Source organism: Miscanthus floridulus, chromosome 14, assembly GCF_019320115.1.
Source record: "Miscanthus floridulus cultivar M001 chromosome 14, ASM1932011v1, whole genome shotgun sequence".
NCBI lineage: Eukaryota > Viridiplantae > Streptophyta > Magnoliopsida > Poales > Poaceae > Miscanthus > Miscanthus floridulus.
In genome coordinates, this window is record NC_089593.1 from 37,598,797 (window position 1) to 37,670,885 (window position 72,089).

At 43.5% G+C, this 72,089-nt stretch overlaps 4 protein-coding genes, 1 long non-coding RNA gene and 1 pseudogene across 7 annotated transcripts; 1 reads left to right on the forward strand and 5 right to left on the reverse strand.

Moving 5' to 3' along the window:
* Nucleotides 1-968: 968 nt before the first annotated feature.
* LOC136503356 (uncharacterized) lies at nt 969-1,481 on the reverse strand. The gene has a single exon (XM_066498455.1). It carries the CDS (start codon nt 1,479-1,481, stop codon nt 969-971), a length of 513 nt encoding a protein of 170 aa, XP_066354552.1.
* A 4,475-nt stretch (nt 1,482-5,956) lies between these two features.
* Nucleotides 5,957-7,902, reverse strand: LOC136503357 (G-type lectin S-receptor-like serine/threonine-protein kinase At2g19130; annotated as a pseudogene).
* Nucleotides 7,903-8,954: 1,052 nt separating this feature from the next.
* Nucleotides 8,955-12,423, reverse strand: LOC136505795 (receptor-like protein 7). The gene has a single exon (XM_066500940.1). It carries the CDS (start codon nt 12,174-12,176, stop codon nt 9,126-9,128), a length of 3,051 nt encoding a protein of 1,016 aa, XP_066357037.1. The 5' UTR covers nt 12,177-12,423; the 3' UTR covers nt 8,955-9,125.
* Nucleotides 12,424-48,654: 36,231 nt separating this feature from the next.
* On the forward strand, nt 48,655-51,088 carry LOC136505748 (adenine DNA glycosylase-like). Of its 3 annotated transcripts, none has more exons than XM_066500897.1 (5): nt 48,655-49,055; nt 49,205-49,264; nt 49,669-49,785; nt 49,878-49,975; nt 51,008-51,088. In XM_066500897.1, exons 1-5 carry the CDS (start codon nt 48,672-48,674, stop codon nt 51,048-51,050), a joined length of 702 nt encoding a protein of 233 aa, XP_066356994.1. In that variant the 5' UTR covers nt 48,655-48,671; the 3' UTR covers nt 51,051-51,088. The 3 variants fall into 3 exon arrangements, with proteins under 3 accessions (XP_066356994.1, XP_066356993.1, XP_066356995.1); XM_066500896.1 differs by lacking the exon at nt 51,008-51,088 and adding an exon at nt 50,589-50,973; XM_066500898.1 differs by lacking the exon at nt 51,008-51,088 and adding an exon at nt 50,600-50,760.
* On the reverse strand, nt 51,062-51,820 carry LOC136505749 (uncharacterized). Its single transcript, XR_010771300.1, has 4 exons — nt 51,719-51,820; nt 51,554-51,601; nt 51,403-51,450; nt 51,062-51,315 (listed from the first exon to the last, which is right to left on the reverse strand). It is a non-coding gene; the product is annotated as an uncharacterized lncRNA (long non-coding RNA).
* Nucleotides 51,821-61,232: 9,412 nt separating this feature from the next.
* LOC136505387 (receptor-like protein 7) lies at nt 61,233-65,402 on the reverse strand. The gene has a single exon (XM_066500537.1). The coding sequence runs from the start codon at nt 65,167-65,169 to the stop codon at nt 62,164-62,166; it is 3,006 nt and encodes a 1,001-aa protein (XP_066356634.1). The 5' UTR covers nt 65,170-65,402; the 3' UTR covers nt 61,233-62,163.
* Nucleotides 65,403-72,089: the final 6,687 nt, after the last annotated feature.

Sequence of the window (72,089 nt, forward strand, 5' to 3'; positions counted from 1 at the left end):
TGGCTCGGCGAAGACGTCGTCGAACGATTGGAGCAGGCAGTCCAGTAGGGCTAGCCCATTATTGAGGATGGCATGGAGGCGCTGTGTAGACTGAACGTCATGGCGCATGGAGCTGATGCCTCGCCAAAACACCCGGTGTCCTTCATGCCAGAACGCCATGCAAAGGTCGTCAAAGTCCCACAGTATGGGCCCGAGCGTGCGGAGGAAGGTGACACCCAAGACCATGTCGTAGCTGTCGATCGGGATGGAGTAACAGTTGATGGTGAATGTCTCATCAGCGATGCGGATTTCGACGTCGCGGGTGAGGCCGCAGCAAGCCACGCGGTCACCATTGGCCACGATGACCCCCACGCTCAGGCACAGCTAGAACTGGAGCCTGACTCGGCGTGCGACGTCGCCGTAGACAAAATTGTGCGTGGACCCAGAGTCAAGTAGGGCGACAAATTGCTCGTTGCGGATGGTGGTGTACAGTTGCATAGCATCCTCCGTGCGAATACCTGTGATGGCGTTGAGCAAGATCATCGGGGCTTCGGGGTTGAACGACGCCGGTTCGGTGGATGGCTCCTCCATGGGATCCTCCGGCTCTTCCACGATATAGTGCGAGACCTCAAGAAAGAAGAGTCAGGAGCACTTGTGGTCGCGGACGTATGGCTCATCACAATTGTAGCAGAGGCCCTGCTTCCGGCGCTCGGCCATCTCCTCCGACGTCAGGCGCTTGAAGGGTCGAGGAGGAGCCGGAGACGAAGCTAGTGTCGTCCCTTATGTGCCGGCTGCAACTGATGGTGCGAAAAGGGCACTGGGGGCGCGGCAAGCTGATCTGGTAGGCGGAGTAGGCAGGGCGAGGAGGGCGCCGTGTTGCGGCGCTCGTACGCGTGCGCAAGCCGCATGGCGCGCTGCAAATCTTGCGGGTCATAGAGCTCGACATCGACTCGGATATGATCCGGCAAGCCGCCCGTGAAGAGTTGCGCCTACTGGTAAGGCGTAAGGCGGCCGGCGTGCACCATCCTGGCTTGGAACGCATCCAAGTAGACGTCCAACAACAACGTGAATGGCAGACACGCCAAATCCGCTAGGTGATTGGTGCTGAGCGGCGGCCCAAAACGCGGGTGGCATAGCTGCTTGAACTCATCCCACGACGGCACGCCGACGTCGCGTTCGAGCACGTAGTACCATTGCTGCGCAGTGCTGGTGAGATGGAATGAGACGAGCCAAACCTTGTCGACCTCGCGAGTGAGCTGGGCACGGAAAAAGCGCTCGTAGCGATTGAGCCAGCCCAACGGATCCTCCTTGCCGTCGTAAGTCAGAGAGGATAGCTTATGGTAGCCGGGAACGCCGGCGGCCCCAGCTTCAGGTGGTTCATGCGGCAGGGGAGGAGGCACATGCATCGCAACCGACGATGGGGCATTGGGGATGTTGACAATGGACGAAAAAGATGGCACGGGTGATGGTGAAGGTGGGGAAATGACGTGGGTAATGGGCATGCCCATAGAGGGCTGCGTCGGCTGGCGCGGATGCTGGCATGGACGGCGCGACTGTGGAAAGGGAAGGCATGATCGGCGGTGCGGAGGACAGCTCCGAAATGACAGGGCCCGAGGCCGGAAGTTGGGGGAGGCCCCCGTAGCCCGGAAGTCCGTACTGCACGAACAGCGGTGCCGAGGATGTGGGACGCCCATCGATGGCCGCCATTCGCGTGGTGAGGCCCCCCACCTGCCGCTGCAGCCCGTAGATGGCGGCGGTCAGCGCATTGAGGGCATCAGTGGGAATGGCGGTGAGCGGTGGCAGGGGAAGTGGTGTGGTGAACACAATGGCGGCGCTGGTGACTGCGGGGGTTGGCATGGTGGTGGTTGGTGCGGTGGTGGGAACAACGGCGGCGGTGGCGGAAGCTCCAGAACCGGACATGGCTGATACCAGGTTGTTGGAACGCGGATTGCTACGAAGGTGATAGGAGTGGGACGTAGAGGTGCAAGGCTTGAACGCCCGGCAGCGAGGCGGCGGCACCATGCTCCGTGCCAAAGCTAGGGCTGTTGACGAGGGTGTGAACGTTGGGGTGCCAGGGAGCGAGAGAGATGAATCTCAATCTCTGGCTAATCTCATTAATGAATAGTGTTCCACACTCATAACCAAATGCTAACAAATCTCTCCTCACTCTAAGGAATAATGAAACAAACTCCTAAACAAACCCCTAATCTCTCTGAGGGTAACAAACAAAGCGAAACAAACTTCTGAAGACTCGGCTGCCGAGAACAAACTGGGACGCCGCGACGTGGTGACCGCGCGCTAGTGCGCTCCTGCCGCGGTCCACCTTCAGCCACTAGCTTTGCGCGGTGTTGGTATACTTTGCTGACCATAACAATGCGCAGGATGGCATTCTTCTTGTATGTTCTGGACTGACCTGGGCTACTGTGACGAGTCCTGAGAAGTGAGGTGAGAAGAACAGAAAAAACAGAACAGCCCCTCTCAAGTCAAGAGTCCTATCAGAAAACTAAGAGCAAGCAAACATCTCATTGAAGCTTCGAAATTACTGGCTTAGCCGAGTTAAAGAATCCCACCTAGATACAACCTACTCTAACTGCTGCCTTTCTCTAACAGAAAAAAAATATATAACTGCTGCCGACTTATACTCATCTTTATTCGCCCAGTGGAAATTGTGCGGTTTCTATCCAGTGTGTGCGCTCTAAATTTTATCGGCCGGCTATGAGAGGTCTCATCATGAGAATCATGGGAGCTTTGACCTCGGCAGTTGTGTTCAGACTTCTGAGAACATGCAATGGAACTACTCTCCAGATACTTAAGTGCCTTGGTCTTTACCATCCACGATCATGACCTTTATCAACTCTAACAGGAATTTGTCACGCGACCCCAAATACACTCTGACCGGCAACAAAAGAAAAATTGCACTGAACAGAACCGATTTTGTCTTTCTTTCAGCCTTCGTCACATCTCTGACATACCGCATCATCAACTCATGGCGGTTTCTGCCGTACTACTGGCTTCTACTGCCTCTGCTTTTATTTTGACGACCTTGACTTTGGGAGTGTTTCTTTCAGCTTTCACCAGCGCATGGCACGTTTAATTTCTACAGTTTGACTGGCTTTCATATACTAACCAAAGTTATCATTAGACGACCTTGACTCTGACAGGGGCTTTTGATCTGTTCTTATTTTTCTTTTAGCCTAAAACACATGCATGTTTGTTGTTTGACCTACCGCATCATCAGCGCCTGGTATATCTCTGCCGCATGACTGGCTTTTACTACTCTTGCTTTTATTTTGTGGCTAATGACCATGCCAACTCTGACAGGCATTCCAATAAAAAGCTCAGACAAGTGACCTTGACTTTGAGACGGTCATGTCTATCTAGTCTTTCTTTCCCTGCTGATCATGAGCTTAATTAGGTCCTTGGTCCACATCTCTCTTTCTTTAATAATTTTGTGGCGGTAAAATGTGCCAATCCTGTATTCTTTCTTTAATTTAGTATTAGATAACACACAAATCTGTCACATACACAGAGTTCACTAAGATAATACATAGTAGCTCAAAACATCATAGGTTCGTAGTTTGGTCCTTCATGCTCATATGAAGAACACAACACAACTTACACAAGAACTAAAGCAACAAGTTAATAGATGACATCTGCTAGATAAACCAATTCCTTCCATATCTTTTATGTAATGTTGATATCGGTCAAAAGCTTATTATTTAGTATTGTAGCCCTTTATTATGAATCACTCATGTTAAGCATGATTTAGTATGTAGTAGTTTAGAACGGATATGGACCTCTCATGCATCCACATTTCATGTAAGTAACAAGGGTCCAGCGCACGTATGTGATGAAGCATGTGAACAATCAGGTGTGTCATTATGTCAAAACATGATGAAGGGAAACAGATCTCAAGTTGGATAAGAGTCTATAGCCTGATTCCCATAGAGAACCTAGTCCATAATTATCAATCACCTTATGTGAAATCTTGGCAAAGAAGTAGCAAAACGAAGTGATGAGCAACTTTACCATATTGTCTTTTATAGCCCTGATTGTTATAACTAGAAATATCATTGGTGTCACATGGCAATCATGAAGATGGTAGCCGGTTACCAGAAACTCTTTCATCGTGACTAGTTTCTTAATGTTGGATAAGAAACCAATCAATTCTTTTACTTCTCATAAGCACTCGTAGACTACTTTTTAATATCTACTGTCAAGTTGTGACTAATCGTGGGAAGGTAGTGTTTTCTATGCTACTTATCTACAAGGTGAAGGTCTGGTTTTATCTTAAATAAATTCATACAAAACGTAAAGACCGCTTAGAGAATTGGGTCATGAGAGAGCACAATCACCTCATGGCTCAACGCAAAGAGCTTAATCTACCAAATGGAGAAACAAAAGATGAGACAATGATCAAAATGTTGGCTTTGGCCATCAAGGCAGGTCACATCATGGCAAGCATATGACATTAATTAATGTGTACCCTTTTGTAATAACACAAAGGACAAGAAGAGTGGGTCCAAAAACTATGGCATTTGGATTGAGGTCATCGACACAATGGGAAAAAAGATCACATACTATGCCTTCATAGATGGTGACTAAGGATTTAATCTACTAGTCTCCAGTGGGTCAAACACCAACAATGTGTGGAGGAGGACAATTACGAACTCACATATGTCAACCTTAGCAAAGTACGTTACAAAGATTACCCTTGGTACTCGGCTCACCTATAGCACAAGTTCTCTATGTAATCTAGCTACCCCAAAAGTGAGAAGCTTCTTAAGAAATAGAAACATGTAGTTGTCTTCGTAAATCAAATAATTATAGTAGTTCGTGTTGTGAAGGATGTCGAGGAATACAATTAGTACTATTAAATAGAGCTCTTCGCAAACCTACACTAGTGGAGAAATGGCCTTTAGTCTCGGTTGGGAAAGGGCATTAGTTCTAGTTTCCAACCGGAACTACAGATCCAGGACTAAAGGGCATGCCAGGCAACCGGGACTAAAGGGTGCGCGGGCTAAAAAAATAATTATGGCACAACCGCTCAATTGTGCCCTATGATTCGTGGAACTCGAACTGTAACACCCCAACCCGTTAGTAGCCTATAGTAGTTGTGAAGTTGGCCCATGTGGCTCATGAGGATTGTTGTTGGTGGGTTTAGTACCACCTTGGAAATTTAGAAGGATGAGGGTCAGCTTATAATCTTTGTCATTCAAAATGTAGCACTTCCGGGTTAACCCTTTTACACGAAGCGAGAACAAAAGTGTAAGAGATGTGCTACGCTAGCTATGCTGGCCCGTTCCATGTGCGGAGTTGGGTCATAGAAGCAATTTTAGACGGTGGGTTGTTACACGAACCAAAGACGTCATGTATTACTCCACACGTAGTTTTCCACCCCACCTACACAACACATGTGACTTTGGATGAGATGCTTTCTTTTTGAACTGTACTGTGAAGGATCCTTTAGTCCTGGTTGATAACACCAACTTTAGTACCCAATTGGTGGCTCCAACCAGGACTAAAGGTCGGTCCCCTCTGTGCCCTAGCCATTGGACCCAGGACTAATGATGATATTAGTCCTAGCCCCAGACAATCGAGACGACTAAAGCCAAAATCCGAAGGTCCGTTCTCTACTAGTACTACATCAAAGGATCAAGGATGTACAAGCAAGCATCAACATAAATGAATGCCCCTGGGTACTCAAATCAAAACATGTAAAGCATAGAAACCATCATAATACAAAGCGAATTCAATGGTTAGGAAGAGAACCCCAAATGTCGAAAGAAAATTCAATTGACATCAATTCCAAAACTAAATAACATCAACTTTGTGTGGCGTACATATGAACGCTACGCCATGGAACATGGATATACAACAATTTGCATTGTATGGTTTATATGAAAGAAAGCATACAAGGAAAAGTAAACAAACATCTCCATCGATATCAGAAATGATACATTTGGGGAAATAAGGATTAGAAGCAAGTAAAACTAGAGCTTCCAGCAATAGCTTGAAGTAATCTTGGCATTGGGGGTATGTTAATTTCAAGTAAACCCTCAAGGGTCTGAACCACCTCGGCCATTGTTGGTCTATTAGACTGATCATCTTGAATACACCAACATGCAAGCTTGCAAGCTATTTCGACCTGCTTTGAATTGGCTTCACCGTTTAATCTGTGGTCCAGCAAGCTCATTACATCTCCCTCAACAATTGTCCGTGCGACATGTACATGGTAATAAATATCATGATTGCTGCTACTGCAAGAACAAGAAACAGATGTATTCTTTTGTCCAGATATGATTTCCAATAGAACCATACCATAGGCATACACATCAACTTTTGGTGTAATAGCCACTCCAGTGATCCATTCAGGTGCAAGGTATCCTATAGTTCCCCTGAAAGTAGTTAAGACTCGGCTAAAATCCCTCCCCAAGAACTTGGCCATCCCAAAATCTGCAATTTTTGGGATAAATGAATCAGAAAGGAGAATATTTTCCGGTTTAATATCACAATGTATGATGCAGTCACAGCACATCTCATGCAAGTAGGTCAATCCTCTGGCAACTCCCAATGCTATTTGATACCTAGTGCTCCACTTCAATAATGTCGCATGGCTCTGGAAAAGATGAATATCAAGAGAGCCATTCGGCATGTGTTCATAAACAAGCACCCTTGCAGCAAAAACCAAGTAAATTGACTAAATTAATGTATTGGATTATGCCAATTGATTTCACTTCAGCTCTGAATTGCTTCTCTCTGTGATGAGCACAATCAAGCCATTTCACTGCTATCGCTGTTGAGTCACTGAGGAACCCCTTGAATACAGAACCAAAACCACCTTGCCCTAGCTTTTCTGAGAAATGTTTAGTTGCATGCTGTAAATCGATGTATCGAAATGTAATGATTCCATTGCAACCTTGGGCAGTTTGTGAGATTCTGTAAGAGCTCTTCCTTTTGTTTCTCCAAATCATTATGAGCATGATGAATGCAAACAAACATAAATCAGCAGTACTAGTACCAATGGCAACTCCAATAGTAAATACTCTTTTGTTTTTATCTAAACTTTGCACATCTTTAGCCGCAAGGCGAAGGTTAAGAGTTTCTCCATTTGAATCTGCTGTGGTACCACATTGTATTTGCCTTACGTTTAGCAATTCTTCATGCCAAATAAAGCATGTATTGTTACTGAAGGAATATGCAGTGCAAGAGCAATTGCCCAAGCAGACTTGAGCACATTCACCACTGCTTTTAGCATCCTCTGTTTTGCGCTCACTTTGTGTAAACTAACACATGGAATAGATAAGAATTTATCCATGGATCTTATTGAACTTTCATTTGAAAAATTGCAATCTAATGCAGTGTTCCTCGAGCATCCATTGCTTCGATCATCTAGCTCCCAATCTTCAATATATGTTACAGTGAACCCCTTCATACAAGTGCAATGAGGCAGAGCATCATCATCGCATATTGTGAAAGGTCCACAGGCTGCATACACATCGCATTGAGATCTAGGTTCGGAATGCGCACCCAATCTTGTGAACCTTCAGGCCAAATGAATACGTTTATCTGACCCGAGACACCCAAGTTATAATAAATATTCATTTCATCTGACACATGGTATGTATGATACTTCTCATGGTTAGTCTCTACAAATGACAGGTAACCAACGTTCCTTGACACTTCCGGCGACGAGTTAAATCTTTTTCCATTCCACACACCACTGGACAATAAGGTTTGGAGGACTTGAGTGATGCAAGGACAATTTGGTTACCTGTCTCAAAAAACCCAAGGGTGTACCTTCCATTCTGGGAGACGAGCTTGTCGTGAATGGACAGTGCTTGGCCATCTGAGATGGTGTCCCTCACCGCCGCCGTTGTCAGTTTGAGCCGGCGTTAGAGCCCAAACTGACGGCAGTGGCATGGAGGGCACAAAAAAGTTGGAGCAGTGGCGCTGAAGACCGCTGAACTTTTACAGGGACACACAGGGCATTGCGATCTTTTTTAATGGCACACAAGGAATTCCCCCTTAATTTTTAAGTAAGTAGAGATACCAACGCCTGCGCTTGTGGTTTCTGCCATTATCGTCCTAGCCGGAGTAGCAAGTAGAGTGGTTACATTTGAATATCTGAGTAGCACGAACCTTGTCGTTATGTCATATATAGATATGATCCTGTATAATCGGCTAGAGTTTCTATCTCAAGGACGTTATTGTACTTGTGCTCTGAGCATTGGGCATTTATGCGATGCACAGTTCTTCCATAAATGAATTGGTTACAATTAACATGACCTGACAAATATTTACTTAGATTACTTATTTTCTAGCCTTTACATAGCGGATCAACCTTTCGATCCCTGGTCTCACATAAATGAAGACGACGCTAGGTCTAGATTGAAGGGAAGGAGAACTTCAGAAGTGTATATTGATGCCAACAGAGTACCCAAAAAAATGTCAAGAATAACAGAGAAAATAATGACAATCTCTTTGACCTCATGTGTTGCTACCGTTGTTGGTTTTTTCATACATGTGTTTGCTGATGACGAAGCAGAAGAAGATATGCATTCTGATTTTGTAGAGAGAGCTTCTGATTATTCTCTTCTGATTACAATAAGTCACAACATCATTGGCGTCTCCAATAGATATGAAGAGGAAATTGATTTTTTTTTGCGAGGAAAGAGGAAATTGATGTTAATGCAACTTGGGAAGTGGTGTTACTGATCAACTCTATCGAGTTTCATTCTACTCGTGTCACATGGTCTTATGGTTCGCACTGTGTAAAGTCTAAAATATTTGATTCATATGCTAGTGTCCACTTAACTGCTCAAATTACAAAGGTCTTAATAGGAAAGTTACAGCATAGGCTTAGTCTTTTTTCGAAACTCCAGATAAGATGGCAGGGGTGATCCTCACATACAAACTATGGATCATTGCATATATAGCATACAGACTCTCCATACAGAAACAGCTCTGTTAAGATTCAGGAGTCAAGTTTTGCCTTCGGCAGTGGCTTCCCATATAAACTACAGCATAAGCTTAATTGTTTTTGGCTACTCCATATATATATAAGATAGCAGGTTTGATCTTCACATACGATCGACTCAGACATACTCAATACAACAGCTCTGTCAAGACTCAAGGGTCTGGTTTCACTTTCTGTTGTGTCTTGCCCATATCACTATGACTGTAATTGAAAAGAAGACACCAAATCCCAATGCCGTGAACATGAACAGTAATACATCTGCAAGGTCCTTCTCTGAAGCATGTGGCAAGCTTGTTTCTGTTGTATTGCTGCATTGTTTGGATACTGGAGGTCCACACAAACCAGAGTTCCCCAAAAAAGAGCTATTGGAAAATGTGGAGAACTGAGATGACTCTGGTATTGGTCCAGCCAACATGTTGTAGGACAGATTGAGTACCGAAAGGAAGTTCAGCAATGCCAGCTCCTGTGGGATCTCCCCAGAAAGCTCATTTGAGGAGAGGTCCAATGACTCAAGTTGCATTAATCTGCCAAATTGAACGGGAATTGGCCCTTCTAAGGCATTATGAGACATGTTGAGACTACGAAGCAGCAAAAGATCCCCAACATCCTCAGGGATGATACCATAAAACGAATTGTTTGAGATATCTATTAGCACAAGCGTCGTCAAGATCTTGGAGATGGTTCTGTCATACCCTTTGTATATAATTGCAACCATAAACTGGTATGGTTGCACATGGTAATATTGATTTTCCATGACTAATGTCTCATTATCAGATCTGGTCTTCATGGACTTGAGCATCTTAAACCATCCTGCTGACAATGTGCCACTCAAGTTGTTTGAGGCCAAGTCAACAATTCGCAGTTGTGTAAATTCACATTCATTTCGGTCGTGTGTATTATTTGAAGGATCCAGCAACTTCCCAGTAAACTTGTTAGACCTGAGAATAAGGACTTGAAGTTTAGGAAGTGTACTCATCCAGCATGGGAAAGAATCACTGATTCGATTGCTTCCAATGTCAAGTATCTCCAGGTTCCTGCAAGCAACTAGAGATCTCGGTAATCTCCCATCAATCAAATTGCCACTGAGATCTAATGCCTCAAGTGCACAACCTTTGCTAATGTTGTCAGGTAATTCTCCAACAAATCTGTTTCCTTTAAGACTTAATACTTGTAATGCACTGGCATCCTCTAGTAAACAAGATGGGATTGAACCACTTAAGTTGTTATAAGAAAGATCAATGAGCAGTAAACTCCTAACCGCACCACAAATTGATTGTGAAATATTTTCAGAAAGGCTATTTCTGGAGGCCTTTAGAAAGAGGGTACTACTGAGGTAATTAGAGAAATCAGGCATGGATGAGAACTGGTTGCTCGAGTAGTCAAGTGTAACGCTGCCATTTCTTGGTATAGGTATGGGCCCACTGAAATTATTGAAACTCAGATCAAAGTATTGTACGTCAACTGGAAGCAAAGGTTCTTCAGATCCCACACTTGTAAACATATTATGTGATACATTCAGGAGTAAGATGTACGATCCATTCAGTGTGTCCCATATCCACTGAGGTATTGCCCCATGGATTTGGTTATCAGAGAGGTCAAGACCAGTGATGTAATCAAGATGCCTCAAGAAGCGGGGGAAACTAGACATTCTGCAAGATGCTAAACGTAAGAATTCGATTTTTGGGAAGGAAACAGGTAAAGAACTATTTTCTCCTTCTACCACGTGCAGTTCATTGTTTGAGAGATTTAAGACAGATAGATTTTGCATTTTCGAGAATGCAGATAGTTGCACCATACCTACAAAATTGTTTGACTGAAGTTGCAGAGCTTGTAGTCTAGTCAAATTTGATATCTGTGGAGGTATCTTCCCTGAAAAATTGCAACTGCACAGTGCAAGCTCCGTCAAGTCACTTAGGTTTCCTATCCAAGAAGGTATCTGTCCAGATAATCCACAGTAGGAGAATTTGAGAACTCTGAGAGAAGCCATATTTGAGATCCATGACGGTATGGAACCTACTAGCTGTAAACCAGACACCTCAAGCAGTTCCAAGGATTTGAGCTCACCTATTGAAGAGGGAAGTACTCCAGAGAAGCCACGAGCACCAAGGCCGAGCATTTTTAGAGACTTGAGATTGCTTATTGAACTTGGTATGGTCCCTGAGAAGCTTGTGTCATTGACAAACAGATTCTCCAAGCTGCTGTCCTGCGAGAAAACTGGCAGAACACCGGAGATCCCAGGATTCCTGGAGAGGTCAATTGTTTGTAACTTCTTGTGTTTGAAGATGATGGAAGGGAAATATCCTTGAAACTTATTTGTTGAGAGCTGAAGAACAGTCAGGTTGGATAAACCAGCCAGGAACTCTGGCACTGGACCAGACAAATGATTATAGTGAAGCTCGATCACTGTAAGTGATGTCAAGGCTGACAGTGATCTACATATAGGACCTGGTAGCAAGCAGTATGGTAAGCTGAGGACCTTGAGTTTAGGACTGAACCTGGCCAAATAGTCGCACCATTGGGCTCCATTACCAGACAGATTCACCATGCCCAGCCTGATCACCTCCAGGTTTGTGAGGTCTGCAAGTAGGGTCTCCATGTTTGGCACCCAGAGCTGCCAAAGGTTGTCTGAGTTGTAGTATGTCAACCTGTTCTCATCGTCGAAATCATAGGCATAGAAGCTGGTAGAGAAGTCGAGGAAGATGAGGCTTTTGAGACGGCCGATGCTTGCTGGTACTGGCCCCACGAAGTTGGTGTCGGAGAGGTCCAGATGGGTGAGCTGCGTGAGCTGCTCAAACCCAGCGGTAGGGAGCTGGGACACGCTGAAGTCGTTGCCGGAGAGGTCGAGGTGCTTCAGCCAAGTTAGTCTGAACAGTGCAGGGTCCAGACCACTGGCTTGCAGCTGCCGACCACTCAGGTTGAGGGAGGCTACACGGCCACCGGCGCTGCCACAGCTGACACCGTGCCAGCTGCAGCAGTCTGTGTCGGCAGTCCATGTCAGGAAGGTGGTGGAATCACCGCCAGTAGTGTTGAACGACTCCTTCAGCTCGAGGAGCGCCGAGGCCTGATCGAGGAGGCACGGAACTGGAGGCGCAGACAATGAGGTGTTGTTTATCGTCGTCACAGCAAGCATGTATGCAGTCTGGATTTGTAGAAGTATGAGCAGCATGGTTAGCAATGGTCCAAGGTGTGTGCGCAACTCTAATGGCGGACGAACCATTGTTAAAGTAAAGATGGGAGTAGCATCAACAATCAAATTGGAACAGATGGAGAGGTCAGGCGAAGGTTTTTTTTTCTGTTACCACTGATGTTTATCTTCTTTGGAGATTTTTCTACGTAGTGTCAAGAGTCAACATCATGTGCTTTGTTTTTTTAAGTAAAGAAGTCATAAAAGTCTAAATCATTCGTAGCGTTCCACACGTGTGAGATTTGGGAGTAAAACTAACGACTTTACTCTTGACACAATAGTTTTAAAAAATTCATCCCATGCTATTATGAGTTATGACCTCTCCCATTGCATTGATTTTAAAGTAGAAAAACTCAATCTTCCTATTGGGGCGAAACCTCACGCCCAAGGTTCGCTAGTGATGATTGCTTCTTACTGCTCAAACCCTGCGGGTGCAGGTACATGGCGAGGTCTCCCAAGGTTGTCTGCGGAGGCCCCAAGAAGTTGGATTTGAGGCCGGCCGCAAAGATCCTGTGAGACCTTTGCCCAATGTCAAAGGACCTAGCCTTCGGGCCGAAGGCTCGGGTCAAAGGTGATCGATGGAAGGCGGCGGTGGCTCCATCTAGAATCTTCATGGAAGTCTTCAAAACATTCATGATAGAGGTCCCGCAGGCTAAAAGGTGGTCAGATGGACCCAACGGCCCAACAAGCCTGACGACGGCTTGATAAGGGCCCATTATGTGAGGTGGTTGTAGTAGAAAATGACCCTTCGACCCTTGTGCCCGTGGATGTTGTGCAGTCAGGAATATTCCCATATATTTATAGTAGATAGAGGGGATTTATGTACAAGAAAATGTACGTAACTGTACCCTAACTCGAATACCAATAAAAAAAGAGATCGCTCACCTTGATTACCAAGAACTCCTTGCCTCGGTAATAGCGTTTAGGTGGGTGAAGGCTAGACCTTTGGGGTACCAAACTTCGGCCGACTGAGCCTTTCTCACTTCACCACATTGCCATAGCTAATCCCAACACTTCCTAAGAGACCAAGTTAAGAAGTGTCTTGGTTTTATCCAGATGTGACAAATGATTGACACAAGAGTTGAGCGGTTTGAGACTTTCGTTTGAGTTCATATTTGATTTGTGCTTGATTAAGCTAATGCCTAACCGGAGGTGTCGTATCTATTTACGTTGTGCGACGTGTCTCTTGGCTTGTGAATGTGCAGGTGCTGAGTGCACCTAGGTGGTCGATAGGCGATGGTGAAGGTCAAGTGAGAGGTTTGTGCGCAAAGGACTAGGAGCGGTGAAGGGCAGACAAGTAGGCTTGGGCCAAAGGACCAAGAGGCCGAGGTCGAACCATGGGCGGGTCAAATTGGGCATAGAAAGAGCAAGAGTACATAGTTAATGAAGATGGCATCGATCGGATTCTAGGACGAGGTCGGATCAAGTCACGGCAAGGCATCACGAGCACTTAGTGGACCGTTAGGCTAAGGACATGGCGGTTGGTCACATGTCGACATCGGTGAGTCAGGTTAGGTGAGACATGCATGAGGGATTTGCTAGTTTGGTCCTCAAAATGGAGGAATGATAGATTTTGGTGGTTTCGGCTTTAAAACCATTACCGGAGGGTTTGCCATCCTTAAAAACGTGGATGGACAATTTGGGGATTTGGCCCTCAAGGGGTTCGCTTCAGGCCTCAAAACTGGAGAATGGCAGATATCGAAGTTTATGTCGAGGGGAAACAAAGTCGAGAAAGCACCAAATCCACTGGATCGTCGAAGAAAAACTTGAACGGTTTTGCCTCTAAGAGTATTTACGTTGATTGCTTTATGTAAGGGAAATTTGAAAAATAACCATGTGACTATTTATACGGGAGATGCTGGTTTGTAAGCCAAACCTTAGGGTTTAGGCTCATGAGGTTGAGATTTTTTAGTTAGAGCTAGAGATAGGAAGTGAGCAAATGCTCTTTTGAGTTGAGTTTTTTTTGTCCTCCTAAGATTTGGTCCGTTAGGAGTGTCTTATAATCGGTCCTCATGTTGTAATCCAAAGATCAATTTCATGGTCCACTTGTTCCTCTCTCTATTTGAAATTTATTGCATAATTTGAGGAGCTATTTCTAGTGTTTGTTTTGTTCATCGGATTTGGTTACTGACTTTTGTGAATTTTTTAGGACAATTTAGTGCCAGGACATCTATGAGTAAGACTAAAGTAGTCCTATAACAAATTTCTCACTTGGGCACCACAAATTTAAAGTCTCTCTAAATTTCTCTCTTTTTTATGGCTTCCCAAAATTTGCAAAATTGAAGTTGGAATCTCCTGTTATTTGGATTTGATTTGATCGGTTGTTTCAAAATGAAACTGCAGGCTCTTCTCTGTTCTGCTTGCTTTAGTTAATAGTAGCAGCAATTGTGTCTCTTTGCGGCTGTGGAGCCACTAATCAGCTCGACACCACCATAACTGCAGCTCGAGGCTGCCATTTTTCTCAGGTGAGCAGCAGGACTTATCATCTGTGCATTATCTTTATTCAGTCCGACCGGAATAATGGTGCGCAGGACTGTAATACAGAGCTCGGCTCTGTTTTCATGTTTGCATACATTGCCTTTGTATTAATTGAGCTATTGTGCTACTAAATGATCTGTTTAATTCTTCCTACATGGCAGTACCCCTCGTTACTACAGAAACCATTTTCAGAAATGGGGGGTATTTTGGGCAGAGGCCGCTCAATTAGGAAGGCTGTACATGGTCAGGATCACCGACCATGTGCTGTGCTTGCTGCTCCTCTCAGCAAATGGACTCATCCCATCAATATTCAATGCAAACCTTACCATTCCAAGGTTCCTTTGAAAATTCTGGGTATGTGTCATTGAAATTTTGTCATTGCTAGGCATGGGCTGGATGTCAAAGCTTTCCATCGTCTTTGCGCTCATCAGCCAACACATAAGTTCGACATCCCAGAGTTTGTGAACAAACACCTCAACCAATCAATTACGGGGAGGTACCACACCACCAAAGATCCTAGAGTTTGTGAACAAACACCTCACCACCAAAGCACGACTTCTTCTCTATGCGTAAGAGTCTACTTCAAGGGTAGTGGTTTTTGGGTCTTTTTTCGCTTCTTCCCTTTTTCAAATGGCAGGCTCCATTCTCTTGCTCCTAATAATCTTTACTTGTCTTGTACCTACTGGAACCAAAATTGGAACAGCTTTCTCTAAGACTTCATAATCCTTACCTCGATATAGGATACAATGATTCCAACACACGTAGATCTTTTGAAAACCCATAGTCAGCAGATTGATTTGCTTATTTTGTATGGTATGTGTTAGCAGACACTTTGTTCTCCTTTGGAAGGAGGTTTGCTAGAACATGCAACAATTCGTTGAAGGTAGCATCAGACCAACCAAATCAAGCTTTTGGCATCAACAATTGAAGGACAAATCGCAATGTCGTGAATTCTTTGGTCCAACCCTTAGATTCTTTGTACAACGGCTCTGTCACTGCCTTCTTCAAGGCCACCGCACCTTTCATAAAGAATATTGATGGCTCCGAATAACAACGGTGCAACAATTCCACAAAAGATTTTCGCTTGTTCATTTTAATCAACGTGAATTTCGACCCATTCACCGTAATCTTCACTGCCAAAGAATTTATCAGTAACATCCGATATAACAGGATTAGTTTAGGGGGAGTGGTGTTGTGTCTCATGTACCTATTTGTTCCCTGAACTATCTATATTTGATCCCTCTGCATGCATATTACATGCCTCGACAAGCATATAGTCCCTCGACATTGGTGTTAGCTGGGTTGCCAATTGCATAAGGCACGGAACTACTCTCTCCATGTTTTGCCCAAGTCAAGTAGCCCTTCATAAAACCTAGGCAAACCAAATGAGAAATGATATGTTGTGTGTCATCAAATACAACAATATTTTTGCAGCCTATGCACAGACAATATATGTACTTTGCCTTCTCTCTGCATGCATACCTCTTAGTGGTATCAATAAACCTATGAACCTCCAACCATTATGATGGAACTAATCTTGATAAGTTGTACATCCATGAGCTTTCCATCTTGAGCCCAAAAATTATATAAAGATAATATGTGATTAAATATAAGGTAAACATAAAAACCACTATCTTACTTAGAGAGTGTTATTTCAAACAATTTAGCAATAATTTCAGAAAATTGAATAATTATGTTTTTCTATAAATGTGCATGTCGATCTCTTACTTATTTTAATGATTTCAACAAACATTATATCACTAACCAATAATTTAACAATCTATTTTAATGAACAAATTTACAATCTAAATCTTGATAACACCATTCCCCATTAATTTTTATGCATTTACTTGGATGCATAAATTATGAAATTGATGATTGATGAGACATGTATATAATGGAACGAACATAATGTGCCAAGTAATCTAAATGTTGGGATAATCACTTTGTTAGATTGAATTGCAAAAACCATTCTCTCTCTCTCTCTCTCTCTCTCTCTCTCTCCAAACACAATAATGAAGGCCTAGATCTAATTTTACCTCAAATTGAGAAGGATTGATGTAAAAAGAGATATGAGAGGCATTAACTAACCTTTTTGAGCTACCTCCTTCAAAGAAATGACAACCAAAACCTCTCCCATTGTATTTTGTAATTTTTGGACCTCCAAGTTCACCACCAATGGAAGGTGGCTCGGATGTACAGTTCTGGTCGGGAGAGGAAGAAGAGGTATTTATTGGTTTTTTCGGCACACTATGTAAACCGATCGTGTAAAACCTAGAAACTGGCGATTTACTTAAGAAACCGTCAGAGTAAATCTTATATTTACACCGGCGGTTCCTTAAGACAGTTGCTAATATATACTATTTTTAGAGACGGATGTCTTTATTTTACCACCAGGATTTACACTAGCCGTTTTCTATTTACTCTGGCGGTTTTTAGCCTTGGGCCCATGTATTTTTTCTACTGACGCCTTCTCCTTACAAACCACCTGTGAAGAAAATCGCGCGCATTAGGAAAATTCGATTCTGTATTAGTGGTAACAGCAGACTCCGAAAATCCTAAAACTCTCCAAAAGAAAAACAGGAATCAGAACGAAGAATCGATCGATCAAAGTAGGCTGACGCGGGGGCGGTGACCTGGACGGATGAAAAAACCATGTGGAAAGAAATTTTCCTTCTTTAATAATACTAGCTAATACGGATGAAAAACTATGTGGAAAGAAATTTTCCTTCTTTTACAATATACTAGCAAATGTGTCTGTTTGTTGCAACGAAACTTAATACATATTGAAATCGGACTACGTATCATCGCTAGGCGCCAGTTGTTGTAACTCGTATAAGCATGGCTCAAGAGTCCGGGTCACATACGAGTAGAGGGCGTGACTTAGTATGCCTCAGAATCGGAGTACGTATATATCATCACTAGATGCGAGCTGTATAACTCATTTGAGCACGAGTCATATGAGTTCGGGTCACATACGAGACACGAAGAGTATAATTGAGATGGAAGAAATTTTTACTGTCCGGTACTTCAGGTCACATACTAGGTATAGAAGTACTCTCCGTCCACAAAAGAATGTAATTATCGCTTTTCGAGAAGTCAAATAGTTTGAACTTTGACTGAATTTATAGAAAAAGATATTAATATTTTTTTATATAAAATTAGTATAATTAGATTAGTTATAGAATATATTTTATAATTAAATTATTTGAAGACATAAATGCTAATACTATTTATTATAAACTTAGTTAAACTTTAGCTAATTTGACTGGCACGATTCTATAATTGCATTCTTTTGTGGACGGAGGGAGTATTATAATATATATGTTGGAACAAACTTCAGATTACAACTTCTCACTCATTAAACTATGGAGCCTGATGATCTACTTCATTAAACTTGGACCCTGAATGTACTGAAAGTAAATTCACAACACCATGGGAACGTCCACGATGCATCACCATGAAGGTCCCATGACTGTTCCGCTCCCATCAAAGCCCTCCTCGGTGATATAATAAGAAAACAAAGGGCACTTCTGAAAACATATATATACTTAAAAACTAATATTGGTCGATTACTGGAATTTTGACGTCCAGTTAGTATCATCTGCTGGGAGGACCGGAGGAGGGCATATCACTGGAGGTGGCCGACGGCAGTTTGGACCAGCGGCACGGCCGCCGCTGCAGCAGCCATGAAGGTCCCATGACTGTTCCGCTCCCATCAAAGCCCTCCTCGGTGACGATGCGGTGGACATCCCATGTCGCGCACCCGAGACGATCAGCGCGAGGACGAGGAAGAGAGCGGGCCACCAGGCGATCACCCTCCGGGCCATGGCCACGCCCATGGTACTAGATGTGAGTTGTGACGTCCTAGGTGGGTAGACGGCTATAGTGCAGTAGTAGTAGTAGTAGTAGGCAGGGAGAGGAGTTGGCTGCTACGATGGGCTTTATAGAGGCGTATTAGCACGAGGGCCTATTCCGTGTCTAGTTTATTTATTTATTGACCCATTCAACTCAGATCAAATTGAGAAAAAAGTACGCAAGGATGGATCGGTGTCTCGATTTTTTCCACAGATACGTATGTATGGGCCCTTTTGACTATTTGTTAAACTTTGGACTCCTGGGCACAAGAGCAACTCTAACAGCTTAGCTAAGATTAGTAACCAAATTCTATAGTTTAGCCATTTTACTATCCTAGTATCACTATCGGTTCAAAATCCCCCTTCCAGCAGTGGCATACCAACAGTGATGTGAAGTTCACATCACTGCCAGTACTTAGAACCGTCAGTGATGTGCAGGCAATACTGTCGGTTCCTGGCACCAACCGGCAGTGTCAGTTGAGCAACACTGCCAGCTTGCGGCTCGAGCCGACAGTGATGCTCAAGCAAACACTGCCGGCTTGTGGCACGAGCTGACAGTGGTGCTCAAGCTAACACTGCCGGCTCGTGGCTCGAGGCGGCAGTGATGCTCAAGCCAACACTGCCGGCTTGAGCTTTGAATCGGCGGTGTTGCTCAAGACATCACTGCCGGCTTGACATGCAAACCGACAGTGATCTCTTTTTCATATTTTATTGTTTTATATAATTTATTTTTTATTTTTTGGGTGGAATCGGGTTTCGCTTTATATTCGCTATGTAGACGACAGGTCCATCAACATTAAACATTATAAAATGTTATGGTTATAATTCAAATGTATTTATGAAGCTCTCGATCCCTTGAAATAAAAAAGAAATTTCAATAGTCTAGCGAGTCGTTCTGGCCCGTACTGCGTCTTGTACTTCACGGACTGTGCAATGGAGAATGTTTCTTTTTTCCCAAGCACTCCAATACGATAAAGGCTGCTAGCTCCGATGGCAACGCTATGACCTCCATTTCTAACAACCTATTGTGTTTAAATATCTTGCGCTGTCATTAAACAACGGTTTCGAAAGGCAGAAATGTTAGAGAAATAAGTAGATTGTTTTGTTGAATTAACAGATATAAATGAAATAGGGACTATACACACCAAAGCATCTACCGCCTCCGATTTTATGCCGAGGTAGCGAAGCATTGTCCACGTTATGTAGAACCCGCATTCATTGTTTCCCGCCAGCTGGTCTAGGGTCTCCAATTGCATTGGTGCAACCTAGAATGGGACCTTCGTCCCACCAACCATTCTTGCCTGAACACTGTGCCACATTATAAAGTGTGAAAAAGGGCAACATTAGAATATGCTATGTGCGCTTAGAAAATAATATGTTATTTGGTTCGCTTATGCATTAAGCACTTCGACTAGGGGATCGAGCAAAGAAAGTGGTTTTTCTTCGAGCCCCACACTTTGATACGATTTCTTTTAATATCGACAACAATGAAGACGAAATGGTTGCTGCAATCACAAAACCCTAGTTAACAAATAATCATAACTTCAAAAAACAAGCATAAAATAAGAACAGAGAACACATACTCGCTGTTGTAGGCTAGAAGTATTTCAGTTTTATTACTCATCTTGAAATTTTTGAAAATGGCAGTCAGTGTCTCCGTCAGATCTTCCACTTTATTTCCATGCATGCCTCCGCATGTTCTCTCGTTGACTAGCTCGGGGTCTAGAAAAGACATGAGCGTACTTTATTTTGAAGCAATGTTTTGCTACACACCTGCATAATTCAAGGGGAATGTACGGTCGTTAACTATTTGTGTATCGAGAGAGTAGTTAATTATAATATCTTGCGAGTAGGATACTTACATAGTCCACAACGTCAACATTTATGTATCGAGATTGCGTCTTTGGAATAGCTAAAACAAGTGATCCCAACCAACAAAGTGCTTCTCTTCATTAGGATAATGGAAAACATGCGGCGGATAGATAATATATTTGAAACCCTTCTGGTCCATCTCAAGTGCTTGGGCCATGTAATAATCATGCAAGTCACGCATCTATGTTGTCAAATTTTTATACCCCTCTTCGTCCACCAAGAAATTGCCTCTTTGAAACTGTATTACCGATCTTGCTGTCTCATATGCTAGTGAATCATAATAGATGTTCACGGCATCATCCCTGCTTAATCCAGGGTGGTCTTCGACAATCTTGTTTATCTTCCTTTGATCTTAATGGTGTATTTCTTCGACTCTTAATTGATTGTGCTTACTCTCTGTTTGCCTATTGAATTCAGACTGCACCCTCCACTTAGGCAATGAGGCAAATAGATTCCAGAATCTAACTTTGTCTTCCTTGGAGGCTACTTCTGGCTTTTGTTGGTTCATCAAGTTTGTAATGCTACCACTCATCGTCCTTTTTTTTTGTTGGTCCACTTTGGGAGCATTAGCGACCGAATCCGATGACCTTTTTTGTGACTGTGAGGATGCCTTAAATCTTATTTTGGGCTATTGTGGAGGAGGAAGAGGGCGAGAGGAGGAGGAGGAGGAGTCTTCTCTTTTCTTGGAGCTGAGAAGATGGAGGACGAGAATTATGTCTTCTCGGGGGTGATGACAAGGAACCAGGGAAGGTAGTGTGATCTCCTCTATTGGGAGATGGTGAGTGATCATCTCTAGGCGGCGAAGATTCGTCGTCGTCCTCATCATCATTCGAAGACAACTGGTGATCAAACTTAATGAAGCTCTTGCGCTAGGCCACATGAGTGCCCTTGTTCTGAACAAGGCGTTGCCTATCTTCCTATGCGGGGTAATCAATGTGCATCTTGTTATACTTCTTATCAAGTATAGTATCAATGCTAACGTGGGCATACCCCGTTGGAATTGGGTGGCCATTAATGGTCCCATCTCGCTAGGCCTGGCCTGGTCGACAGCCACCTTGTCAGTTGTCCATTGCTGACGGTTGTACAACCTGACATTGACGGGTTCGGTGATGCTATCCACCGAATGAGGTGCATTCACCTCTTCATCGTCAAGTGGGGTCGATCCACAGCTGCTGCGACCCCTGAACTGTGGGCTGAAGCTAGTCGAAAGAGGTTCTTGTGGCACTACTCCTGATCCCATGGACGCCATAAGTACATTCACTTTTTCTTGAACCCTCTCATTAATCCGTTTTTTGAATTTGTCTTCTATCTCTTTCAGAACCCTCATATACTCTACCTCTTGTGCCACTCTACCCCTCAAGTAGCTATGATAAGTGGAAGATTCTTCCTCAAATGCTATTTTCTAAGGAACAAGACTGACTCCTCTAGTGCGACTAGGGTGCTCCTTCTTTCCGAGTGCTTGGGTGAGCACGTCATTCTCCCTATTAGTACTGCGGGTCCCTTTCCTCACCTCATCATTTATGTCAGAGATCCTCTGGATGAGGCTACTCGTGGCTGTATTTGTGGAGCCAAAGCTCCCATTAGGGCCATGGTGTACCCCTCTCGCCATACAGAAATATATTGATCTGGGCTCCCAATTGGTAGTCTCAGGCTCAATGCCAAGGCGTTCCACCTTCTCAAGTTCCCTTTCAAATGCATCCATCTTACTGGCGTAGCCACGAGAGTTGAGTTTATGAGGATTCATCGCTTTAAGCGAGTTCTCCTTATTCTTCCTGCTCAGTTACAAATACTCCTCGGATTGCCTGTATTGCTTGAATTCCTGCCAGAAGTCCTTCTGCTTGGTGTACTCTCCACCATCCCAATTTGGCTCTTTATCCTCGAGGATAGATTTCTTATACAATGTCCCCTTGAAAGTCTTGAAGAATGTCCCCATGATTTCTTTTGCTTTTTTTTGACTTGCTCCTTGTCATAGTCCTGTGGGAAAGTGAAATACTATGGGATCCATTTCTCCCATATGTCATTCTTCTCACTTTCGGGAACCCTCCAGGGTCATCATCTTTCTCAATCCATTTCCTATACTTAATTGGGGTGTAGTCCCTTACAAGTGCCCCGATGACAGTCTTGTATTTGGCCGCAACTTTTTTAGGTGCGAGCGGCTCACCGACTTGGTCAAACTCAGTGATGTGCCAGTGTGCATTCCTACCAGTAGGAAGCTGTGAAATGCCTCGCTTGGTTCTGGCCTTGCTGCTAGCTGAACCATCTGGCTGCTCAGTTGGCTCAACCTCCTGCTAGAGACACTAAGTAAGCTAACATACTCTCAATTAATTAGCATGTGTGGCTACCTAGTCACATGATACCTAAGTTACCTGGTCATCTTGGTCATCTTGATCTAGCTCGAGAAGAGTGGTAGGGGTCCATGGTACCTCATTCTCACCATCCTGATTGTTACTGCCACTGTTTGTCGGATCATGCTGCTCTCCCGTCCCACCAATATTAGCCACTTCTTGTTGCCTATCATTTCTTGGGTGATGGGTTAACGGGCGACGACGAGTCATGGCTGTGACATGATCATGGTCAGTTTTGGCTGCGTACAACTACTAGTAGCATTTGTGCATATATATTACCCAACTAATTGAGATTTACTACAAAGTCTAATAATAAGTCCACAAATAGTTCACGTACAACAAATACCTTGTTTGATTGGCTCCATACAACAAAGTCCACCTACTATTCTACGAAACAAAGCCTACATCAACTTCCAAATAAGAAAAGCAATGACCATAGCCATAAATGAAAGCATGACATCTTTCCAAGACCAAGGAGCAATTCTCCTAATCTTCATATCTCCGGCGGGTGGCTCCTCTTCAATCTCCACTACCGGCGGATGGCCATGGTTTGCACTCATTGGACCATAGTAGGCCCTCAAAGCTTTAGCTTCTATGTTGTATTTTTTGTACCAATTACCTGGGTATCGATTGACTTGAGCATAGCAATCTTCCCAGGTAAGGTAGATCCTAGGCATCCGACCAACATGCACTACCTTTCCTAGGTCATATATTATCTAAAAATAGAATCTCTGTAGACCCGTCTAAGGTGCAAGAGGCCATGGACTAGAAAGCCCTGACTTCGGTTCATGAAGTTCAGAGTTTTCTAGGGCAGGCAGGCTACTATCGTCGTTTCATTCTCGATTTTTCCAAGATAGCTAAGCCCATGACCAGATTATTTCAGAAGGATGAGAAGTTTAATTGGATTTTGGAGTGTGAGGCTGCTTTTCGCACACTATGGACCTTACTGACAACAGCTCCTGTTTTGGCAGAACCCGATATAGAAAAGCCCTTTGATGTGTTTTGCGATGCATTAGGGACCGGTCTTGGTTGTGTGCTAATGCAAGAGGGCTGAGTCATTGCCTATGCTTCCTAGTAGTTGAGAAAACATGAAGTCAACTATCCTATGCATGATTTAGATCTTGCCGCAGTTGTTCATGCCTTGAAGATATGGAGACATTACTTGTTGGGAAATATATGTCGCATATACACTGACCACAATAGCCTCAAGTATATCTTCACTCAACCGGAGCTGAACATGAGACAGCGTAGATGGTTAGAGCTAATCAAGGACTATAATTTGGAAGTGCACTACCATCCAGGAAAAGCCAATGTTGTAGCATATGCACTTAGTCAAAAATCTCATTGTAATGCCATAGAAGCAATGTTAGAGGATGTGTTTAATTTATTGCATCCTATTGTGCTACACAACATCAATGTTAGTTGCTCACTTGAAAGCAAGATCATCAAACTTCAGAAGATAGATGTAGGCGTGTTTCACATCAAGAGAAAAATGAAGGAACAAGAAACCAAACACTTTAGGTTGGATGAAAAAGGTGTGCTATGGTTTAAGGACCGACTAGTGGTACCGAAGGACCGTGAACTTAGAAATCAAATCTTAGATGAAGCTCATTCATCCAAGTTATCTATCCATCTGGGTAGTAACAAAATGTATCAAGATTTGAAAACCCGTTTTTGGTGAGCCAAGACGAAGAAGAAAATTGCCGCCTATGTTGCTAGATGTGATACTTGCAGTAAGGTCAAAGCGGATCATCTGAAACTTGTTGGATTGCTCCAACCCTTGTCCATTCTAGACTGAAAATGGGAGGAAATAAGTATGGACTTTATTACAGGCCTCCCGCATACACAACAAGGTTACGACTCGATATGGGTCATTGTGGATCACCTTACCAAGTCGGCACATTTTGTACCGGTCAACACACAGTATAACATTGGGAAATACGCCGAGCTATTTGTTTCTTAGATCGTGAGGTTACATGGGGTACCAATGACCATAATCTCAGATCGAGGACCATAGTTTATAGCTCGCTTTTGGGAACATTTGCATAAGGCTTTGGGAACTAAACTGATCAAAAGTTCAACGTACCATCCACAAACCTCCGGGCAGACTGAACGCGTGAATTAAATCTTAGAAGACATGTTGAGAGCATGTGTTATATCCTCCAAAAGGCTGTCAGTCTAGCCATGCGTAATGAGTACCATTATTTTATTGCTTCACAAGTGGCAGCACCAAGTTAAAAAAAGCCAGCTTCTAGATCATCTATATCATAGTCATCAGTAGAGTTTGATACAGCTTAGCTGCAACCTAATATACACCCGTGATCATTAGACCTACATGTATATGCACCCGTGCAGCGGCGGATCTAGGAAATATTTCAAGGGGGGTTGAACAACACTGCTGCTCGATTTTAAGTCTCAGCTCCACTACACTATAGAACTTTGCCTAAAAATTTATGGGTGCTCCACAGGGGGTTCCACTGCTCCGGTATGGGTAGAGGGGGCTCGAGCCCCCCCCCCCCCCCCCCCCCCGGGCCGTTGGATCCGCCCCTGCACCCGTGATCATTAAGTAGAGGCCCGGCCAAGCCGCGTACTTTCTGGGTAATGTAGAGGCTAAGGTGATGTTTGGTTGGCTCGTTCCCCGGCGTGATCCGATTACATCGGCACAATTGTTTCCGTTGTTTATTGTTTGTTTGTGGCACCCTGTGATCGGTTGGTACGAGAATGGTTAGAGCAACTCCAACAGTTTAGCTAAAATTATCAGCCAAATTTTATAGTTTAGCCATTACGTAAAATAAAAAAACTTCTCAAAAAATAAGAGATCTGCAACAGTCTTGCTTTTTCTCATCTTCATATAGCTAGCGTCCATGGTTGGCTTTATATGGCAACATAAAATCAAGGGATAGCTAGCTTTCTATTTTACAGAGTCAAATAGCACATATGTTAGAGTCAACTTTTTGCTATACAAATTTTTAAATAGCCTCTAAAACCAGAATAGCCGAGCTCGTAGAGTTGCTCGACCCTTTTACATCCGAACACGACGGGGAAGTGCTCGCGCTCTGCCTGCCGTTTACTCCGCTGGGAACCAAACAAAAAAAAAGAAAATAATCGATTCCCTTTCCATTACCGCTGTGGAATGGTTACCTTTGCATTGAAGTTGTCTTTCTATAACCAAACAACATCTAAGACCTTCTGTGCGTTTATCTAAAAAAACAACCAGGCGCGTGTTGCGTCAACGTTGACTATCCATGCATATCTTTTCACACGCACACGACGCAGAGTTGTGTGCCATTCTGATGCATGTGATTCATATGTGTGCATAGTTCCATCAACTTGACTGATCTAGCTAGCTATACCTAGAACCTGCAGCGAATGTGAACCTGGCAACGCCGGGTGGAGCCAAGGTTGACTGACTTCTAAGCCTGCTTCGACATGTGATGTGAACCGGTCTGTATTCGACCGGAGCATGCACACCTGTGTTATATACTTCCCCGTATCAAAATAAATGTTATTCTCAGTTAAATATTTTTAACTTTAACTAAATATATATAAAAAAATATGAATATTTAGAGTCCATAATTCGTATCATTAGATGAATTATTATATATATATATAATAATAATAATAAACTTATTTATGGATATAAATGTTGTTTCTATTTTATAAAAAAAATCTAGTAAAACTTAAGAAAGTTTAACTAGCATGTATTCCATAGTGATATTTATTTTGGAACGAAGGGATTATAATTTTTTATATTTTATATTGTCCTGAAATGGTCACTTGAGGCTACAGGAACGTGTTATTTGTGTTAGAATCACATGATGACTTGTACACACCCTTTGTATTGTTAAGAACAAATGGATCGGATTCTCGTCCATTTGGCCTAATTGGCTAAATAAAAATCATCGTCGTAAGCCAGCAAGGAAAGACAACGATTATAGTTCCATCAACTGGACTGATTCGTCGCGCGCTAGCTAGCTATAGCTACTGGAACCCTGCTGTGAATTTCTACCAATGTTCCACCAATGTGCCGTCGAACCTGTGTAGAGAGTTCCACCAATGTGCCGTCGAACCTGTGTGTTGCGTCTTCATCAGATCAGATGGACAGAAGACCCCGAGAACCGAGATACTAGCCCGTCGTGATAAGCCACGTGTTGTTGCTTTTTTGCTCGCCCTGTCTGCAACTTTGGTGTCAGACAGACAGATAGATGCTCTGTAATTTATTTCTTGATGATACTTAAATTCCTCAGTAGTTTCTTTTTTGTTTTGGCCCTTGTTTAGTTACCCCAGAATTCAAATTTTGGCACTATATAAAAAAAAGATTCCCCGTCACATCAAATTTGCGGTACATGCATGGAGTACTAAATGTTGACGAAATCAAAAACTAATTGCACAATTTAGTTGTACTTTGCGAGACGAACGTTTTGAGCCTAATTAGTGAACAATTGGACAATTATTACCAAATGCAAACGAAACAGTACAATGCGCTGCAGTACCTTGAATTTTTGGCGGCGCCAACTTTGAGGGCAAACTAAACGCGCCCTTAGCCTTGCAGCACTAGCAAGCAGCACTGACGATTAGTCGAAAGGAGCAGCGACTTCAGATTTCCTTGGGTCGCCTCTCGGGTTGTGATTTGCCGTTGCCACTACCAACTGCTCCCACTCTCTCTCAAGATATCCAAGTTTCCAATTCCACTGCAGTCTGCACAAGTCTGAGAGTCCACAGGCATGCATGGCGCGCACTAGCTAATCCGGTCCATCGATAGCTACTGCCATTCTCTGAGACTGAGCTACAGTCTTCCTTTTTTTCCATGTGGACACGGGCAACCATGAGAAGCTTCCCAATGCAAGTTTGGGGCATTCCCAGCACCAAACATGCATAAAGTAGAGGAGTTGCCCAAATATACAAATGGTGGTACCATATATTTCTTGTGGTGCTGTCTTTAACCTTTATTATCTCTCTCCCTGTGTTTTTATTTCCTGGTTGGCACAAGAATTGTTACAGCAACTCCAACAGTTCGGCTAAAATTACTAGTCAAATTTCATAGTTTAGCCATTTTATAAAATAGAAAACTTCTCAAAAAAGAAGAGGTCTGCAACAGCTTTGCTTTTTCTCATCATCAGATAGCTAGCATCCATAGTTGGCTTTATATAGCCACCTAAAATTAAGGGATGGCCAGCTTCCTATTTTACAGAGTTAGATAGCACATCTATTGGAGCCAACTTTTTACTATATAAATCTTAAAATAGCATCAATGCTCGACCCTTTTACGTCCGAACACGACGGGGAAGCGCTCGCGCTCTGCCGGCCGTTTACTCCGCTGGGAAAAAAAAGAAATAATCGATTCCCTTTCCATTACCGCCGTGGAATGGTTACCTTTGCATTGAAGTTGTCGTTCTATAACCAAACAGCATCTAAGACCTTCTGTGCCTTTATCTAAAAAAACAACCAGGCGCGTGTTGCGTCAACGTTGACTATCCATGCATATCTTTTCACACGCACACGACGCAGATCACCCTGGGCGCTTTTTCACCGAAAACCGAACACCGAACCGAACCGAACCGAAACCGTACCGAATAGTCAGTAGTTCGGTTTTTCGGTTCGGTTTTAGTTTCCAGTTCTGTGAAGTTCGGTGTTCGGCTTCGGCTTCGGTTTCTATGCCATACCGAACCGAAGTACCGAGAAACCGAGTCGGCCCAACATGCCTCCACTCTCACCGCACTCCGCAGTCCTGACCGGTGATGGCCCTATCTGAAAACCGCAAGCACTCGCTCCCGCAAGCCACAGCTGTGCCGCACTGCCCCGAAACCTAACCATATGCCGGCGCGAGCGAGGGCCAAGGGCTGTGGCAGAGCGACAGCGCTAGGGCGAGCGCGAGGTCGTGGCGGCGCGACCGCGAGGCGGGCTCGGGCGCTTCGGGGTTTCGGCGGCGCGAGCGTGACCGCGAGACAGGTAGTGATTCGGCGAGAGTTCTCCCTCCGGCCCTCCCTCACGCACGGGGCTCCTGCACGCGCACCCCTCCCACAAGCGGCATGGAGCGTCGCTCCCCTAACCCTAGAGGCAGAGGCAGCGGCGCGCGCGGCGCCGTGGCGCAATGGGGAGCGGCTCACGGCAGCACGGAGGGTGGGCCGGAGGGGAGCGACGCATCTGCTCGGAGATGGGCGGGGAGCAGCGAATCGACCAAGCAGGAGCGGCGAGCGGCGAGCAGTGAGCAGCGGTGGCGTATGGCGAGCTGCAGCGGCGTCCAGCACGTAGGGGCCTAGGCGTAGGCCACGCAGCTCCCAGGACAGGCCAAGGTGCGGCAGCGGGCAGGGAGGCCACGCCCAGACGCGACGGCGAGCAGGACTTGCAGCGGCGGCGACCAGCGGACCAGATGCTCGGGTTAGTTCGGTTAAACCAAAAAACCGAGCCGAACAAACCGAAACCGAATTCGTCGGTTTTTAGTTCTCTCACAAACCGATCAGTTGCCATAGCTTGGAAACCAAATTTTTTTGAAGCCGAACAACTGAACCGATTTGTCGGTTTAAACCGAATGCCCAGGTTGAGACGCAGAGTTGTGTGCCATGCTCATGCATGTGATTCATATGTGTGCATAGTTCCATCAACTGGACTGACTCGTCGCGCACTAGCTAGCTAGCTATACCTACTGGAACCTGCAGCGAATGTGAACCTGGCAACCCCTGCTTCGACGTAGCTTCAGTACATGTGCCAGCAACATGTGATGTGAACCGGTGTGTTTGACCGGAGCATGCACACCTGTATTATATACTTCCCATACCAAAATAAATGTCATTCTCAGTTAAATATTTTTAACTTTGACTAAACATATATAAGAAAATATGAATATTTAGAGTCCATAATTAGTATCATCAGATGATTCATTGTGTGTCTCTCTCTCTCTCTCTCTCATATATATATATAGGGAGAGGCTATTCAATAGCCGGCTATAAAATAAGTTATTCTGTAGCCACCTCCATTTACTATAATTTTATATACTAATTTACCATAATGTCAATACATATTTACGATAGTTGGGTTACTATAACACATGGGGATATTTACCATAACATTATATTAAACAACTTAGTAAGGAGTTACTATAATCTCATAAATTAACATAGTAATTATCATAACTCAAAGTGGCTACAGAATAAGTTATTCTGTAGCCAGCTATAGGATAGTAGTTCTATATATATATATATATATATATATATATATATATATATATATATATATATATATAATAAATTTATTTGTGGATATAAATGTTATTTCTATTTTATAAAAAATCCAGTGAAACTTAAAAAAGTTTGACTAGCATGTATTCTATAGTGATATTTATTTTGGAATGAAGGGATTATAATATTTTATATTTTATATTGTCCTGAAATGGTCACTTGAGGCTACAGGAACGTGTTATTTGTGTCAGAATCACATGATGACATGTACACACCCTTTGTATTGTTAAGAACAAATGGATCGGATTCTCGTCCATTTGGCCTAATTGGCTAAATAAAAATCATCGTCGTTAGCCAGCAAGGAAAGACAACGATTATTGTGACGAACAAATGGATCGGATTCTCGTCCATTTGTTGGCTAAATAAAAATCACCGTTGTAAGCTAGCTAGGAAAGACAACGATTGTGACGGACAAATGGATCGGATTCTCGTCCATTTGGCCTAATTGGCTAAATAAAAATCATCGTTGTAAGCTAGCTAGGAAAGACAACGATTGTGACCTCTTAAGTTTTTTTTTTTTTTGAATGGATCGGTACATGGAACTTAATATGATATAAAAAACTATAAATCTTGAGTTAACTAGTATAATAAAATAAAATATTTGTCGCTTATTCCATGTCAGAGGCACGAGGGAGCCTCTCCCATCAACCTTACGTTGTCGTAAGAATCACTAATTCAGCTGGGCTTTAGAGGCGGCTGGCTTACCTCTAGCTCTCTTATTCCGTCTCTACAAGATGCCTCTAGAAATCGATTTGTAGATGTGGTTATATTTTGAGCCACCTCTACAAATCGTTGTCTAGAAATTACAAATTTAGACAAAAAAGGGGAGTAAAAAAAAGCAATTTTTTTTTAAAATCAAGAGACCTTAATTATTTGCACGCTGCATAGCCACCGGCACTCAAACTCACGATCTGTTGCTTCATGCGTTTGTCCCCTAACCACTCCACCCATACAACACTTATGTTCAAATGGGATATTCATTCTCCTCATTTTATCTTTATCCAGTTTTCAAATGAGTATTTGAGACCCTAAATGAATTCGAATGAAAATATTGTCAACTACAAAGTTGCATAACTTTTTGAGATCTACGACTTTCATTTTGGTCATTTCTCCATCCAAGATCGTTTGAAAAAATTAAATTTCTAATGTGAGAAGTTCAAGCGTAATTTTCACGCATAGATGATTTCAAATAAAAAGGTTTTTAACTATAAAATTGCATACTTTTCAAGATCTATAACTTTTATTTTGATTGTTTCTCCATCCGAGATCGTTTGAAAATTCGAATCTCAAATGTGAGAAATTCAAGCGTAAATTTCCATGCATAGATAATTTCAAATAAAAAAGTTGTCAAGTACAAAGTTGCATAACTTTTCATGATCTACAACTTTTGTTTTGGTCGTTTCTCCATCTGAGGTCATTTGAAAAATTCGAATTTCAAATGTGAGAAATTCAAACGTAATTTTTCATGCAAGATGATTTAAAATAAAATAGTTTTTAACTATAAAGTTGCTTAACTCTTTGATATCTACAACTTTTGTTTTGGTCATATTTCCATCCGATATCATTTGAAAATTCAAATTTATTTGCAGCTTCTATTTTTAAAGGCAGCGGGAAATCGATTTCCAGAGGCAGAGGCATCTAAAAATAGAGCCGGTTGAAAACAACAGTCGCCTCTATAAATACATTTTTAGTGGCGGCTCGATTTAGAGGACAATGTAGACTAATTTGTAGTACTGAATTGGACAGCAACGGACAGGTTTTATGTCTTGCTACTAGTTTCCTAGCTGCATTGGTCTGTCTTAGAGAAATTAATGATATGTGAGAGGGCAGGTAGCCTACTGGTTACAAAGAGTCTCGGTAGCATCTCGGGCCCTGGGTTCGACTCTCTTTGAGAGTGAATATTTTAGGATTTAACGACGTTGTGCTTTCAGTGGCAGACGACATTCCTATCGACAACGAGGCGCATGTGGTGATTTCGTCAATCTCGAAGATTTGTTGTCCCAGTCTTCGAAGATACTCATAGGGGAAGGGTTTGTGTGTGTGCGTTTATAGGGATAAGTGCACGTGCGTTGTCCATGTCTGACTTGTACTATATAATCGAAAAAAGAGATATTAATGATATCATATTTTCGTCTATGGAACTCTCAGCCCATGGACCTATCAACCAAGGCTCTCCACCGTGCCAACTGTATGTATATATGCATTATGATCATTAAGTAACACAACATATATACACGGTTACATGGTATTCAGGCTAGGCATTCGGTTTAAACTGTAAATTCGGTTCGGTTTTTTGGTTCCCTAAAACTTCGGTTTTAAAAAAGTAGCACCAGATCGGTTTGTTTGAAAATTGAAAACCGACAATTTTGGTTTTAGGTTTTTTATTTTGGTTTTTGTTTTAATCGGAACCGACAGAACTTGACGTGGTGGTGCCGGTTGTCACCTCCCCACATCAAGTGCTAGTCGCCGTCCCTGCCTCCCTACTCGCAAACGTCGCCGCGGGGCCACTTCCTGCTCGCTCGTATCGTCGCGTGGGGCCACTCCCAGCTGGCTTGCTCATTTGTGCTGCTGTGTCGGCGTCGAGCAGCTCCCTGCCTCCCTGGTTGCTCACGCTATCGCGTCGGGAAGCTCCCTGGTCGTGGATCCATTGCACGCCATCGCGACGCCGCCCACGCCTGCTCGCGCGGTCACGCCACCGCTCGCGCATGCAACATGCTCGTGTCGCCGCTCCTGTTCGCTCTCGCGCGGTCATCGGTCGCGCCGCCACTTTCGCCCTGCATGCGGTTAAGTTTCCTTGTGGCGAATTGGGGAGATGAGCTGATGAGGCGTGGGGTGGGGTGGTCAGAGCATGGGGGAGTGGAGGCAAGCCGAGCTGCCAGGGCCGAGGTGGGCTCTGCTCTGCTTCTGGTAGCATACTCACATTTTAGGTTCTTCGGGTTTTTGTTTCCATTTGGCTATTAAACCAAACACCGAACTTAGCACCGAACTTTCAGTGACCAAAAACCAAAGCCAAAACCAAAAACAATAAAAACGAGATTCGCTTCGCTTCGGTTTTTGGTGGATTTTTGCCTAACCTGGCATGGTATCACGAGACACAAGACGCTTCGGCGACCTCTCCTCATTACACAAACCCTAGCAGCCATTGTCGTTGAGTCTACACTTGTTGCCCCCTGTCACCGATCGGTTCTCACCAATTGACATGCGCCTTCCTGGTGCCGCAGTCTCCTGCTGCATATATCCAAAGTTAGGTGTCATATATTCCCTTCTTCTCAAAATAATTGCACATCTCATTTTAAGTCAATTTTTTAAGTTTGGTTAATTTTATAAAGGATATTATCAACGTTTGTCTCCCTAATATGTTTTTATAAAAATAGATTTTCTATTAATGTAGTGTTCCTTATTATACATAATAAATCTTAGTATATTTTTATATATATTTGTAACACCTTGGCGTTAAGCATGCATTAACATTTTGCAAATCATGAGCATAATCATTATTATGCATCCATAAGCATGACATGAAATATAGAATTGAAACATACTAATGAAACATGTATGTTGCATAGTTTTGTTTTAATAGATTGGATGCTATGTTTGTTTTGCCAAGTGTGTACCTTGGTTGATCACTTAGACCACTTAGAAGTAATTAGGATGCAATTTGGAGCAAAGTTTATATTCAAAGTTTTGCCAAATTATGCTTTTAAAAATAATTCTTCAAAATTAGGGTTTTGAATTAATATTGATTTTAATTTTGTAATTCAAAATCTATTTGGAATTTGACTTTGGTCATAAAAGCAAAGTTGTAGATCTTGAAAAAGGGAACAACTTTCATTTTTACACCAACTTGTGAAAATGCTTTTAAATGGCTCAAAATGGAATTTTAGTTCTATTTATTTAAGAAATAAAAAGAAAATAATTTTATTTTCCTTAATGGGCCGCCGCCTCCCTTTCGGCCCAGCTCGCAGAACCGGCCCGGCCTGCCCCGCACCTCGCCCGCTCGCCCGCGCCCGCGCCCCGACCGGCGTCAGGCCACGACCGCCGCGTGGCGGCCATGCGCCGGCGAACTCGCCGCGCAGCACCGCCGGCCTGCCCGTTCCGACCGGAACCGCCCCGCCTTCAAGACCTCTGTCCGAGCCTCACTCCGCCATTCCCTCCCTCTCTTCGCTTCTCCATCGCCCGGACAGCAGCACAGCTCAGCGCCGCCGCGCCGTTCACCATCGCGTTCCGCCTCAGCCACCGCACCACTCACCGCCTTCTCACGCCACAAGCACCACCACCTCGCGCACCCCGCTGCCGACCCGCTCGCCACGCGAATCGACCGGAGGTAAGGCCAATCCGGCGTTTTCCTCTGCGCCGCCGCTCGCCGGGCTTGGCCGCAGCGCACGCCGTCGTGGCCAGCCCTGCTCTACCTCCCTCTCTTCCTCCTTTCGCGCGCACCGTGCCCGCCTCACAATGGCGAAGCTCGGTCGCAAGCCGATGTCGCCGCTTCGGCCACCCTTGCGCCAGAACGAGCCCACGCTGCCGCGAGTTCTCGCCGCCGTCGCCATGCACGCGGCTGCCGCTCGTCGCTGTGGCCACCGAGGCCACCCCCTGGCGCCTTAGCTTCACCGCGTAGTCGTCGAGCTCACACGCACCTCGCCGCACCTCGCCGTGGCCGGCAACGCCGTCACCGCCGCTATACAGTGCCGCCGCGCGCCATGGTCGCCGGCCACCTTGCTCCGGTGGTCCTCTGGCCACACAAGTAGTACCAGCGTGTGCGCATCATCGGGTGGGGTCCGACGGTGGCGACCACGCCGCCGGTGACATCCGGCCGGTCAAAGTCGTCCCCTGTCTCCGGTTGACTGACCAGCGGGGCCAGTTGACCCGTGGGGGCCCACGTGTTAGCTCAGTGCGTGTAGATCCGGGTGCACTGCACCGGGTGCACCCAGCGTTTTAAGGCCCGCTGGTTTTTCAGAAATAAAAGAAATGATTTACAGATTTTTGTTTAAATGCTTTTGAAATTCATAACTTGCTCAAAATAGCTCCAAATTTGTTGAAACAAATTTTGCTAGGTTTCTTGTGACTAGATCTATCTGTTAAAAATATTGCATGTCAAATTTGTGATACTTTTTTGTGTGGCTTTATTTACATTGAATAAATGCTGATTTCTTAGAAAATGTCTAATAAATAGAATGTACATCAGAAAAATATGATTCTAAGTTGGTTGATCTATTCTTGAGATGTACTTTGTAGGAAAAATATATGTCATGCATGTTCTATAGAGAAATATTGATGTGTAGTTCAAGTGCCATTAATTGATGATTTTTGTTATTTTATATAGAGGGCAAAAATTGTATAAAACATGTGTATGAAATTTTTGTGCAGTGATTGTTTACTGTGTAGAACATAGGAAAAATACCAAATCTGTTGTTTGACACTTTTTATAGTACAAAGTAATTTCATGCTTAATTATCAACCATAGCTTGTTATTTTTGTGTAGGCTATTTTACTTATCCAAATGCCATGAAAATTTTATGGTAGTCTACTTAGAGTAGTACTATGCTACTATAATTTTCTCAGATTTTTATGAGCACCAAAAATATATGTTGCTGCTGTAGCCCTAGTTTAAAATGAAATAAACTAATCTTCTTTAATGCATGATTAGTTAATAATGTTTGCTTTGGTGTATCTTTGAAGCATCTTAGATTGCTGTGGTGACTTGGCATGTTAGTACAGTGGTTATAGTAGTAGTATAGTAGTACATGTTCTTGGATGATGTTGGCTACCTTGTAGAAGAGCTTTACTTCTACTATGTCCAATAAAGTTAAACATGTTCATCTACATTTTCATGCATCATGATCATTACATGTCACCTCTCCGATGCACCTATGCATTAGCACTTATACATCTGCATCATACAGGATCGCTGGAGGAGTTGCTAGTAGTAGTTCAGGAAGAGCAGACCGAAACAGATCCACAAGAAGTCCAGGCACAGGAGGTGCTAGAGGAAGAGGAGTAGGAGAGGACTTGCCCCGAGTGCATGGATCATCAACCTAGTTCATTCGAACGAGGCAAGCCCCGGAGCATTCTAAGTCTCCTACTTTATAAAAGCAATTCTTTCTATATATATGAGTTTATATATTGTTGCATTAAGTTGTAGGAGTTGATTGAAACCTTTGATGCATTTATTACTATCCTTGCCTACCTTATTACCTTTTTACCCTGTTAGGTCGGGATCAAATAACTGCTTAGCCTTGCTTAGACCGGTATCGATCGGTGATTTCTGGTCACCGACATTATAGGTGGTTACTGGAAGAGTTTAGCTATGGAAAGAATGATATCCTGGAATTAACCATGTGAGATGGATAATTGGAGACCGGACGAAAAAAGTTGGAGGCAACCAGACAGGGTTCTGGGGTGCTGTTAGTTTTCCATCTGTGTCGATTAAGGATCGATCATTGCTCGTCCCTCTTGTCATGTTGAACGCATGCCTCACATTTAGCTGGCCGAATAAAGTACCTTTCGACCGCGAAGCTAGTGACACTATTCAAGCTAGGATAAACTCGGATTGGCAGACTGGTGCTGAAGGGGGTATGATGGGGACACGAAGAGTGAGCCCAAGGTGCGTCCTGGCTGTCGGGCGGTCCCTGGGTAGTGCGGTCCCTGACTGTTATCCCGTGGCTACTTGGAAAGTGTCATTGGTGATCTGTAGCTCACTTGATCAGTGAGTGTGGTTTGTGTGAGGAATAAATCACCAGCTGGTTAGGAATCGATTCGAATCGCCATCGCTCCTGGATAGTGAGCACTTGACTTGAGCTACGGCATCATAGTAATTATGATGGAACACTAATGGTAATCTAGATGGTATGGGATATGCTAAATCTAAATTGGTAACTGGATGTTATTGGTTAATCAAGTGATTGCTATAGTACAGGTGCTTACATAGATGGATAGGTCATAATCAAGATGATGCAAAGTACTTAAAATGGTTTCTTGATGAGAGCTTGTGCTTTTCGCAAACAAGTCTGCTAGCCCACTAAAGAAAGCCTTGCATAATTCTTGGTGTCGCTTTATTTTGGTTTAAGACGGGTAAGTCTAGCTGAGTACTTTCTCGTACTCAGGGCGTTATTCCCATTGTTGTTGCAGATGGTCAAATATACTACGGCTATTGCATTAACTGCCTATACCCGGCGATGGGTGACAACTAGGACCAAGGGCAATGGTCACTCTGTATCTCTCATCTGATGCTTTTGTTGGAGATGACTACCTACTGGCACTGTATCTAAACTAAAAGTGTATGTGTGGCTTTAAAACTATTTGCTTCCGCTATTTCAGATTGAACTTGGTTTGTAATAACTTTATGTTCTAAACTCTGATGCATCCAACTGTCATTGCGAACTTTATGTAACATGTGACGGTAATTGCTAAACTTGTACGATCTTGGTTTGTATATCGATTGGTTTGAAATCCTTCATGGTTTCATGGACTACCGGGTTATACGGGCTTAAGTTTGTTAAATTATCTGCTTCGATGGAAGATTTCCTTACTTAATCTCGTATAATTGGTCGGTTCTGTTACAGCTGGCATCAGAGCAAGGTTTAGCAGGTTACTATTCATGCGTGTATTTAAAACAAAAGGGTTTTGTGTTACAAAACTAATTACGAACTTATAGTATATAGGTGTTTCAACCTCTAATTTAAAACTTAAGAGTGTGCCAGTGGTCATATCCTGTATGCCCAGTTAAGGACTCTAGGTGGCTTATTTAAGTACTGACTTGGGGGGTCTTTGTATCATATTTCTATTTTGTTGCTCATACGACGTGCTATTGTATGAGTGCCATTCACTTGAGTGGTAATGTATGGATCCATTGCCTCTACGCCTCGGTAAGTGAGAGTTGTGAGAGCATGATCAGTACACTGCCGATCTAGGGAAGTGCTTATATGATGCCAGATTATTTACATGCCATACGTGTGTTTGTATAAAGGTATCCAATGTGTGGGGAATTCTGTCCTGTGGTGACGATGCCGTCAATAGGACGATGGTTCGGGTAGTTGCTACTATTGTACGCGTATCTGGAGATGCGTGTAGAGCGAGTAGATTACCTTACTGCTTTTGTGCATATTTTTCATACTGTTAGGGTTTGGGCTAAAGATGATCTTTTGCAGGTACATAACAGCGCTATCGTGTAGTATGTATTAGCTACGTTTATCAGAGACCGTTGTATGCCACCGTTTATGTCGCTAGCAATTGTTATTTTTCCTAAGTTTGTGAGAACGTACGAAACGTGCATGCATCATGTTGTTACCTATCATTCATGGCATTGTTCCTCCCCTTATAAGTTGATTATCTCATTTTGATAAAAATGACAACTTAACCTTGTTCTCACGTGAGTAATAAAACAAAATTTGCTACAGATGGCACGCACAAAGCAGACCGCTCGCAAGTCCACCGGAGGCAGAGCTCCCCGCCATCAGCTTGCTCCACGTACCCGTCAGCGCCACATGTTTCTTGGAGAGTTTGGGATGCCTACACTCTTGTGGAGAGTGCTCAGCTATGTAGGCTATCCTGATGGAATGGAGCCCCGCTATCTCTAGACAAATGAGCAGTTGGGGGAAGGTCTCTTGGTTACTATGGGGGTCATTGTTCGTCCCCGAGGTGACGGTTCTGAGTGGACTGGTTGGCATTATGAGTCAACTAGCAGGACTGGTGAAGAAGCAGTAGATAGGGCAGCCTTTGGGATACTGAGGGATATCATGGATCGTTTTCCTTAGGAGTTGGCAGCCGCTTTAGTTGGAGTCTTTTCGAGGGGCAACCCCTCCACTGACTCATGGCAGCAAGCAAGAGGAAGATCTCTAGAGATTGGTGCAGTAGAAGGGCAGAGCAGTGATAACCCTGCTATGAGCGCCATGTTCGCAGTGATGAAGGCTTTCGATGGAGTAGAAGGTAGCCTGAGACGTGTGTCTAGTGCTCTTGGTAATGCCCGCGATGACCGACGTCTGCTTCAGAGGGATCACGACGTAGAGATTGAGAGGCTCAGTGCAGAGATGGCTCAGTTGACTCGTCAGAGGGATCAGGTGACCTAGAGGACTGGAGCCTATGAGGGAGATGTACATACACTGAGAGAGCAGGTTGAGCGTCTGACCATCACCAATAGGAACGCTGAGCGCATGTTGATCCATGTGCTCCACCAGAGGAATGAAGCCTGGTCCACAAAAGATATTCTGAGAGCTCGACAGGTTGAGCTAGAGCAGCAGTTGGCCAATGCAGAAGAGTACAACGACAACCTACATGAGGAGGTTCATCAACTGAATAACCAGCTCCACCCTTACGTTCCGCCTAGAGCAGCAGAGATGGATCTAGATGCGGACGAGGATCCCAAAGAGCTTGAGGCACCAGCTGATGATGACAATGATGATGTGGATAGTGACAATGTCGACATCTCCGACTTAGACAGCAACCACGATGAGTAGGCTAGTAGTTGTTGTGCTAGCTACTAGGGTTCAATTGCGATGACCTTTTGCATGGTTGGCATGTCTGGCATGTAATCATGAGTAGAAAGACTAAGCCCTTGATGTAATGATGGAAAACTTGGATGTGTTTGTGGCGATATCTAAACGTCAAAAGTCTAGTGTATGTAGGCTAGCAATGTGGTTGTAATGGACGCGATGTGTGCGCTTAAGTAATCTAATTGGTGATGTTGTGTTAATTGGAATGACTTATTGTGCCCCTATTTTATTGTATGAATTTATTCTATCCAGTGAATTCAGTACGGCATAATTTTTCATTCACCTGCAATTTCTACAACATCGCCTAATAATTGCTATTGCTGAAATATGCAGATGCCGAACACTCGCCGTACCGTGTATGACGCTACTGAGGCAGGTGGCAGTGCTGCTAGGAATGAGAACCGTGATCCACCACCGCCACCTCCTCCTCCACCGTACACCGCGGAATAGTTCTTCACACAGTTCCTTGGAAGTCAACGCAACATGGAGGGCATGCAGTAGAACATGGAAGCTACATTGCGCCATATTACTGACAACACCCGCCGTGGGTTAAACCTAGGTGGACATGAAGCGAATCATCATAGCAGTTTCAAGGACTTTATGGACACCAGACCACCAATTTTCAAAGAAGCGGCAGAGCAATTGGATGCAGAAGAGTGGATAAACACCGTGGAAGATAAGTTTCGTGTTCTAAGGATGACAGAAGTGTTGAAAACTGAGTATGCAGCTCATCAGCTACAAGGCCCTATAGGAATGTGGTGGAAGCACCACCGCACCACTTTTCCCCCCAATGCCCACATTACTTAGAGGGAATTCACTGAGGCTTTTCGTGGAGTTTACATTCCACCTGGTTTGACCAAAATGAAGTTTGGAGAATTTCTAGCACTGAACCAAGGCACCAAGTATGTGACACAGTATCTATATGCATTCAACAATCTAAGTTGCTATGCCTCTAACATGGTGAATACCAATGCCAAAAAGATCGCTAGTTTCAACAGAGGTCTGAATCCCAAGATGATGAAGCACGTGGGTACTAACACCAGAACTGGTTTCAATGACTTTGTTAGTGACTGCTTAAAGCAAGAAAAGAACAACAATGTATATGCTACATCCAAGACTCACAAGAGGGCTTTTGAGTCAGGTCCGTCCCAGTCAAGGGCCCCGATGGCAAATCATTCGGCGTATCGTCTGCCTGCCCTGGTGCAAGGTTCAGGCCACCCCAGCGGAGGAATCAGAATGCCCAGCAACCTTAGAGGAACCAGAAGCCATTCAAGATGGCGGTGCCACAAGCCAAGACCAGACAAGGCAGTTCATCTAGAGCTGCTACTCAAATAAGAGGACCGTGTTTCAACTGCAATCAACCTAGGCACTTTGTGAAGTTTTGCCCATATCCCAAGAAGCAGCAGAATCAGTACCAAGCTCGTGTGCACCACACCACCATTGATGACATCTCGGAAGGAGAGCCTGTGACAGCCGGTATGTTTTCTATCAACAATCATCCTGCAGTCGTTTTGTTTGATTCTAGATCATCTCATTCATTCATAAGTCAAGCATTTGCAAGAAAGTATGAGCAAAAGATAGTTGAATTGGAATATGCTTATTGGATCAGTTCAGCTGGGGCTGATCTATTAACTAATCAGATAATTTGGGGGATAACCCTATGTATAGCAAATAGATAGTATAAGCTTAACTTGATAGTTATGCCAGGGCTAGTTCTGGATGTGATTATAGGAATGAACTGGATGAATAAGATGGGAGTAGTAATTGATGTTGGAGGAAGAAGCATTTCTCTCAAGGAACCTGTTGGAGAAGGTACATTTCAAGTAACCTTACCTCGGAGAATAGATCTGACCAGTACAACTTGTGCAGTCTAAACTACTCTTCTAGCCAAGATTCTAGTAGTGTGCGAGTTTCCAGATGTGTTTCCAGATGAGTTGCTCGGTCTTCCACCAGACAGAGATGTTGAGTTTGCCATTGAGTTAATCCATGGAACACCACCGATCTCAAAGAAGGCCTTATCGGATGCCTCCAAATGAATTAGCCGAGTTGAAGAAACAACTCCAAGATCTGTTGACTAAGGGTTTAATTCATCCAAGTTCATCGGAATGGGGATGTCCCACACTGTTCATGAAGAAGAAGAAAGATAACTCCTTACGGATGTGCGTGGACTACCGGCCACTGAATGCGGTGACAATTAAAAACAGGTATCCTCTACCTCGAATTGATATCTTGTTTGATCAATTGTCAAAAGCCAAGGTGTTCTCCAAGATAGATTTGAGATCAGGGTACCATCAGATCAAGATTAGACCACAAGATATACCCAAAACCACGTTCTCCACCAGATATGGTTTGTACGAGTATCTTGTCATGTCCTTTGGTTTGACAAATGCCCCTGCATACTTTATGTATCTGATGAATTCGGTCTTTATATCAGAGTTGGATCAGTTCGTGATTATGTTCATTGATGACATTCTAGTATACTTAGAGAACGAACAGGATCATAAAGAGCATCTAAGAATTGTCTTGACTAGACTCAGAGATCACCAGCTGTATGCTAAGTTTAGTAAATGTGAGTTCTGGCTAAAGACAGTTCCTTTTCTCAGTCATGTGTTATCTGAGAATGGAATCTCAGTGGATCCTAGTAAGGTACAAGAGGTTGTGGACTAGAAGGCACCAAGCACAGTTCATGAGGTTTGGAGTTTTCTTGGATTAGCCGGTTACTATCGTCGTTTTATACCGGACTTCTCGAAGATTGCCAAGCCAATGACAAGTTTGCTACAGAAGGATCATAAGTTTGTTTGGACAGAGGAGTGTGAGGCAGCTTTCTACACCTTGCGGAAGTTGCTAACCACTGCTCCTGTTCTGGCGCAACCGGATATAGAGAAGCCGTTTGATGTGTTTTGCGATGCATCAAAGAATGGTTTAGGATGTGTTCTAATGCAAGATGGAAGGGTCATTGCTTATGCCTCATGTTAGTTGAGGAAGCATGAGGTTAACTATCCTATGCATGATTTAGAGCTTGCAGCCGTTGTGCATGCTCTAAAGATTTGGAGACACTACTTGCTTGGGAATGTGTGCAATATCTTTACAGATCATAAGAGTCTCAAGTACATATTTACTCAGTCTAAGTTGAATATGCGACAAAGAAGATGGTTAGAGCTGATAAAGGATTATAATCTGAATGTGCACTATCATCCGGGGAAGGCAAATGTGGTAGCAGATGCCTTAAGCAGGAAGTCACATTCTCTTGCTATGCAACCAATGTTTGAAGATGGGTTCAATTTGTTGCATCTTGCTGCGTTGCATAATATCCAGGTTAGTTGTACCTTAGAGAGCAAGATCATTGAGGGTCAGAAAACAGATAAGGGAATATTCCATATCAAGGAGAAAATGAAGAAAGAACCGACCAAGCACTTTAGAGTGGATGAACAAGGACTGTTATGGTTTAAGGACTGTTTGGTTGTACCTAAAGATCGAGAGCTCAAGAACAAATTGATGGATGAAGCTCATCACTCTAAGTTGTCTATCCATCTTGGAAGTAACAAAATATACCAAGAATTGAGACCTAGTTATTGGTGGACGAAGATGAAGAAGGAGATTGCAGCGTATGTTGCTCGTTGCCACATGTGTTGTAGAGTGAAAGCTCTTCACATGAGACCCGCAGGAATGTTGCAACCTTTGTCAGTACCAGATTGGAAATGGGATGATATAAGTATGGATTTTATCACCGGTCTTCCCACCACACCAAAGGGGAATGATTCGATTTGGGTAATTGTAGATCACCTTACCAAATCAGCTCACTTTTTACCAGTCAAGACCACTTTTCGACCACCTCAGTATGCTGAGATGTACATTGCAGAGATTGTTCGATTACATGGTATACGAAAGACTATCGTGTCTGACCATGGGTCACAGTTTACCGCTCATTTTTGGGAACATCTTCATAAAGGTTTGGGTACTAGCTTGATTTGGAGTACAGCTTACCACCCACAGACAGATGGGCAGACAGAGCGAGTTAATGCTGTTCTTGAAGATATGCTTAGAGCATGTGTGTTATCGTCTAAGGGTTCATGGGAATCATGGTTACCTTTGGTAGAGTTCGCTTATAACAACAGTTACCAAGAGAGTATCAAGATGACTCCATTTGAAGCATTGTATGGCAGAAAATGTAGGACACCGTTGAATTGGGTTGAGCCTAGAGAGAGAAGGTTTTACGAAATCAATTTTGTTGACGAGGCTGAGAAAAAGGTCTATATTATCCAACAAAACATGAAAGCGGCACAGTCATGCTAGAAGAGTTATGCCGATAAGAGAAGGAGACCGCTTGAGTTTGAGGTAGGTGACTACGTTTATCTGAAGGTTACTCCAATGAAGAAAGTACAATGATTTGGAGTAAAGAGAAAGCTCGCTCCTAGGTTTGTAGGACCGTACAAGATCATAGAGAAGAAGGGTCCCATGGCTTATAAGTTACAGTTACCAGAATCGATGGGTTCGATCTTCCCAGTCTTTCATGTATCATAGTTGAAGAAGTGCTTGCGTGTTCCGGAAGAGAGAATAGAACCTCAGAGCATCCGGCTCAAATCAGACTTGGAATACCATGAGCAACCGGTTTGAGTTTTGGACACTAAGGACCAAGTCACTCGGAATAAAGTGGTGAGAACATATAAGATACAGTGGAGTCATCACAATGATGGTGATGCGACGTGGGAAATAGGAGAATATCTGCAAAACACTTATAAGGATTTTTATAACAAATGGTTCGTAACTCAAAATCTCGGGACGAGATTCTTATAAGGGGGAGGGCTATAACACCTCGGTGTTAAGCATGCATTAACATTTTGCAAATCATGAGCATAATCATTATTATGCATCCATAAGCATGACATGAAATATAGAATTGAAACATACTAATGAAACATGTATGTTGCATAGTTTTGTTTTAATAGATTGGATGCTATGTTTGTTTTGCCATGTGTGTACCTTGGTTGATCACTTAGACCACTTAGAAGTAATTAGGATGCAATTTGGAGCAAAGTTCATATTCAAAGTTTTGCCAAATTATGCTTTTCAAAATAATTCTTCAAAATTAGGGTTTTGAATTAATATTGATTTTAATTTTGTAATTCAAAATCTATTTGGAATTTAACTTTGGTCATAAAAGCAAAGTTGTAGATCTTGAAAAAGGGAACAACTTTAATTTTTACACCAACTTGTGAAAATGCTTTTAAATGGCTCAAAATGGAATTTTAGTTCTGTTTATTTAAGAAATAAAAAGAAAATCATTTTATTTTCCTTAACGGGCCACCGCCTCCCTTTCGGCCCAGCTTGTAGAACAGGCCCGGCCTGCCCTGCACCTCACCCGCTCGCCCATGCCCGTGCCCTGATCGGTGTCAGGCCACGACCGCCGTGTGGCGGCCATGCGCCGGCGAACTCGCCGCGCGGCACCGCCGGCCTGCCCGTTCCGACTGGAACTGCCCTGCCTTCAAGACCTCTGTCCGAGCCTCACTCCGCCAATCCCTCCCTCTCTTCGCTTCTCCATCGCCCGGACAGCAGCGCAGCTCAGCACCGCCGCGCCGTTCGCCACCGCGTTCCGCCTCAACCACCGCCTTCTCGCGCCACAAGCATCGCCACCTCGCGCACCCCGCTGTCGACCCGCTCGCCACACGAATCGACCGGTGGTAAGGCCAATCGGGCATTTTCCTCTGCACCACTGCTCACCGGGCTCGGCCGCAGCACACGCCACTGTGGCCAGCCTTGCTCTACCTCCCTCTCTTCCTCCTTTCGCATGCACCATGCCCGCCTCGCAATGGCGAAGCTCGGTCGTGAGCCGATGTCGCCGCTCCGGCCACCCTTGCGCCGGAACGAGCCCGCACCGCCACGACTTCTCGCCGCCATCGCCATGCACGCGGCTGCCGCTCACTGTTGTGGCCACCGAGGCCACCCCTAGCGCCTTAGCTTCACCGCGTAGTCGTCGAGCTCACACGCACGTCGCCGCGCCTCGTCGTGCCTCGCCGTGGCTGGCAACGCCGTCACCGCCGCTATACAGCACCGTCGCGCGCCATGGTCATCGGCCACCTTGCTCCGGTGGTCCTCTGGCCATGCAAGTAGTACCAGCATGTGCGCATCGTCGGGTGGAGTCCGACGGTGGCGACCACACCGCCGGTGAGATCCGGCCGGTCAAAGTCGTCCCCTGTCTCCGGTTGACTGACCAGCGGGGCCGGTTGACCCATGGGGGCCCGCGTGTCAGCTCAGTGCGTGTAGATCCGGGTGCACCCAGCGTTTTAAGGCCCGCTGGTTTTTTAGAAACAAAAGAAATGATTTACAGATTTTTGTTTAAATGCTTTTGAAATTCATAACTTGCTCAAAATAGCTCCAAATTTGTTGAAACAAATTTTGCTAGGTTTCTTGTGACTAGATCTATCTGTTAAAAATATTGCATGTCAAATTTGTGATACTTTTCTATGTGGCTTTATTTACATTGAATAAATGCTGATTTCTTAGAAAATGTCTAATAAATAGAATATACATCAGAAAAATATGATTCCAAGTTGGTTGATCTATTCTTGAGATGTACTTTGTAGGAAAAATATATGTCATGCATGTTCTGTAGAGAAATATTGATGTGTAGTTCAAGTGCCATTAATTGATGATTTTTGTTATTTTATATAGAGAGCAAAACTTGTATAAAACATGTGTATGATAATTTTTGTGCAGTGATTGTTTACTGTGTAGAAGATAGAAAAAATACCAAATCTGTTGTTTGACACTTTTTATAGTACAAAGTAATTTCATGCTTAATTATCAACCATAGCTTGTTATTTTTGTGTAGGCTATTTTACTTATCCAAATGCCATGAAAATTTTATGGTAGTCTACTTAGAGTAGTACTATGCTATTATAATTTTCTTAGATTTTTATGAGCACCAAAAATATATGTTGCTGTTGTAGCCCTAGTTTAAAATGAAATAAACTAATCTTCTTTAATGCATGATTAGTTAATAATGTTTGCTTTGGTGTATCTTTGAAGCATCTTAGATTGCTGTGGTGACTTGGTATTTTAGTATAGTGGTTGTAGTAGTAGTATAGTAGTACATGTTCTTGGATGATGTTGGCTACCTTGTAGAAGAGTTTTACTTCTACTATGTCCAATAAAGTTAAACATGTTCATCTACATTTCATGCATCATGATCATTACATGTCACCTCTCCGATGCACCTATGCATTAGCACTTATATATCTGCATCATACAGGATCGCAGGAGGAGTTGCTAGTAGTAGTTCAGGAAGAGCAGACCGAGACAGATCCACAAGAAGTCCAGGCGGAGGAGGTGCCAGAGGAAGAGGAGCAAGGAGAGGACTTGCCCGAGTGCGTGGATCATCAACCTAGTTCGTTCGAACGAGGCAAGCCCCAGAGCATTCTAAGTCTCCTACTTTATAAAAGCAATTCTTTCAATATATATGAGTTTATATATTGTTGCATTAAGTTGTAGGAGTTGATTGAAACCGTTGATGCATTTATTACTATCCTTGCCTACCTTATTATCTTTTTACCCTGTTAGGTCGGGATCGAATAACTGCTTAGCCTTGCTTAGACCGGTAGCGATCGGTGATTTTTGGTCACCGACATTATAGGTGGTTACTGGAAGAGTTTAGCTATGGAAAGAATAATATCCTGGAATTAACCATGTGAGATGGATAATTGGAGACCGGACGGAAAAAGTTGGAGACAACCAGATAGGGTTCTGGGGTGCTGTTAGTTTTCCGTCTGTGTCGATTAAGGACCGATCGTTGCTTGTCTCTCTTGTCATGTTGAACGCATGCCTCACATTTAGCTGACCGAATAAAGTACCTTTCGACCGCGAAGCTAGTGACACTATTTAAGCCGAGATAAACTCGGATTGGCAGACTGGTGCTGAAGGGGGTATGACGGGGACGCGAAGAGTGAGCCCAAGGTGCATCCTGGCTGTCGGGCGGTCCTTGGGTAGTGCGGTCCCTGACTGTTATCCCGCGGCTACTTGGAAAGTGTCATTGGTGATCTGTAGCTCACTTGATCGGTGAGTGTGGTTTGTGTGAGGAATAAATCACCAACTGGTTAGGAATCGATTCGAATCGCTATCGCTCCTGGATAGTGAGCACTTGACTCGAGCTACGACATCGTAGTAATTATGATGGAACACTAATGGTTATCTGGATGGTATGTGATATGCTAAATCTAAATTGGTAACTAGATGTTATTGATTAATCAAGTGATTGCTATAGTACAGGTGCTTACATAGATGGATATGTCATAATCAAGATGATGCAAAGTACTTAAAATGGTTTCTTCATGAGAGCTTGTGCTTTTCGCAAACAAGTCAGCCAGCCTACTAAAGAAAGCCTTGCATAATTCTTGGTGTCGCTTTATTTTGGTTTAAGACGGGTAAGTCTAGCTGAGTACTTTCTCGTACTCAGGGCGTTGTTCCCATTGTTGTTGCAGATGGTCAAATGTACTACGGCTATTGCATTAACTGCCTATACCCGGTGATGGGTGACAACTAGGACCAAGGGCAATGGTCACTCTGTATCTCTCATCTGATGTTTTTGTTGGAGATGACTACCTACTGGCACTGTATCTGAACTAAAAGTGTATGTGTGGCTTTAAAACTATTTGCTTCCGCTATTTCAGATTGAACTTGGTTTGTAATAACTTTATGTTCTAAACTCTGATGCATCCAACTGTCATTGCGAACTTTATGTAACATGTGACGGTAATTGCTAAACTTGTACGATCTTGGTTTGTATGTCGATTGGTTTGAAATCCTTCATGGTTTCACGGACTACTGGGTTATACGGGCTTAAGTTTGCTAAATTATCTGTTTCGGCGGAAGATTTCCTTACTTAATCTCGTATAATTGATCGGTTCTGTTACAATATTGATTAAACACAAAAATGCTTATCTACTCAAAACATCATATGCAGTTACTTTGGGACAGAAAGAAAACATTGGAAGCTAATAAAAAATGAAAAAAAAACATGCATGCTAGATAGGGCCCCGCTGGACAAGCGCTCGTCTGCTAGGCTCTATTCGCTTGAGCTTAGAAGGCAGAATCAATCCTACTTTTTCAGCCATAGAATAATATTTTTCTTTCGTAGCAAATCAGGCCTATAAATCCGCCGTAACGGTAATAGGTCGTGCCGAATAGAAACGTGTGGTGCTCATCTTTTTCCCACAAAACCCAATCACCCCAGTGGCGGCAAAGCCCTAAAATTTCAAAATCAATGGCCAAGAACCCCAAGGCGGCCGACACCCGCCGTGGCCGTTCTCCCACAAGACGGCCCCAACCGCGCCGCGCCAAGGCGGCGCCGGCAGCCTCCTCCTCCGCTGCTGACATCGAAGACCTGGCTTCCGCAGTGCCTGGGGCCGCAGGCCCGGGCGCCGCCGCACCCGCCGCGCTGCGCGCGCAGCTGCTCCGGTGGTATGACGCGCACCGTCGGGATCTGCCGTGGCGATGCGCAAGCGGCAGCGAGGAAGAGAGGGCGTACGCGGTGTGGGTGTCGGAGGTGATGCTGCAGCAGACGCGGGTGCCCGTGGTCGTCGGCTACTACGAGCGGTGGATGGCGCGGTGGCCCACCGTGCGAAGCCTCGCAGCCGCTACGCAGGAGGTGAGCAATAGTTCATAAATCAATTGGGCAAGAGAAGCAAAAGTTTTTTTCTTTTTGTGGGGAAGATTAGAACTTTTGACGTCGAAATTTCGTGGGGTTAAATTAAATGATAATCGAGTTCTTGATTCGTGGCTTGATGCTTGCCGCAGGAGGTTAATGAGATGTGGGCGGGTCTTGGCTACTACCGTAGGGCTCGATTTCTGCTGGAGGTGAGTTGTGGTGATAATGGATTGATGGCGAATGGTTGGGGCATGTCAATTGGAAGATTGGCGCTTGCTTGCCAACCTTTGCTGCTGCGCACATTCCCTGTTTGATGTTTTGCCTCAGAGAGCCTGCAACATTAATTCAGAGTTCCATTTTCCTTGAAAGGAAATCTGATTAGTAGTTCATCATTTGCTTTGCATTTGAACTGATTTTGAGATGTCAAGATATTGACATTTTGTGTCAGGAATTTGGCCTTTTATGTGGCCTTCCTCTCTTGTTCTTTGGTTTCCAGCTTATACAAGTTACCTTAATTTTAACAGTTTTGTGGTCTTTATATAACACTATAAACCAGGAATGAAGGATTTCTATCTGTGGTTTATGGTCAATCTTCTTTATGATGGAGAAACAGGGAGAAAAGCAGATCATGGAAAAGGGGGTGTTTCCTTGCACGGCGTCAGCCCTCCGTGAGGTTCGTGGCATTGGGGATTACACAGCTGGAGCAATCGCTTCAATTGCCTTCAACGAGGTTGTTCACAGTTTAGCAACTCGTCAAATTAGCATGTGCATTTTCTTTTCCTTTTTCAAATGATTTTGTGACTTTTTCTACCATTATTATAGGTTGTCCCAGTTGTGGATGGAAATGTTGTACGAGTGATCAGCAGGCTTTACGCCATTGCTGACAACCCAAAGGAATCCTCAACAGTGAAGAGATTCTGGTAGGCAGCATTATCCTTCTTCTTGTTTGACAGCTTATAGAGGTGTTTGGTTGATCCATCATCATCTCACTCCTTACTGATTTGTGGAATGGAATGGGTTGATCCACCACCACCTCATCCCTCACAAACTATTATAATTATTATATAAGCCTGAGGGATGAAGTTACTCCATCGGAATTCATGGGCTGAACTCACGATCGGCCACTTCATCTAGAATGTGGTGGTTCCTCAAACCAAACACCTCACAATTCATCTTGTTAGTTGATTGTTCATGGTAGTGTTTATTACAATGTTGGATTTTTCTAGTAAAATAACACCATGTACTGTAGTTTGTCCTACATTTTCCTTTTTGCACTACAATAGACCTGAATAATACTGTACATTGTGCTGTATCACCAGTTGAAATAAAAATGCACATATTTGATCTAATTTAAACTCTTGATTTGCATTTTCAAACCCCTCCTAACCTCAGTACAGGATTTATCCATAGTTGGACAGACATTGATTGATACTGATTCATCTGTAATCATGTTGTCTTGCTGTGAATCCAATTCTGAATTGGGAAGCTTTACACCAATCTCCGAATCTGCACAATGTACATTTTTCATCATAGGGAGCTTGCAGGTCAGATGGTTGATCCTTTGAGACCAGGAGACTTCAACCAAGCAATGATGGAATTAGGAGCAACATTATGTAGCAAGACAAAGCCTGGTTGCTCTGAATGCCCAGTCTCTAGCCACTGCCAAGCGCTTGCACTTTCCCATGAAAATTCAGTCCGAGTTACAGACTTCCCACGTGAAGTGCTGATTTCTATTTTGGTGCATGTATCTGGCGTGCTGAGTTTTAGAACTGCTAATTGTTGCAAGCTCTGGAAGAAAGAAAGGCTGGTACCCAGTACTGTAGTTTATCGTGCAATTTTGCTGCATTTCCAGCCGTGAAGTGATACATTGCATTTTATGTACGCTTTGGTTTGTTCCATTTGGGGCCCTCTTCTGATTTACACAGAAATTATCTTGACCATTTTGACTGCAGCTTCATATTATCATCTGGATGCACAGAAGCGACAAGCTGGTAATCAGACAACAATTGCATTTGTCTAGTGATGATTTATTTGTCCAATAACATGGTGGTACAACTGATGAAACAACACAAACCAACCCAACAGGTTTCAATTCAACAGTTCGTTTTTTGCTCGAAACAGTAACAAGTACAGCATTCATATTAAATCCACCCTGTTGAATCCCATGGATGCTGGCATTGTGCTTTCTATCAACCAAAGCAGATTATTCCTGGAACGGAGTGAGATCGATCTTGAATGGCTTCTTTCCCTTGGTAACTCGCTTCACAAGATGGGAGAAAAAGGTGGAAAAACGTAAGGTAAATTTACTGAGATTTGGCTTGAATATACTGAAGGATATCAAACTTACAGCGATTGCAATCAATTCCTCCAATAGCTCTTCCAAATTGCGCAATGGCTAAGAAAGAAAAGAGTGCAAACAAATAGTATGCGGGTTATATGATAAACATCATCAATGCTACATAAGGTGGAAAAGATTGCATGAATGAACTGGATTATACCCATTGAGTTGGGCCATCGCATGGTGCATTCAAGGGATCATCATGTACCTGTGGGAATGCAATAAAATAGATTTAATTTGATAATTTTGCTTAATGAGCATAACAGCAGATTATGCTAAAGGAACAACATAGCATCCTCATTTCTTTATTTTCACATTTCTTTACCTCCATGAAAATACCATCAACACCAACAGCAACAGAAGTCCTTGCAATGCATGGTATTAGTTCTCGTAGCCCCCCGCTTGCAACACCTCCACCATCAAGCTTACAAAATAGAACACAGCAAGCCCCAATTTAACGAAAACAAACACCCGCAAAAACAACGATGAATTCAATATAAGGTAGTTCTGAAGTTGTGATAGAAGTTAAAACAACTACTGTTTTGGTGGCTGGTTTTTTATAGTAGGTAAAATTTCAACATAATAGTGAGACTGTTTAACCTAAAATAGATCTGAAGGCCCAAATTTTGGACATTACAGATTCTTGTGATTGTGGTTATTAAATATAGAGATGAGACCATGACTGGAACAGCATAGCACTTACTCCCTCTGTCCCGATTTAATTGTCGTTTCCGGTTTTCGTGCCACAAGTTTGACTCGATTTGTAGAAAATACTAGCAACATTTGTATCTCCAAATAAATTTATTAAAAAACTAGATTCAAAGATCTTTCCGATCATACTAATTGTGTATCATAAATATTAATATTTTTTAATATATATTTTGTTAAAGTTGTTTCTCGGGAAGCGAGAAAGACAGATATTCTGGGACGGAGGGAGTAAAATGTTGCATGCAAGTTTACATCAGGTAGCAATTGGTAAATGCACATCACAATTGGTAAAGATACCTTTCTTCCAGCTGGTTGCTGTAGAGCATGTGTTACATCAGCTACCTGAAATGCATATTAGTGGTCTATAATTTACAACATAGTTGTTGCTAGCTACCACATAGTGGGATCAAGAAGGGTACAATAAAAAAAGGAAAACGAGAAGCATGAAAATGACAAATCACAAATGAGTTGTGCATATTAATAAAATAGAACTTTTCCTAAGCATCAGACAGAAATACAACCACTTTCTGGTGAAATGTAGAAAAGGCTTGATCTTAAATTATTTTTGTCCAAGATTGGTGAAATGCTGTTCCAGTACTAGCATTCGTTGTTAACATCTGTGTTGTTGGAAGATTAATGTTTATCTGAATTAATTGAAATTTAACAACGTAGGTTCATTTTTTACAACAGGAGAGAAGGACCACCTTTGTATGTCAAAACAACTGCACCAGATCAGAAGAAAAGGCTCAATGCTAAGACAGTTAAATTGACACAAAGGAGTCATCATTCCCATTATAACGATCAGGTTGCATCTATGTAGGGTTTAAGTATTAACTTGATTCTTTTCACTAGTTGATCCACGATTTGAGATTTGTGCAATGCCATAAATATTGAAAAACTAGATGGAAGTGTTCAATAAGGAACAAGTCAGATGGGTCTACACAGGTGGTGGATCATGCAGTTAGGGATGTGAGTAAGGATCCAGATTGAAAGCTTAGACATATTGCGACCACCAACAGTACAGTGACACAAGTGACCCTAAGCTTGATGGATGGAGTGTGAAAAATCACACGGTCTGTTAGTAATTTCTCTCCATGTCTTTCCCTCCATATCCACAACATGTATACGATGATAACCCTCGCAGAACCCAATATAGTGTAGACAACCGTTAAGAAAAGCAGTTGCTGATTTTGAAAATGTCAACTCAGCTTCCTCGTCCCATTTAGATTCCTTAAAGATCCATGCTGCAGTTTTAGACGAGTAGATCTCCACACCCATGCACAGACCATCCTCCTCCATATATTCAAACACATGGAGGTGCGAGGAGGTTGTCGAATCGAACCCCAATCGAGCCTTACCAATAGAATGGATTCTAGGTGGCAATACCTTTAACTTATGGGTCGCCGGATTGTAGACGACATAGCGGTATGCATCAGCCCCAAGGCACTAGCAAAGGATGAGGCCATTGCAGCAATATGATACAGCTACATTGTTAATAGTGAAGAGCAAGAAGGACAAGGAGGGGTAAACACCGGTGATGCTGTCAAAGTTTTGTTGGCCGTAGATTCCATGATAGAAGAAGCCGGCCATAGTCTGGGGCATCAGCTTATGGTTGTCCGAGATAAGGCGTTTTTAGGTGTGACATGCACATTTGCAGCAGAACAAAGAGCGGGCGGGGAGGCGGTGGAGGATCTCGACAAAGACATCGTCCATGAGGCTGGCCAGTGCATTCCTCTTGTTGGGGGCCTCCACCATTTTGTCAGTGTGCAGTAGGATGAGAGCTTGCTCAGTAATGAGATCACTAAAGAGGAAAATAATCCAACAAAGATCCATCAGTGAAGTGCACAACTCATACCAAAGTACAACTTTAACAAACATTAACAATTTTCATGGTACGACCTCATCTAAATTTAGAGTAGCACCACATAGATATATATAACTCAAACTAGAGTAGTAGTTAATGGAGCCGTAACTTTTACAATTCCAGCTAAATCAAGTTTAACCATCACACTTACAATCAGTACACGAGCTCAAAGCTTCTTCCATAGGAGATAGACAAAGATTAAGAGGACTACAATTACAAATGTTTTGAAGGAGAAAGAGGGTGGAGTAGCTATTGGGTTTTGAAGACAGAAGTCATCATCATGAGCTAAGGGTGGATTTGAGTTGGTTCTTGACTTGAAGGCAGGAACTCCATCTTCATAGGAGTTGTACTTTTTATAACAAGCACCACGAAACCTATGAACTTGTTCCTAGTAGTCAGGCCAGTTGTAGTAAACTCCTGGCTCATGACCATTGAACACAACATAGCAGGGATGACTCATCTCAAATTTGCACAACCCAAATAGGCTGCCACAGTTTTCACAAGTAGAATGTCAGTGCACAAGTGGTAGTGATCATCATTGGCATCAGTAGCAACATGTGAAGCTTAAACATTAGTGGCCTCAATCATGTGAATGATGGACACAAAGCATTGATTAGCTTTCAATGACTTCCTCTTGTTTGGAACCAAATGGATAACTTGGTTGTCAACAAGGAGAAGACACAGAAATCAAACATATGAGCTGCATCCTAATACATCCAACAGCCATGTAGACATCATTGGCACAAAAATGTGGCCTCAGATATGTTACAAGTTTAAAATACCATAAGGACTCACTGGTCGCACTGGAGCATACGAAACAGTTTCTATTTTACTCTATTCCATCCTGGTTGTGGGGTTTGCCCAAGGCGGCAGCGGCTTGCCTTGGTCGCGCCCTTCTCTGGTCGCGCCGCCCCCTCCTCTGGCCACGCGTAGGAGGCGTCGTAGGCCTGACATCGCCGTGCGCTGAGTCTCGCTCGGCCCGCTAGGCCAATTATCAGGGGGGCCACATTGGGCGCATGACAGCCGCCTTCCCTTACAAACGAAAGGTACACACCACGTGATCCAATCTATTGCGGTCGTTTGCCTTGCTATGTTGATCATGATGATCTTCGTTATGTCGCTGCTAATCTTGTTCAATCTAACTAGTATGTTAGGGCTCTACGTGCTAGTTTATGAGATTGTCATGATTTATATTCTGGTGTTAATCTGGAAATTACCTCATTTTTCAACGGGGTCATCCCACGAGAATGACAAGGCACAGCCACCGCGGCATTGATCACGACCATGGCCCTAACTTTCTCAAGCCACAATGGGAACCTTGGGGAGGAGAGGGGGTCGTTTTTGCAAGCTGAACCACCGCAGGACTCATGGCACGAACACCGCACAGCAGGGCTAAGGAGGCTAAAGAGAATGTCTACAATGCTACGTTTGGGCAGCCAATCAAATGGTGACCAAATTTGTAAATGGTGCTCAATTTTGGGTTGGATGTCTTGGACATATTTAGGCATAAGTGAAACACATATATCTTTTATGGATTCATATATCCACGTTATATTGTGTTCTAGAAAATATATATATACTACCGTTCCAATACAAACACACACATATCCAATCAATACATTCACATAATGCTGAGCCATACTATTTTTAATTTAATTAAAGGTAAATCATAATATTGAAATATAACTTCAGCAATACATTACAAAACAATGTATCTATTATTGTGATTACATAAAGACAAACAATACCCGGCAGAAAAGACACAGCCACATGCGTGCCGTCCTTTGATCGAGTACGAGTAGTACGTTGGCATATTTTTTGACGAGTTGCTATTATATATATCTTAGTGCTAACTAAAACCCAGGAGCGAACACTACAGAAACAATTAACAGAGAGACTTAAGTGGCTCAAATCATTTTCAAACCCTAGAGCCCCTCGTTCCCATCTTCCATATCTAGAAAAGTTATGAGAGATTCAAAGGGAGGCTCTATTGTGGCAAAGGCAGCTGTAGGAGGGCAAGGGACAGGATCTGAACATTCCATTCCTAAGCAACATTGCTGCGGTGAGGCGCAGCTGTCTTGTACCAATTCCCTGGCGAAGCTACGGTGGACACCGCATGTAGCGCCGTCATCAAGAGGACCAGAGTGAGGAGTAAGAGGAATGCCGGTGACCTGCCGGTCATCCTCTTCGCTGCCGACCAGAGTGAGGAGTAAGAGGAATGCCGGTGACCTGCCGGTCATCCTCTTCGCTGCCGACGCTCCTCTCGCCGCCATATCGGACCGGTGAGGCCACGAACGCATAGGCTTGCTCATCATCTGCTACTTGCCTGACATTAACGCTGGCGATTTGGCTGTAGTGTTTGGTCCCAGAATGATTCACAAAACATGCCTATTTTCCACGGACCAGCGCAGACGGACAAATCTTGGACTTCACTTAAAATTTCTCTTGCAACTCTATATGTGGTGAACGTGTATTATTGCTCTATAACGTCCCAGTACACAATGCCAAGTTGCCAATCACGCATGGAAAACTGCCAAATTGGGACTAGAAAATTGGAGGTTGCTGCCCCCTGATTCACGATGGAACTCACGCAATCGATGTCGACATGCGAATGGCGCCAAGCAGCTTGACGCGGAAACCTAGACCCTGGCGGCCTGGCATACTTCGACCAGCATCATAAATTGACTCACAATTCAACATGGTCTTGCCGGTCAGCAGATGCAGATCTGGTGTTCAACACGGTCTTGTGTGTACAGGTGTAAACGCAAGCCTTTCCCGCTTTGCTTTGCAGCATGTGTACGTGTAATGTCTGAATCTGTAACTAATCTCGTGTAAACTGTGGACAACATGGACTTCCGCCATCTCTAGGTAGGCCATGGCCCTTGTGAAACTAACGGAACCTAGGCACCTAGCTAGTTTTAAAATTGCGAAAATACAATGAAGTGCTCATGAACAGAGACTCCTTTATTTCCCCAGTATGCAGGCTTTTCAACAAACTTGTGGTCTGTGGAGATGGAATGGTAAGTCCAGTCTACACAACACAAACCTAGTTGAAGAAACCGGACAGTAAGCAATTTGGCAACTTGCATACATAATACGCGTCGCTACAGTTAGTGCTTGAATGATAGGCGTTGCCGAACACCGAGTTGGGACGTAACGTGTGTCTATATATGGACGATCCTTTGGACGAACTAATCTATGGACGAAACTTGGCAATCTACCACCACAATGCAAATTCAATTCAGTTTCTATATATTAGAGCCCATGCAAATTAAACCATCGCATGACGATGCACTAAAAACCAAAATAAAAGGCATTGTTATATGAATCGAATTATAGGATCCACTGACATTAAGAGAGGCAATTACACGGCGTGAATGATTGTGAAAGCTAAAAAGAAAATTTAAAACTCCCCCCTAAATATAAAACCTAATCATACCTCGTTTTAAGTTACAGTTTACACTAACACTGTACACTTGCTGAAACTGATCTTGATATAAAGTCTTAACTCTGATTGATCTCAAACTTTATCAGAATAAATTATATAAAATTCGCGAACTACCAAGAGGTACGCAAACCTCAACTCTGATTGATCTTGATATAAAACCTTAACTGTTATTGATCGTAACCAATGAATGAGCAAGAGGTATGCAAACCTCACCAACTAGGCCTAAATCTAGAGCAAGCCTTTTTAGTGGTGGTCTAACTAGCCTAAGCACTTCACAAAACACCTACACAAATCACCAAATGATTTCACTAAGCACTATAGTGGTAAGAGTTGGAGCCTCAACTCCCTTGGTACTCGATGGAATCTATATTGCAGTTTACATATTCTTTTATTGAGATCAACTGGAGTGTTAAATATGCAATACAAAGTTAAAGAAGAATCACGTCTCGATTATATGTTCACAAGTTGCTGTATATGGTCATTGCTTGCCATTGGCAACACAGCAAGTCCGTACCCGGTCCGCAGGCATCACAGTCGTTTCCTACTTGTTCTTTGTTTGGAAACCCGTCACTATTTGTATTGGCACGTGGGTACATTGAATCTAATTAAAGGAGCAATAATGCAAGATCGGGGACCTAAACATAGGATTGGCCAGCACATCGATAATTCCCGTCGTATCCTCATGTGTGCGCCAATGTGTACAGTTCATGCCACGTTATGCTTAACTACTTCAACAGTATTTTTTAACGAACGAATAGTATTTTCCTCTCACAACAAATCAATATAAACATCAGCATAAGTTAAATTTCAGTAAAATGAACAGGGCCTAAAGATGAAGCCAGACCTACGATTTCAACCGGATGGTCGATTTAAAGGAAGGTAAATGATTGCTGAAGCCAAAAACAAACTTTAACATTCCCCCCTAAGTACAAAATCTATTTAAAGTTCTTAACAGAATAATGCGTCTCCAGTTAAAATAATCTCGACACAAATTATTAAACTAGATGAAACTTTCGAACTAACCCAACTAGAATAACATCAATCGAATGTCTGGAGTTTGAAATATGAAAGTAATAAGCATGCTATATCAGTGATTTGTAGTGGCGGCTCGGAACAGAGCCGTCTCTACAAATTTATTTTCAGTGGGGGTTGGACACTACAACTGTCTCTATAAATTTATTTCTAGAGATGGCTAGGAATAACAGTCGCCTCTATAAATCTAATTACAGAGCCGGCAGTATATTTCCAGCCACGTCTGTTATATTTCCCGTCAAGATCAAACTATGAATACATCCGCCTCTGCTACATTTCCTGCCAAGATTCAAGCTATGAATCAGCCCGCCTATGCAATGGTACATATCCCGCCAAGATTATTCAAACTGTGTTTGTAACGACTTAATATATGTACATTTGTTCAAACATCAGAACGTACACTACATTTGGGAGCCAATGTGTTGAAACACACGCTCATTTGGATGCACGAGAACGTTTGATAGTATGAGATAGCACGTCGATAATAATTTAAATCAACTCAGTACAAAATAGTTGTTGAAGTACTGGATATATGGAAACCATCAAATTGCTTTAATCACTTAAAGAGCATCTTCAGGAGTACCTAATATTTATTTCCTAAAAATATAGAGTTTTGCAACTCCCAAAAAAGTATTGGGAGGAATAAAGAAGGCCATCTCCAAGAGTTTCCAATAATCCACTTCTAAAATATAAAAGACAATTTTACATTAGGAATCTTAAATTATTTCTAAATTACCGTAACCACTTTTATATATTCTTTCTCTCTTGTACATTTGCCTCACGAACCCTTTTCTACTATTTGTTCTTTCCCACACCTTTAGATTTGACCGACCGATATGCACGGAAAAGAAGATACATGCGACCTAGAGTTTGCAGGTCTTTACGCGCAAGTGGGTTTTTTTTTTCAATTGCAAAAGATTAGGATATGAATTTGGGAGTTGTTGGAGGTGATTTTTTTCATTCTTCCCAAAAATCACGGATTGCGATGGATTATTGGATACTCTGGGAGATGCTCATAGGCCCAAGAGGAGGCATATCAGAGCATCTCCAAGAGTCTTTATCTCACTCTCTAAATCATCATTTGGAGAGTCATTTGCATAAAAATCGCTTTTCTATATCTTTTCACTCTCCAACAATTTTTCTATATCTTACGCGCACTCTAGAGAGTCATTCTCATCTTCTATTTTTTTACAGCAAAAAATCTAGAATAAAATATAGCTATATTTGAATAACTATTTAGATAAGCTGTTGGAGGGTAGCATTTAGGAATGATATAGAGAGCCACGTTGGTGTTTTTAGTTTTGTAACTTAAACAGCAGGCTAGTAGAAAAATCATATTTGATAATGGGCTCCCGTTCAAGCATATAGACGTAGGCCCAGTCGGCCCATGTCGACTTGGCAGTTGGACCTACATGCTCTCCGCTTGGTGAAGCTGTCTCGCATCAATTGGCGTAGCGCATTCGCGCTGCTCCTCTGCCCCCATTCTCCCCGCCACATCGCCGCCGCCCCCGCCGCAAGGTGGCCTGCTCTCCTTGGTCCCTCCGGAGTTCAGCGGGGTAGAGATGGTACGAAGCTCTGTGATCGAGCATGTATTACTAGTTTGATTTGTGCGTCTCATCCCTCGATTTGTCCAAGAGGCTTAAACGTGTTTGCTGTTGGTTAATCTTGTTATAATTACAAGCGGGTGAAAAATCTTGGATTCCTGGCATGCTATAGATCTGATTCTTGATTGGTAGAAACATATGCGGATTCGTGTCTCAATTCTTATTTTGCTTTCGCCAGTGTCTGTTATACATTACCTGCGTTAGTCCTTTCTGCTATTATCATAGCAAGTAGAAATCTTACATTCCCTCACACACAAAAACAAAAACAAAAACCCCTAGAAATCTTACATACAAATACCTGAGTAGCACGAACCTTGCCGATATGCCAGACATGGTTGATCCTGTATAATCGGCTACCTTTTCTATCTCATGGTTATTGTACTGGTGCTCTGGGCATTCGGTGTTTATGCAGTGCTCAATTCTTCTACAAATGAGTCGGTTAGGATGAACATGATCTGTCAAATGTTTACTAAGATTACTTCTTTTGCAGCCTTTACATGGTGGATGAGCCTTGCGTGCTCATGCCAAATTAAGGCGATGCTAGGGATAAAAGGAAGAGAATGAAGAGCTCTTCAAACATTATATAGTACATATATATTTGACATGGGTGGGCATGAGCTCTTCACAGACTTGTACTTTTATCCTTCTCTTCAGAAGGTGCACACTGAATCTGTGAAGGCATGTGTGGGCATGAGCTGGGTTCGAACAGTGGGATCTCTGAACAGGCTGGGTGCTTCTAAGATCTTTTCTGATGATAATAAGTTCGCAGTTCTATTGGCGTTTTCAATGGATATGGGGAGTAAATGTAAATCGATATTAATGAAATTTGGGAACAAGTGATGTTACTGATCAGCTCTATCCAGATTTCTTCTATATGCTGCATGGGCTTATGGTTCGTACTGATAATTCGTTGAGCTTGGTCTTATAGATTGCACATTTGTAGGACTTGCTACTAGTTTCCTAGCTGCAATGGTCTGTTTTTTAGAGATATGAATGATATCATATTTTCATATGCTTATTCTGCTCCTAAGGGCGGGCCTGGTGCAAGCGGTAGAGTCTTACCGCCTGTGACCGGGAGGTCCCGGGTTCGAGTCGCGGTCTCCTCGCATTGCACAGGCGAGGGTAAGGTTTGCCACTAACACCCTTCCCCAGACCCCGCACAGAGCGGGAGCTCTCTGCACTGGGTACGCCCTTTATTCTGCTCCTAAGTCATTGTCGTTCAAGGCCGCGATGTCAAGCCAACAGTCATCAATATTTATTTACATTTCAATAATTAATACTGTAGAAAGCTGTTCAATTACTATCCTCTGTTTGTTTGGTCATCCCCAACTAACCTGTCACCAAAAGTCATTGTCGTTCAAGGCCGCGATGTCAAGCCAACAGTCATCAATATTTATTTACATTTCAATAATTAATACTGTAGAAAGCTGTTCAATTACTATCCTCTGTTTGTTTGGTCATCCCCAACTAATCTGTCACCAAAATTATGATTTTCCATGGTTATAAATAAGAGCTTGGAAGGGCGGGCCTGGTGCAAGCGGTAGAGTCTTACCGCCTGTGACCGGAAGGTCCTGGGTTCGAGTCGCGGTCTCCTCGCATTGCACAGGCGAGGGTAAGGCTTGCCACTGACACCCTTCCCCAGACCCCGCACAGAGCGGGAGCTCTCTGCACTGGGTACGCCCTTTATAAATAAGAGCTTGACACATCACAGAAAGAACAGCACAGGCTAGAATTATAAAATATTCTTATGGATATGGTAGAATCCATTTTATTGCTCAAATTACACAGGCCTAAAAAGCATAAATTACAGCATAGGCTTAATTGTTTTTGGCTACTCCATATATGTAAGATAGAAGGTTTGATCTTCACATACAAACTATGGATAGGACTCAATACAACAGCTCTATCAAGACTCAAGGTCTGGTTTCAGTTTTGGCTGTGGCTTCCCCATATCACTATGACTGTAACTTTTTTCATTGTTTGTAACTTTTTTCATTGTTTACTTCCGCATCTATTTTGATGACATATTTCCAGATTTGCAGGGAAATATGAGTGATCTCCACATACAAAGTTTTGGAGCAATGTGTACGCACACCAATAAGAGGTGTCAAGAGTCAAGATTGCTTCCATCTTTGTCTTCCACATACCACTATAATGGTAATTGAAAAGCAGATGCCAAATCCCAAAGCAGTGAAGATGAAAAGCAGTACATCTGCAGGATTTTTCTCTGAAGCGTATGGTAAGCTTGTTTCTGTTTGGTTTATGCATTGATTGGACATTGGAGGTCCACACAAACCAGTGTTCCCAAGAAAAGAGCTATTGGAAAATGTGGAGAACTGAGATGACTCTGGTATCCGTCCAGACAACATGTTGTAGGATAGATTTAATGTCGATAGGAAGTTTAGTGATGCTAGCTCCTGTGGAATTTCCCCATATAACTGATTTGAGGAGAGGTCCAATGTCTCAAGGTTCTTCAGGTTGCCAAATTGAGCTGGAATTGAACCCCCAAGAGCATTGTGAGACATGTTGAGCCCGTGAAGGAGCACAAGATCCCCAATGGTCTCAGGGATAGTACCCCAGAATGCATTGTCTGAGATATCAATCAGCACAAGGGTTCTCAATATCTTCGTGATGGTGACATAACTCCCTTTGTATGTTATTGAAGCTGTGAACTGGTATGTTTGCCCATGATAGTATTGATTTTCCATGATTAATGTCTCGTTATCAGACCTGGTCATCATAGACTTGAGCATCATAACCCATCGTACTGGCAGGGTGCCACTGAAGTTGTTCGAGGCGATATCAGCAATTCGCAGTTCTGTAAATTCACATTTGTTTGCTTCTTCGGTATTGTATGATGGATTCAATAACTTTCCAGTGAACTTGTTAGATTTGAGGACAAGAACTTGAAGTTTGGGAAGTGTACTCAACCAACATGGGAATGAATCACTAATCTGATTGCTTCCGATGTCAAGGAGCTCGAGGTTCCTGCAAGCAACTAGAGATCTGGGTATTTTCCCTTCAATCCAATTGTCACTTAAATCTAACACTTCAATTGCACAGCCTTTGCCAATGTGATCAGGTAACTCTCCAACAAGTTTATTTCCTCTTAGATTTAATACTTGCAATGCACTGACATCCTCCATTAAACAAGATGGGATTGAACCACTTAAGTTGTTATAAGAGAGATCAATGACTTGTAGACTCCAAACTGCACCACACATTGATGATGGAATATTGTTAGAGAGCCTATTTCTAGAGGCCTTGAAAATGAGAGTGCCATTGAGGTAAGTATATAAATCAAGAGGCATGGATGAGAACAAGTTGCTCGAGTAGTCAAGCGTGACACTGCCACCTCGTGGTATAGGTAGGAGCCCCTTGAAATTGTTGAAACTGAGATCAAAGTATTCTATGTGAACAGGAAGCAAAGGTTCAGACCCAATACTTGTAAACATATTATGTGATACATTCAGGAGGAACATGTTCGATCCACTCCAAGTTTCCCATGCCCAATGCGGTATTGCCCCATGGATTTGATTATCAGAGAGGTCAAGACCAATGATGCCATCAAGATGCCTCAAAATGTTGGGAAAGCTAGATATTCTGCAAGATGCTAAACGTAGGAATTCGAGTTTGGGAAAGGGCACGGTCGAAGAACTATTTTCTCCTTCCACCACATGCAGTTCATTGTTTGAGAGATTTAAGACAGTTAGATTTTGCATTTTTGAGAATGCAGATACTTGCACTGTGCCTAGAAAAGTATTTGACTGCAGCAGGAGGGTTTGTAACCTAGTCAAATTTGAGATATGTGGAGGTATCTTCCCATAAAAGTTGCAACTGTACAGTGCTAATTTTGTCAATTCCCTTAAGTTTCCTATCCAAGAAGGTACTTGTCCAGATAATCCACAGTAAGAGAACTGGAGAACAGTCAGAGAAGTCTGGTTTGAGATCCACGACGGCATGGATCCTACTAGATGCAACCCAGACACCTCAAGCAACTCCAAAGATTTGAGCTCGCCTATCGCAGAGGGCAGTAATCCAGAAAAGCCCCGTGCACCAAGGCCCAACATCTTTAGAGACTTGAGATTGCCTATGGAACTTGGTATTGTACCTGAGAAGTTTGTGTTGTCGACAAACAAATTCTCCAAGCTGCTGTCCTGCGTGAAAGTTGGCAGAACACCAGAGATCCCAATATTCTCAGAGATGTCAACTGTTTGTAACTTCTTGTGTTGGAAGATGACGGGTGGGAACCATCCTTCAAACTTATTAGTTGAAAGCTGAAGAACTGTTAGGTTTGAGAAGCCAGCCAAGAACTCAGGCACTGAACCAGACAAGTGATTATAATGAAGTTCGATAATTCTGAGATACTGCAAGGACGACATTGACTTACATATGGAACCTGACAGTGAACAGTAAGGTAAGCTGAGAACCTGAAGGTTAGGAGTGAATCTGACCAAATCGTTGCACCAGTGTGGTCCGTTGCCTGACAGATTCACCATGCCCAAATGGAGCTCCTCCAGGTTTGTGAGCTCAGCAAGCAAAATGTCCAAGTTTGGTGCTGAAAGCTGCCAAAAGGAATCTGAGTCGAAGTACATGGCACTGTTTTCATTGTCAAAATCAACAATATAGAAGCTTGTGGAGAGATCAAGATAAACCAGGTTCTTGAGGCGACCGATGCCAGCTGGCACAGAACCAGCAAAGTTGGTATCAGAGAGGTTGAGGTAGCTTAGCTCGATGAGCTGCTCGAAGCCAGTGGCAGGGAGATGGGCCATGTTGAAGTTGTTGCCGGAGAGGTCGAGATGATTGAGTGAGCTTAGGCTGAACAGTTCAGGTTCGATGCTGCTGGCTTGCAGCTGACGGCCACCCAAGTCGAGGAAGGTTACGCGGCCATCTGCCTTACCACAGCGGACGCCATCCCAACTGCAGCAGTCTGTGGCAGGGACCCATGACTGAAAGGTGGTGGAATCGCCACCCGTTGTGTTGAAGGATTTCTTCAGACGGAGGAGGGAGGATGCCTGCTCTAGCAGACAGGGAACCGGCGTTGTGGACAAAGAGTTGGTGCTGCTTGTCGACACGGCAAGTGTGTATATGGTGTGGATCTGTAGGAGAATAAGCAGCATGGTTAAAAATGGTTGGAGGTGACACAGATCAGTACTTACTAATGGAGGATGATCAGAGGATGGAACATTGCTTTGTTTACGTAGTATATATAGAGTTATCTACCTACACTGTATTTTCAGTTTTTCACACATGTAGCAATGCAAATTGTCAGTAACCAAAGTCACGAGTCATAGTTGTCCACCTAACTGAGGCTGTCTTTGGTCGAGTTTCTGAAAAATGCTTTTGCTTTTGTGTTTTGTGTAGTATAATTTTGGAAGCACCTTGAATCCTATTTTTGACTTTTGGCTTTCTGCTTTTCAAAATGATAGAAATGTAGAGTTGTTTTATAGATGCTTCAAGGGAGACAGTGAGAAGGGGTAGGTTTTATACTTGTTCTATCCAAGCAACTTATATTCACAACAGCTTTTTCACAGCTCACAACTCACATCAGCTTTTCCACAGCTCATAGTTAAACCAAACAAACCCTTAGTACCTAACTTGAAAATGGCCAAAATTGGACAAGCTAATAAAAGAATCCAATAGAAATACTAATAGAATATTAGACTGAATTATAAGATGAAAGAATCGCAAGATAAAAACATGATATGGATGCTTATGTTTTGATAGATTGAAAATAGTAATTACACTTGCTGAAGGATGATGTGGGTAGTTTGCATGAAATAAGATTGAAAGTTAGTGGATGAGTGATGTGGGTATTTAATGGCTCATAACTTGGATAGGTTGCATGTCGACATTAAAAACTAGTAGAGGAATGACGTGGCATTTTATAGGGATTATGTTGATAGCTTGCATTCTGAGATTGCTCCAAAGCTAGTGGAATTTGCTTTTATATGATATATAGATATAGATAGCGAATATATAAGAGAGGCCGAGTTTAGTCAAATTTTTAGGCTCTCACGATTTTCACATGAATAGTAACAAATTTCATACGAACTAGTTCAGCTTAATTATAACATGAAAAATGTATGATTTAGGGTGAAAAACAAACGTTCCAAAGCAGCGAGGATGCAGATATAATAAGCATATCATCGGAGCCTTGTCTCCCCCAATCACTATAGGGCACGCGTGCACCGCTAACCGAAGCGGCGCACACAATGACCCCGTGGCCGGAACTGAGGAAGAAGTGGGTGGGGGCAAGGGCGGGGGCAGGGGCAGGCGGTGGGCAAAACTGCCAGCGGTGAGGTCGCCGTGGCCAGGTGGTGGATGAGGAGACGGCGACGGCGGTTAGGATTTCAGAGGCTCTGCTCGCAAGTAATGGCTGCAGCAGCCACGACGCTGCTGCTGCAGCAACTACTTCTACGTCTAGTGTTCAGGACTGAAAGAAAATAGTTACAACGCTGCTGAAGTAGCACAAAGCGAGCAGGCCGAGAGTTTGTGACCATCCATAGCCGGAGGTCTTCGAAGGAGGGGCCCGAGGCGGCGGCCGGCCGTGCGGTAGTTGCGGGTTGAGGGGCGGTGAGCGAGGTGACGGCGGTGTCACCGAGCGGGCAAAGGAAGATAATCGGATGGGCTGTGCCGGCGGCGGGGGTGAGGAGTCGCCGGTGAACTCCTGGATTGGCATTAGGGAAGGGCGGGTTCGTTTGACGGGGGTGATAGATGGGCGATGAGGTCGCCGGCGAGGTCGCTGGTAGCCTAGGTGGCAGTTGAGGCGGGTGAGGGTAGGGCTAGCCAGCTGGGGCTCCTTAGAAAGAAGAAGAGAAGAAGACCCGAGGAAGAAGAAAGAAGAAGAAAGTGTGCGCTTGTATCTATAGTGGCACGTGCGTCTGAGAGGTAAGAGGATCGGCTTGTCTCTTCCTCTTCCAGGCTCCAGCCCCCAAGCACATACGCTGGATTCCCTCTTCCAAAGCGGGCCTTAATGTTGAGCACTCATACTATACTGAAGAATTATTTTATTCATTATGCAAAAAATTATTTTGTCACTTAATGTACTTCTGGCCCGAATTGGCTGAAAAACACTGTATCGTCGTGCATATCTTTGCAGTATTAATAACGCGTAAAGAAAAGCAATTCCAATTGTTGGATGAAGCACGAATGCAGCAGCCAATGCAAGGATAAAAGGAAAAGAGAAATTAAAGGAACAATGGAAAACATACGGAAAGAATTTTGTGCAGCGACACTTACAGTCTTCATCTTTTTTTTTTTTTTTGATTTTTCTGCGTTTATGGACTACATGCATGATATATTCTGCTTGGGATAACAAAACCGTGAACTCTTCAACTTTCGTTTTCGTACGTTTAATTTGCAAGTATAGGTTCAGGATGGACAATAAACAAGATCTTTGCATTAGTCTAATGCTTGGCTCTTCCATTTAAATTCCAATTTCCAATACATTACAATGATCTCCATGGGGCTGAAATACCAGAACACGATTAGATACATTACAGCAAGATCAAACTACATTTTCCCAATGAGAATAATTCCACTTTTGGGGTTCATAATTCCCTCGACAGTCGTTGAGACATACATATAGAGGGAGAGATAATAACCGGCAAAGAACAACCAGGTATGTCTATGACTATCTCTTGATGTTTGCATTTCTAAGCATTTATTTGGCTTTTAACGACGTTGAATGTATTATCAAACTACTAGAAACCTCCTCTTAATTTCAATGGAGAGGAGGTGGACAAGGATGTCCGGGAGGAAGGGGAGTAGGCATAGAGCAAGAAGACGATCCTGGAGGGACCCGTACCGGACGCATTGCGAACGCCATGCTAGACACCTCCGTGGCTAAGAGGATCAGCGTCAGCGTGAGGAGGAGAAGGAACGCCGGCGACCAGCCTGTCATCCTGATCTGCGCCGCCGCGGATGCTCCACTCCGTGTCGTCACACCGTCGACGATCGATCCCTGGGCAAGTGGCTAATTAATCTTGGCGCAGGCACAGGTTTTGCTAGTTTGTGTTTGCCATGCATATATGCACATATGTATGTATATATAGAAGGTCGTCTGTCTTGCCATGTGTGATGAGTACCATTATATTATTGCTTCGCAAGTGCCAGCACCAAGCTAAAAAAGCCATATGCTATATACAACCAGAATATTAAATTTCTCTTAGTGTTTTGGCATTTAAAATTTAGTATAAATTTTTTCTACTAAATACCTCCTAATGATATTCTTATGTGCTATAACTAGTGGTAGTGATTTACTACTAATTAAAAACACTAGGAGAATTTCATCATTTTGGTATCAGTAGAGTTTGATATAGCTTAGCTGCCAACTAATATACTCCCATGATCATTAATTAAACCTATATGTATATTTGCACCCGTGATCATTAAGTAGAGGCCCGGCCAAGCTGCGTACTTTCTTGGTAACCTACTCGCTCCGTCTCAAAATAATTGATGTTTTATGTTTGTCCTTTGTCAAACCATTTTAAGTTTGACCAAATTTATAGGAAAGAATATCAATATTTATGACACCGAATACGTAAAATATGAAAATATATTTCATGATTAATCTAATAATACTTATTTGATATCATAAATATTAGTATATTTTATAAATTTTGTCAAACTTTTAAAAATTGATTTAGGACAAATATAAAACATCACTTATTTTAGTACGGAGCGAGCGGAGGCTAAGACCTTTTGTTCCTTTATCTGGACAAAAAACAACCAGCCTGGCCTATGGAGATTTTTTTTAATTTTAACGCTTTTTTGAATTTAATTTTAAATCTAACACTGTTGGATTTTTTTTAACTAACACTTTTGGCCGCGCCTATTGTCCTGGTGCGGCCAAGTGCCTGTGCCGCGCCATGCATGGTGGTGCGGTAGCGGTCTGACGTGGCGACGACCGGTTTCGGTAACCGTTGACGTGGCAGGTCCTGTCGCGCCACCATGCATGGCGCGGCAGTGCCGCGCCCTGATCCGTGGCGTGGCAGAGCCGAATAAATATCGCAGCCAGTCCCGCCTGCCCGAGCAGCAAGCCCGCCTGGCCGCCGCGCACACCGCCTACCCGGCGGTACCTGGACAGTTTAATCCGAACGCGTCGTGCCGATAGTGGGAGTTATTCTAAGCCGCGTCGCGCCGATAGTGGAAGTTATTCTAAGTATTGCTTGACATAAAATCAATAGTAGATTTGTTTCTGTCTTTTGTTGAATTTTTTTCACGATCGAATAGAGAATTTGATAAGTCAATGATTTGTTTTCCGTCTTTCATAATACGGTTAACCACCATTTTAACTAATCAATTACGAAAAATTGCCACCGGCGTCGAGATACGCCGGGACTGCCAGTTCCCAAACTAGTTGGTACTTAATCTCACGGGTAGTGCTGTCGGGACGCAAAGAAATGAATATGAAACAAATAAATGAAGTCCGTGCGCAAGTTGACAAGCTGCAACATAACATTTTTATTGTTTTGACATAAGTTTGACATAACATAATCAAATAACCCCGCAAGTTTCGGACGCCAATATTCGTTTGACCTAACAAACTAAGATCCAGGAGTGTAAGCATCCTTCGGACGTCTCTGTCTCTTCGGATTTGTTGGCAACACATTGGGAGTGTAGCCAACGTCGGTATGGTCGCGTCGACGGTGAGTACGGCTCGTACCCTGTAAGTATATGATACGCACGATTACTTATAATTCTTTATGATCGTTAGTTCATGAAGCCTACGTATTTAAATAAACTATCTTTGATAGTACCTGTGAGGCTCCTTGGGTACCAAGCGGGGCACCACCTAGCTGAGACATGCTGATCTCGTCTTGCGGCTAATCGTTCCACTGGTCGTGCTGTCTGCGGAAGCCTTGGGGGTCGTCGTCGTCGTCATCGTCGTCCTCATCGTCCTCGGTTGCAGGGTCCTTCCCAACGCTATGATGTGGTCGTGTACGCACCGCGGAAGTGGCACCTGTCATCGGCTGAGAAGAGCCGGCTGGTGTCCTCAAAGAGGCTGAAGACGTGCCACCCGACCGCGCTGGGAGTGGTGGTTCCTCATAAGGAGTGTTCATGCAGCTCAGCTTCTGAGCTAGCTTCCTGCAGCTCTTCTTCACCTTTTGCATAAATAGATGTTAAAGTTAGTGCATTACCCAAATGCATATACACTAAATAAACATTTTCGGAACGGACAAGTTTATATTTACCTCCACAAAAGCCGCGAGAACGCCTGTCCCCTGCCCTCTAGACTCGTGAAGCTGAAACGCTGCTTCGTTGGACAGCCTTGATAATTGTGTCACCTGGGTACAGAAACACGGTTGGACAGTTTTAATACATATACTTAATACCAAAAGGATAATAAATTGTACCATTCAAGTATATTACCACGTATCTTTGAAGCGGGGCTCTCTGTATCTATGTGTCCTCCCTAGTGGTAACGTCGTACATATCTTCGATGACATCTTCCTCCGAGTCCTCGTCAATCGCCTCCTCAGTGTACGGGGGCTTGATATGTGTCCTCGTAGACCGGTGAAGCCACCGCAGGTACTCGTCAAAGGTGTGCTGGTCATGTGGAGGACCCGCATGGACCGGAAGTCGTACCCTGTTCTGCCACAAATGGATGTGCGCGCTGTGTGTCACGCGCCAATCCTTGGTCTTGTACCTCTTCCTGCGGTCATACCTACAACAAAATAATGTTAGTTGTACCACACATATCTGAATTGTAGCATTGTTATTAATCGATAATGCACCTGTGCAATTGTTGGTTGGTGGAGTAAAGCGGTGGTGGGTAGCCTGTCATTCTTCCAAACTGTCTGCAGACCCAGATGGGCAAGTGAATCTCGACCACATGAAAGAAAATAAGAGGAACATCGCAGCAATACTCGTCTGACTCGTCCTTAGTGACAGGACTGAGATAGTCCTGGAGCTCCGGAGAATCCCAAGCACACCAATGCACCTAAAATTTTGTAATTGAGTTAGGTTGTGATATAGTGTACATCGAAGAAGACACAGGTATGATAGTAAAGAGAGCGTAACCTGGTGCTGTGTCAGGATGTCGAGACCGTCCGTGTACTCCCTGTACTTGCGCCACGCATTCCCTCTAACTAACTCTGCTTCCGTCCAGATATACAGAGCTGTAGGGAGTGTATCATGCCGTTCCATCGCTGCATTGAACACAATAATGAATTAACCATTAATAATCTCATCATATGTAACTGCCTCGAAGAATATAGTGAATTGAAGTACTTACCGGTAAACCATTATTAAGGGGCCTCCCAACGGGCCATCGTTCCTAAGACCAAACCTAGAGTGGTAGGAGCAACCCCCAAGGCTCGCATGTTCTAAGGTGCAACGACAAGCAATGCATAGCTGTCGATACGTCCATGCCAGGACTGCGCTGCCCCAGCTGTACGCCGCTATGTTCTCCCACGGCTGGCGTAGTATGTCAAGGAAGATCCAGCTGATGGTGTTGCCCGAGGCGTCTGGAAAGAGGAAAGCACCAAGAAAGTGCTAGAGCCATACTCGAGCGAACATGTCGATCAGAGCCTCCTTAGCCTATGGGTCTAAGTAATCAAAGCGCTCTGTGATTCAGGACGACGAAACACCAAAACTGTTCCTGAAATTGACCAAAGAAAATGAGATCCCATGGCTGCAGGAAAGTAATGCAAGTATTAAATAGGCTTGAATTACTCACTTATTTTTCTTGGAAGCCTCGTCGTCCGATGGAAGAAAGCCAGTAAACTGAGCTACCAGCTTCCTCAAGTGATCGTTGTCAACTATCCCTGTCACTGGAAGTCCCCCCAACTGAAGGCCTAAAATAGACTTCATGTCCTGCAACGTCAAGGTCATCTCGCCACAAGGTAGGTGGAACGTATGGGTCTCAGGCCTCCACATGTTATAAGAATAGAATGACTGTTAGTTGCCTCAAATTTGTTACAAGAAAGTTTACGTACAAAGAATGCACTCGCACCTGTCTACAACTGCAGTAAGTAGTGCTGAGTCAAGGGGCGAAAGACCGTGGTTGACAACATGGACAAGCTCGAGGAAG

Bases quoted from the DNA above. Each gene is read 5' to 3' on its own strand.
- LOC136505387 (XM_066500537.1), bottom strand. From the start codon at position 65,169: ATGCTGCTTATTCTCCTACAGATCCACACCATATACACACTTGCCGTG.
- LOC136503356 (XM_066498455.1), bottom strand. From the start codon at position 1,481: ATGCCCATTACCCACGTCATTTCCCCACCTTCACCATCACCCGTGCCA.
- LOC136505748 (XM_066500896.1), top strand. From the start codon at position 48,672: ATGGCCAAGAACCCCAAGGCGGCCGACACCCGCCGTGGCCGTTCTCCC. The intron at 49,265-49,668 runs GTGAGTTGTGGT...ATGGAGAAACAG, and splicing joins GGGCTCGATTTCTGCTGGAG to GGAGAAAAGCAGATCATGGA. The intron at 49,976-50,588 runs GTAGGCAGCATT...TTTTCATCATAG, and splicing joins TCAACAGTGAAGAGATTCTG to GGAGCTTGCAGGTCAGATGG.
- LOC136505795 (XM_066500940.1), bottom strand. From the start codon at position 12,176: ATGGTTCGTCCGCCATTAGAGTTGCGCACACACCTTGGACCATTGCTA.